This window comes from Muntiacus reevesi, chromosome 14 (genome assembly GCF_963930625.1).
Source record: "Muntiacus reevesi chromosome 14, mMunRee1.1, whole genome shotgun sequence".
Lineage (NCBI taxonomy): Eukaryota > Metazoa > Chordata > Mammalia > Artiodactyla > Cervidae > Muntiacus > Muntiacus reevesi.
In genome coordinates, this window is record NC_089262.1 from 67069110 (window position 1) to 67141198 (window position 72089).

The window sequence follows — 72089 nt, forward strand, 5'->3', positions numbered from 1 at the left end:
ACAGGCTTTCTGGACCTCCGAGGAAGATAAGCACTTCACAGAATCTCTGCTACAGGACCAAACATACTGAAATGACTTTTTATGAAGATATTGAAGCAACAGAAAAAGAATACATGAGGATTGTTTCTCCTGAGGGTTCAATTATTTAGAGGGCCTTTATCACACTTCGATTGATAAATCTAACCTTTCCTTTCTTGACTACAGTTGATCACACTGTGATGAAAACAAGGTAGAAAATGGAAAAATAATATTTGGATTTTAATGAAATAATAAAAAGGCAGGGCCTATCTTTGACTTTTGCCAAGTGAGAAAAGAGTTCACATTTCGACTATGTGGTGGCAGGAGTCCCTTTTAAAACAGGGCCAGTCTGCATGATGCATTGAAAAATCAACCTTTTCAAATATAGCCATAACCCCTCAAGATTGTTTCATTTCTTGGGGCCAGGCAAACCAAACTTCGGGTTTGGTTTGAGTGGTGCCCTGTATACTAAAGTGATAAACATAATCTGGAAGCAGAGCACAGGCTAAAAATATGGAGCTGGCAGCTTTTGATTGAAATTGAAATATTTTTCTGCTTTTAATTCACTGCATAAAATTTTAACTGTCCACATTCAATCAGGTAGGTCGTCCTAATGATCATGAGCTTCAACCCTGCTAACAACTAAGCCTGCACGGTTAAACTCTACTTTATCTGTTCCAGAAACCTCCTGGGTTTCTTTAATGCCTCTGTTATTACTTCCTTTGCATCATTCTGCGTTTCTTTAAAAACACAGCTGTGTGACCTCTGGAAGTTTTATTACTTCCTTGAGATTTGGTTGCCTCCTCTATGAATATCTGGGTATATATTTAGTATTGCTCAATAGAATTTTTTATGATAATGAAAATGTTTTGCATCTGTACTATCCAATGCAGTATTCACTAGCCACATGTAGCTAATAAACATCTTTAAAATATGGCAAATCCAACTGAGAAACTGAAGTTTTAATTTTAAAATTTGTTTAAATACAAATAACCTCATGTAGGTAGCATCTACTGACAGTATAAATCTATGTAATATTTTAAGGATATTCTCCACTCTAAAACTCAACCATTCATTAGCTCAACCTAAATATTTCTGCCCTTTGACAAGCAGAAAATAATTTATGCCTCCCTTGAAATTATTTTTCAAGACCTTTGTCAGTTTGGGGACATCATATTCTTAAAATTGACTTTGCTTTGTGAAACTTTAATAATGTTGACGTTTCCTGCCCTTGGAAGCACCTCTGTTATTATGGGAAATGTTGTGGACGAACAAGGACCATTTCAAGAGACATGGAAAAAAACTCCTTCTGGACTTAATTTCATGATGAGGATGCTCAGAATGTCAAAATGCTAAATTGCTTATAGTAAAAACCATACCTTTTTCACACTATTTTCTGCATGTAGCTGGAAAATGTTTAAAATATTTTAAAATAACTGCACATCTATCTGAAGCTGATTTGGCTGTTCAAGGCTTACTAGAACTTTATCCATCTCACTATTTCACTCAGTAAACAAATGCAGTTGTTACATATGTGTCTGTGTTCCCTTCTAGATTATGTGTTTATGAAGTTAGAAACTATATTTATGTCACAGCGCTTATGTATAGCACAATATTCATTGCTAATTCAGATCGTATTTTAAGATGAGACAAAAGTTAACATTTTTAATGTAGTCACAAATATCTAGCAAACCAATCAGAAAAAAAAAAAACAAACAATTTTTTTAATTGGTCAAGGACAAAAAGAGAAATACTCCATGCAAAATCATATCTCTAATAACTACCACTGGAATTAGAACACACACATGCTAAAATTATTTTAAAATATCTTATCAAAGACTTTAAGGCTGTACCTAAAAAGATTATATCAGAAGTGAACATAATCACGTTGTCTGACCAGCGTGAATCACGCAAGGCATATTATATATAAAATAAACAATAAGAACCCACTGTATCGCACAGAGAACTTACTCAATACCTTGTAATAAACGGTAATGGAAAAGAATACACACACACACACACACAACTGAATTACTTACCTGTACAGCTGACATACAACACTGTAAATCAACGACACTTCAATTTTTTTAAATAAGTGTAAAAGGTCGTATAGCTTCATAAACTCACCTCTGGTACCCAAGGGACTACCTGAAACAACAGCAGCTACAACTTTCCTGGAGACAGGACGTGGCCAGCAAACTGGGCTGTTACACTCGGTAATAGTCATACCTGTAAAAAAATATACAGGCTCATTAACACATAGGAATTCTTCATTTTTCTGGCAGTATTAGGCAATGAGGTATGCATATGAGAATTTTTTAAATGACAAATTTAAGAAGAGTATTTTAACCTTCACTCATTAATTTTTTCTAAAATTAAGAAATGTATTCATCAGTGTATTTAATGTTTCCTTGATGACTTGGGGTCATCAGTTCAATCAACGTTTGCATGAATAATACAAATGGAAGCAAGACAAGCACTCACACTGAAACTGAAGATGACATAATGTTCTATCAACTGGAATAACTGATGAAGGAGTAAGAAAAAAAAGACAAAAATGAAAACAAACCATGATCAAGAAACAGTCACGTTCTGACTTCTTCTATTTAGTTTCAAAAAGTGAATTGAAAGTGCTCCGTTGTGTCCGACTCTTTGTGACCCCATGGACTGTAGCCCACCAGGCTCCTCTGTCCATGGAATTCTCCAGGCCAGAATATTGGAGTGGGTAGTCGTTCCCTTCTCCAGGGGATCTTTCCAACCCAGGGATCGAACCCAGGACTTCTGCATTGCAGGTGGATTCTTTCCTGTCTCAACCACCAGGGAAGCCATTTCAAAAAGAGACCACAAATCCCAGTGGTATCTCCAACATTATTAGCTGTCTTTATCCCTTGTTTCCATTTTCCTTTCCTTTTTCTTCTACCCTAGAGGGGTTCCAGGAAATGTTTATAGCTGCTCTCAAGACAAATTCTAATACCTGCTTCTTCTCAAAATTTCACAATGTGTCCAGGAGATAAACAGTGTGGAGGTCAAATACAATTCACCACAGGGAGATCTGTGGTGAAAATAACATCAGAAACTAGCTCCTAAACATGCAAAGAGCAGAGTATGGTGTCAGGCACTAATTTCCTTCCAAATACCTCTCCATTTCTAAACGATGTCTTTATTTATTTACCAAGATCCCTTTTTATTGGTTCCCTCTTCCAGACTGCTTCACTTCACCTGTCCTCACATTAAATACATTCACACTCTTTTTGATTCCAGTTATTTGCTCATTAAGTAATCATAGAACACACACATGCTAAAATTATTTTAAAATATCTTATCAAAGACTTTAAGGCTGTACCTAAAAAGATTATATCAGAAGTGAACATAATCATGTAGTCTGACCAGCGTGAATCACGCAAGGCATATTATATATAAAATAAACAATAAGAACCCACTGTATCGCACAGAGAACTTTGGAATTAAATACTGAGTAAAATTAAAATACTGGAATCACTTGGAGGGTTTAAGCACTTCCACCAATGAATACTGGGTGTGGAATTCAAGAGGCTGCACTTGACTTGGCCTTGTCCAAGTTCTTTCTTAAGAAGTATGTAAGATAAACCTAAACTCAGAGTTATTCAGATTGGACTGCTTTCTCAGGTGGACTAGAATTCACTGCTCATTCCACCCACTCTGAGGTCAGTGGCACTTTTCGGAGATGGGGTGGCCTCCTCTGCCCACTGCGGAGGCTCAGTTCCCCCTGGGCCCACTCTCTGTCTCAAATCCCACACTGAGGCCAGATGCCAGCCTTCCCAGAACATTAGTGGTCTCCTTTCAGTGTTGGAACTGCTCAGACTGAGTCCCCGTGGACTCTTTCTCAGCTTGAAACCTGATCTTCAACCCCTTTACCTGACCTGGATGGTCACCTTCCTACTCTAGGCTTCAGCTGCTTTAGCTGTAAAATGATATATCTCTTCTTAGTTCCATGGAGTCGCAAAGAGACCGACACAACTTAGCAACTGAACAATGACGACATGATATTCTTTATGATACCCTGTATCGCAGGACCTGTTTCTACGGCTCCTGATGCCAGCTTCTTTCACAATCATATCTTGTTCATCTCTGAAAGTGGAATCCAAATCAATCATTTCCAGGCAGCTTTCAAATCTAGAATCATTCCCTGAACTTTCAAAGCAGGTTCTCTTAATCCCTTTCTCCTAGGATGGCAGGCACTTCATACTCTGTCTTCTCTCCTGAGGATTCACAACTCCTCCAAGATCAAGATGCTGCTCAACCAATTCTCAGGTCACACTCTGCACAGCGCTTGGTGTATGGCAAACAGCCAATAAAGATTTGAAAACGAATTAAATCGAAATGAATGACTGACATTCATAAAGTTGCTGACAACTTTAATTGTTCTCCCTTCCTGGGGAGAACAGTTGGAAGAATCCCCAGTCTCTCTTGTGGCCACAGAAATGGACTGTGGCCAAAACAGCAGCAGAGAAACTGACCTGGATCCTTCCAGAGCTGGCTCATCAGAAACTTCCATATGCATTTCTCCATATTCTTGACCCCTTCTGCTGATGGATGCAGATGGGGATGAGGTCTAAGGGAAGGGAGACGGTATAGGATGGGAGGAGTCTGGGTTCCTGAATGACCATCTGAAGGAGTGCAGTCTCCCCAAAGTGAATACCCACCCAGGGCTGTGATGTGGGAACCATAGTGCTGTGCTGCTGAAATTTGGGGAGTTGTGTGGTAATTTAGCATAAACCATTATACGCACAATTATGCTAATTATACGATCCACTTAAATGGCCCTCAATCTAGTACATTTAAAATGACAGACATCAATTTGTGTTATTGACACTTTTACCCTCCAATTTAACCCTGCTCTTCTGAATCAGTCATTTGACCTCAGAGAATATCAATTCCTCAACAGATTTTACTCTGAGATTCATACACACTGCAATCAGAATTACAATATTTGAAAAATAATGTTGAGAAAGTACTTTCCAGAGAAAACTTCAGTAACTTTTAATTCCTTGATCCTGCTTTGAAAACACAGCATAGTAAACTACTTGCAGTTTATCCATATTTATTGCTAATTAACAAAGTATTTTAGTTGGGATTAATTTTTAACAAATAAATAGCAGGTTTCTTGTCCACATCACAGCTGAATGACTAAATTCTCTCTCTGGAAGATTTCTTGACTGACCTTTATTTGTACTCAGTCAACTGATCTGGGTCAAATACCAGATATTAAAAATCTTCAGCATGTTCTTTTTCTTTCATTACTTTTCATCCAATAAGCATTTGACCACGTGGATTTTTCTCTGGTCTGGAGTATTTTTACTAACAAGCTACATGATGTTGCAAAAGACCTTAAGGCCCAAATGCTGGTATCTAATGAGTCTGTTCCTTTGAAGAGACTGATTTACTTTTGCTCCAACTTTTGGAAAACTTGCCCCAAAAAGCTCCACCACCCTCCTATTCTGCCCACTTCATCCATTAGAGAAGACGATTTTCTCAGTGTTACTTCCAAGGTACAGGCAGATGAACGCTTATACAACGGATTCAGTTACCTGCCTGGGAACTGAAAGGACCTTTCCCATTCAAATATCCTGGTTAGGAACCACGTTTTTTAATTTCTCTGGGAATTAAGAAACAGCAAGGAACGAGGGTACGTGGTTGATAAATGAACGTCAGTTCTTCTGAAAATCACTCTGTCTCCTCCCGTTCCTCTTGGTGTTCAAGGTAGGGAAAGAACCCTGGTCATCACCATGTGGTTATCGCGCTCCTTCTCTTCGAAGAGACAAGCCGTTTCATTGAGGACACTAATTCACCAAACTCAAGGCTCGAATTCCTTTTATGTACCCGATGCCTATCTTTATAGTATATGCCATTATCTTCAACAGTGAAATGATATGCTTTATTCCTCATTACAGAGACCAAAGTGCTATAGCAAAAGTCACTCCTGAGAGTTTTACGTGGAAATTTACTGACTCAAGAACAAATTTCTGTAGAAAAAGACAACCCATCTCTGTGTTACAAAGCATTGTTCCTTGCATCAACCACCAGTGTTAACTACAATCTATTATGATTTGAAGCATGCTAAATAAGCAGATTTTACTAAAAAAGAAAAGCACATAAAAAACCCACAGAACAAAACCCAAACTATTCTCAATAAAAATATCCATTTGCTGGAGCCAATCTGAGATTTAACCAGGATTAGATACTTTAAACTGCAACACTGCATACCAGAACACCATGAAATAAACATTTCTCCTGATTTGGATACCATCTCCTCCTGATGCAAACTCTACCCCGACCCAAAGAAATCCAAAAATCCCAAAACCAGCCAACCAACAACAAAAAATAACCAAAGACCCAAAACCAAACAAAAAACCAAAGAAACCACGCCCATTACTATAACTAAAATTCTCAAATATTTGAGCGTCTATGGTAACTGCTCAAAGAAGTATTTTTTAAATGCTCATTTAACTTAGGAGCTTCCCTAGTAGCTCAGTTGCTAAAGAATCTGCCTACAATGCCAGAGACTCGGCTTCGATTCCTGGGTTGGGAAGATCTCCTGGAGAAGCAAATGGCAACGCACTCAAGTATTCCTGCCTGGAGAATTCCACGGACAGAGGAGCCTGAAGGGCTACAGTCAGTCCACGGTGTCCCAAGAGTTGGGACATGACTTAGCGACAATACTGTCACCATTTAAGAGCAGTGCAGCTCCGCCAAAAGTCGCCAAAAGTCGTTAGGCTTGAAAAGCCTAACGGAATCAAGAAAAACTCTTCACCATACCCCAAAACATACAAAGGCGGGAATAGTTTTATTTCAAACTTTGCTTAGATGTTAGTATGTCACAAACTGCCCTCCAAGACGCGCTCTTAGAGTCAGTGACCGTCAATAAAGCCTGAAAACGCTGAAAGTGAACGTTAATAACCTTTTGTAGCCTATCCTCCAGAAGGCTTTAGCAAAGAGCACGGAGTCCCACCTGAACACCCGCTGTTGGCGGCCAGCGAACAGGATCCCGAGCTGGGCGCCCCCATCACCGGCGCGCATCCGGGAGCAGAGACCTCTTCACACCCGCGGACCCAACGCGCCCGACGCGCACCCCGCGGCCCCGACTTCGGGCTCCTCGGAGGCACCTCCCCTTCCCGAACCCGCGAGCCCGCGGCGACCGGGTCCAGGCGGCGCCCACAGACCCAGAGGCCGCCCCCCGCGGTCGAGGGGCGCCGAGTTAGGGAGGGCTGCGACCGCGCGGGGCGCCCACAGTTCCACGACCGTCTTGGGCCCCGGCCCGGGGTCCTCACCCTGCGGCCGGTGGCGGCGACCCCGGACCCGAGGACCCAGCGAGGCTCGCGCTCCCCGAGGCTGGAGGAGTCGGGGGCCGCTGGCCGTTGGGCAGGCGGGGGCGCGCGGTGAGGGGCTGCGGATAGAGCTGCACTTACTCGTGTCTGCGCTGCTCCCCGGTCCGGGGCCTTTCGCAATGGGGACCGACCCAGTCTCCACCTTCCCTCCCCTCAGGAGCGGTCCGGGAGCTCTGGCGTCCCTGTGCCTCCGCCCACTCGCCTGTGGCCGCTCGCGCCTGCGCACTCGCACCTGCAGCCTCTCGCGCCTGCGCACTCGCTCCAGGCCCAGTGGGGGCGGGGAGGGGCGTTTGTCAGCCCCAGGACTCCTGGCTGGAAAATCCTGACTTTACATTTCCTTAGAGTGTTGGACTTGATATCAGTTGTTTAAAAAAATAAATGTCAAGTTTTCTTATCCTAATCATCATTTCATGACTATAGATTCTGTCTTTGTAAGATTTAAGAATAATAATTTCTACTTGGTCAACTGAGTCAGATAATAGGTACCAAACTTATCTATTGCTTCTATAAATTTTCAGTCAATACGTTTTAGCCTGTGAAGTTTTATTTAGTGTGTGTGTGTGTGTGTGTGTGTGTGTGTGTGTGTGTGTGTGTTACTACTAATCAGCCTCGGCAGGGGCAGAGTCTTGAGATGAAGGGAGAGTTAGGATCTCCTAGGCTAGCGCTGTCTCCCTGCCACGTAGTTTGCCGTGGGAACTAGAGGTCCTGAGACCCCAGGATATTTTGGCAATGTGGAGCAGATTCTCTGCGTGTGCACACAAGTACACACTGACATACGTCAGAGGAAGGGAGCATAGGCAGTGGGGTCAGGGGAGGGGTGGACCTTGGGGTGGCAACGGTGACAGAAACATGCGTCATTTCTCCTGGACTGAGGCAAAGACCACCTTGTTGGACCTCGTATGGAATCAAGGTCAGAACATCTGCACTGGCTGTGGTGAGGAGTCCTGAGAAGCGAATGAGACACCCCCCGGCTGAAGTGGACAAGAGGAGGCTGAGGGTCCTCTTCAAGGTCCCTCTCAAAGCCCCTGCTTCCTGTGGATCCTCTCACATTCCCTCCTGGGGCCCACGGAATGCTGGTGTCCTGAAGTCTCTCAGAGGTAGGGTCTGTGCTGTGCTTTCCCTGCTGGGTGTGCAGTATGAGAGGTTCCCATCAAAGGGGTCATGTGTCCAGTGCGGGGGCGAGGAGAGTGGCCCTTGCACTCCTACACATTCCCCTGCCCCTGACCTGGCCTATACCTCCTCCTACTAGCATCCGAGCTTCTCAGTGGAGGAATGGAGCCTCTGATCTATTCACTTACCAGCTGTGCCCTGAGCATTCAGTGGGGGCTGTGATGAAAAGAAGCACCAGGGTCACAGGCTGGAGGGGGAAGTGGAGAAACACAGGCCCTCGTCTATCAGATCTAGTCCGTTAAATCTATTTCTCACTTCCACTGTATAATCATTAGGGATTTGATTTAGGTCATACTTGAATGGTCTAGTCGTTTTCTGTACTTTATTCAATTTCAGCCTGAATTTGGCAATAAGGAGTTCATCATCTGAGCCACAGTCAGCTCCCGGTCTTGTTCTTGCTGACTGTATAGAGCTTCTCTATCTTTGGCTGCAAAGAATATAATCAGTCTGATTTCAATGTTGACCACCTGGTGATGTCCATTTGTAAAGTCTTCTCTTATGTTTTTGGAAGAGGGTGTTTTCTATGACCAGTGCATTCTCTTGGCAGAACTCTATTAGCCTTTGCCCTGCTTCATTCTGTACTCCAAGGCCAAGTTTGTCTGTTATTCCAGGTGTTTCTTGACTTGCTGCTTTTGCATTCCAGTCCCCTATAATGAAAAGGACATCCTTCTGGGTGTTAGTCCTGGAAGGTCTTGTAGGTCTTCATAGAAGCGTTCAAGTTTCTTCTGTTCTTCTGCTGAAGAAACTCTTCAAGTTCAGTTTCTTCAGCATTACGGTTTGGGGCATAGACTTGGATTACCGTGATATTGAATGGTTTGCCTTGGAAACCAACAGAGGTCATTCTGTTGTTTTTGAGATTGCATCCAAGTACTGCATTTCAGACTCTTTTGTTGACTATGATGGCTACTACATTTCTTCTAAGGGATCCTTGCTCACAGTAGCAGTTATAATGATCATCTGAGTGACATTCACCCATTCCAGTCCATTTTAATTTGCTGATTCCTAAAATGTCGACGTTCACTCTTGCCATCTCCTGCTTGGCCACTTCCAATTTTTCTTGATTCATGGACCTAACATTCCAGGTTCCTATGCAATATTGCTCTTACAGCACCAGACCTTTCTTTCATCACCAGTCACATCCACAACTGGCTATTGTTTTTGCTTTGGCTCTGTCTCTTCATTCTTTCTGGAGTTATTTCTCCACTGATCTCCAGTAGCATATCGGACACCTACCGAATGGGGAGTTCGTCTTTCAGCGCCCTATTTTTTGCCTTTTCATTCTGTTCATGGGGTTCTCAAGACAAGAATACTGAAGTGGTTTGCCATTCTCTTCTCCAGTGGACCACATTCTGCCAGACCTCTTCACCATGACTCGTCCATCTTGGGTGATCCTACTTGGCACGGTCTATAGTTTCATTAAGTTAGACAAGGGTGTGGTCCACGTGGTTAGAGGAACCATGTGATTAGACCTGGTTCATGTGGTTAGATGCACCAGTCTTACTGGGGTAGGCTTATAATCCATGTTTATAATTCTAAATTAGGTGAAGGATACTGGTTGTTTTTTTTTCCTCACAACTTTGGTTATACCTATCATATAATTGTTACTATTCCTAGGTGAAGGAGGCCATAATTTTTCCTCATGATGTTGATCATACCTATCATTTTTCCTCATGACATTGATTATACCTATCATTCCTCATGACATTGATTATACCTGTTATAGACTTCTTATATCTATGCCTACCTAAATTAATTGTTACCATTTGTTTAATACCTGTTTCTCTTACTTGTTAAAGATATGGTCATGTCCATTTCATCTTTACATTTTCTAAAACATTTCCAGACATTATATTAATGTCTATCAATGGGGAAATCAATACATATTTTTGACTATTACATTGATATATCTTGTTTGTCAAACATTTTAGGCAAAATTCATAGTACCAAGAGTAAATTTTTCTTCCTTAAAATTATTTTACAAAGATCATTTACTTATGTAGATCAAATTCACATTTCTCAACCGTGTACCCTGCCTACATAATCTTAACATGCTATTAAAATGTGTACTATCCACGAGATTTCTCTAGTGTTCCTTGGTCCTTTTAAGATGGTGCTCTTGATGTGCAGGGGAAAGTATGTAAGTGACTCATTTGAAATGGAGCCCTTTTCAAAGAGCCAGGATTCATTGGATATATCTTATAAAAGCTCCACCCTTACCGGGGTCTAACAGCTTTTGTAAGCCTGTTTCTGATGCTCCTGCTTAAACATTTTCAGCATTCAAAATGCTTTAAACTGTCATCATTTTTTTTACACATTGACACTTATTTTACTGTGCGACTTTTAACTTCTTGGCTTTTACCTCCCTTCTATCAACTTTGTTTGAACTGTCCACTGACATGGCATAGAGGGACTCCTCATAGAATTTAACTTAACCCTGACCTAACCTCAGTCCAAAAGTTGTTTCAAGTGACATCATCCACCTTTAATTAAGTCCCATCATTCTTCTCCCATGAATTGGCTCCTGTGACACTGCAGGCAGGCATAGTTAGCATCCCTCCATTCTGCCAGGGCATTGGCCGCATGCGATGTTAGCTTTAGTTCAGACGCCTTTTAAACTTCATTTTGCAACATGGGGAGTCGCTTTAATTTTTTTACACCCCTTAGTGTATGTTCCCAGTGTAGTTCAGTGAGAATGATTTCTTGATTTCTCCCCCTTTTTCAAAAAGAGAGTGCAATTCCACCTTAAATGTAAAACATGTTAAAGAATAATAAGTATAATAAATATAGAAATGTTCACAAGTGGGGCTTGATCAAGACAGGGAATTTTTCTTTTCCTGTGGTTTTTCCACAATTATAAGAACAATGTTGTTTTATGAGCTCAAATTCTTAAGAGCATAAAGACCGAAGATGAAGTAGTAATTGCCAACTAGGAAGTGCCAGATTAAAAGCATCTGAGAGGTTCCAAAGTGCCTCAGTGTATAAAATAACAATGAACTCTGGGATTAGAGGAAAAGAGGAAGCTGCTGAAATTATGTTCCTTTAATTCTGCCTTCGAAACAGCTATCATGTTGAATCAGTAATATCATGTTTCTTTTTCAGTCTTTAGAGGAATATGACATTTTTTTCCCTAATACCCTTCAGATGGTATACCAGAGAGGTTCATCCAACAGAAATGATCGATGAGCTTTTAATCTGAAAAAAAAAAAAAAAAAAACCAAAAAAAAAAGTCATGATCCTTGGTGGTGAAGAAATTCATCAAAAGCTCCACAGTTCTGTAAAAGTACAAGTCTTTCTACAAAGAGTGAAGCCAGAAGGGAGCCCCGCAGAGGGTGGGAAAATCATATTGATAAGTGTGTTCATGTTTATTTCTTCCTTACTGAACTTCTAGACCAATTTTGGAAGGTCCTAGATCTATTTTAGCTAAGGAATTCCTTTTGAATGTCAGGGCAAGCCTAAAGTTGGGCTTCTGGCAATTCTGCCAACAGTGACCACTAGTTCTTTGTACTAAAGTTTATATCAGAGCTATAATTTAAAATAACTGCTATTTCACCCATAGCCTATTCTTATGACAATCAATAATATCTCCAAGATTATCAGATGTCCTTTGGGGAACAAAATTGACTCATGAAAATGTGTAATGTCAACCTTTTTTCTTGTCGATATCCTTATGTCTGTTTACCCATTGTCCATCTGTCACAGACACCCTGAGACACACCAATCCTGAACACTCAACATTTTATCTTCTTTATTCCCATTGCTGGGTTTCTGAGTGATGCTTAAAAAAACAATCACACAATGGTTTCAACATTTATCGCTGCCTAGCCAAGTGTCCTTGTTTCTTTACTCTTCACTCTTCAATTCTCTATAGCATCTGTTGAAATAGTTACCCACTCTTATTATGATTCCATTTCGTCCCTCATCACCCACCTTCTAATTCATGGAGAAAATCAAGGCATCAGAAGATAAGTCTCTCAAATTTCTGTCCTGGAACCTAAGAACATATCTGCCTGACATTTCCTCTTTTTATATTATTAAAGAAGGACTCTTCTGCCTGTCCATTGATAGCTTCTGCCTATGCCATCTCCAGCCCTTCTCAGGACCCTTACTCTATGAATTATATAGTTAACAACATTTATGAAGTTTCAAACATGTCAGCATAACACAGTTTCTTTTTCCAGTTATTTATTTACTCTTTCCTGTCTCTTAATAAGCTTATATACTTTCAAAAATTAAATTTGTATCACCCCTTCAGTGCCATCCAATCATTCCTCACAGAGTCTGAACACATTTTGTGTTCCTACGAACATCTTTAGCCAATATCTTCTTATTTATTATACTTCGTAACAATATTTTTCCTCTGTTAAATTGCTTAAAATAATATTTGACATTCCTGCTCATCTTAAAGTTTTCTCCTTTTTGTAACACTACAGATTCCTTTGATTAGATTCTAGTCCTATGGATATTCTCTCTTGGGATCCTTGCAATGGTCTTCGTCTCGTACAAGTTCATGTTCCTCAGGACTGTCTTCACAGTGCCTCAGCTCATTACTTTCATCTTTTGTATTATTTTAGCTGCCTTCTCATTTTTAATCCCACAGGTCTACCTTGATTCACGCAGTTTTGAATGAGTTCTGTAGGTTGTCTAGCTCAGACTAACATTTTTGTTAGTTCCTAGAATTTGATTACTTGTTGTAACCCTCCCCCACCCTTTTTATTGTATTCTGCCATCTTTTTACCTCAGCTTTTTCTTTCTCTTTCTTTGCCAACAAGTAAATATTTTCATCTTTCTGCAAGGTTAGGGCCCTCTACGCAAGGAATAAATGGAACAAAAGTTAATAAACAAGCCATGGAAGTTAAAGATGTGTGAAAATACATAGTTTTGATTACCACCTCCTATATAGTCTTATAAACCTGTCCATAGTTCTTTCAGGCATTCTAGTGAGAAATCTAGAAAGCTTTTGTTGTTCATCAATGAGTTGTGTCCGATGCTTTGTGACCTCTCAGACAGTAACAAGCCAGCCTTCCCTGTCCTTCACCATCTCCCAGAACTTGCTCAAACTCATGTCCATTGAGTCAGTGATGTCATCCAACCGTCTCATCCTCTGTTGTCACCTGCTCCTCCTGCCTTCAGCTTTCCCAGCATCAGGGTCTTTTCCAGTGAGTCAGCTCTTCACATCAGGTGGCCAAAGTACTGTAGCTTCAGCTTCAGTATCAGATCTTCCAATGAATATTCAGGACTGATTTCCTTTAGGACTGATTGGTTGGATATCCTTGCTGTCCAAATGACTCTCAAGAGTCTTCTCGAACACCAAAGTTCAAAAGCATCACATCTTTGACACTCAGCCTTCTTTATTGTCCAACTCTCACATCCAAACATGACTACTGGAAAAATCACAGCTTTGACGAGACAGACTTTCGTTGGCAAAGTAATGTTTCTGCATTTTAATAGACCATCTAGGTTGGTCATGGCTTTTCTTCCAAGGAGCAAGCGTCTTTTAATTTCATGGCTGCAGTACCATCCGCAGTGATTTGGGGGCCCAAGAAAAGAAAGTCTGTCACTGTTTCCATTGTTTCCCCATCTACTTGCCATGAAGTGATAGGACTGGATGCTATGATCTTCATTTTTTTGAATGTTGAGGTTTTTTTTTTTTTTAATCCATTTATTTTAAATGTTGAGTTTTAAGCCACTTTTTTCACTTTCCTCTTTCACCTTCGTCAAGAGGCTCTTTAGCTCCTCTTTGCTTTCTGCCATAATGGTAGTGTCATCAGCATATCTGAGGTTATTGATATTTCTCCTGGCAATCTTGATTCCAGCTTGTACTTCATCCAGCCGCCTGACATTTCACATGATGTACTGTGCATATAAGTTAAATAAGCAGGGTGACATTATACAGTCTTGATGTACTCCTTTCTAAATTTGGAACCAGTCCATTGTTCCATGTCTGGTTGTATCTTGCTTCTTGACCTGCATACAGATTTCTCAGGAGGCAGGTAAGGTGGTTTGGTATTCCTATCTCTTAAAACATTTTCCAGTTTGTTGTGATCCACAACTGAAAGGATTTGCATAGTCACTGAAGCAGAAGTAGATGGTTATCTGGAATTCTCTTGCTTTGTCTAAGATTAAGTGGATGTTGGCATTTTGATGTCTGTTTCCTCTGCCTTTTCTAAATACAGCTAAAATATCTGGAAGTTTTGGATTCATGTATTGTTGAAGCCTAGCTTGGAGAATTTTGAACATTATCTTGCTGGCATGTGAAATAAGTGCAATTGTGTGGTAGTTTGAACACCTTGGGGATTGCTTTTCTTTGGGATGGAATGAAAATTGACATTTTCCAGTCCTGTGGCCACTGCTGAGTTTTCCAAATTTGCTGGCATATTGAGTTGAGCACTTGAACAGCCTCATCTTTTAGGATTTGAAATAGATCAGCTGGAATTCAATCACCTCCAGTAGCCTGGTTTGTAGTGATTCTTCCTCAGGCCCACTTGACTTCACACTCCAGGATGTCTGGCTCTAGGTGAGTGATCACACCATTGTGATTATCTGGGTCATTAAGATCTCTTTTGTGTAGTTCTTCTGTATATTCTTGCCATCTACTCTTAATATCTTCTGCTTCTGTTAGATCCATACCATTTCTATCCTTTTTTGTTCTCCTCTTTGCATGAAATATTCCCTTGGTATCTCTAATTTTCATGAAGAGATCCATAGTCTTTCCCATTCAATTGTTTTCCTCTATTTCTTTGCACTGAACACTGAGGAAGGCTTTCTTATTTCTCCTTGCTACTCTGTGGAAATCTGCATTCACCTGGGGATATCTTTCCTTTTCTCCTTTGCCTTTCACTTCTCTTCTTTTCTCAGCTATTTGTAAGGCCACCCCAGACAACCATTTTGTCTTTTTGCATTTCTTTTCTTGGGTATGGTTCCATCTCCTATATAGTCTTACAAACTTCTGTTCATAGTTCTTCAGGCACTCTCTCTCTCTCAGATCTAATCCCTTAAATTTATTTGTCGCTTCTACTGTATAATCGTAAGGGATTTGACTTAGGTCATACCTGAATGCTCTAGTGGTTTTCCTACTTTCTTCAATTTCAGTCTGAATTTGGCAATAAGGAGTTCATGGTCTGAGCCACAGTCAGCTCCTGGTCTTATTTTTGCTGACTGTATAGAGCTTCTCCATCTTTGGATGGAAAGAATATAATCAATTGGATTTCGGTATTGACCATCTGGTGACCTCCACATATAGATTCATCTCTTGTGTGGTTGGAAGAGGGTGTTTGTTATGACCAGTACATTCTCTTGACAAAACTTTGTTAGCCTGGTTCATTTTGTACTCTAAGCCAAACTTGCCTGTTACTCCAGGTATCTCTTGACTTCCTACTTTTGTATTTCAGTTCCCTGTGATGAAAAGGATATGTTTTTTTTTTTTTTTTTTTTTTTGGTGTTAGTTCTAGAAAGTCTTGTAGGTCTTCATAGAACTGTTCAACTTCAGCTTCTTTGGCATTAGTGGTTGGGGCACAGACTTGGATTACTGTGATATTGAATGGTTTGCATTGGAAACAAAGAGGGGTCATTCTGTCATTTTTTAGATCACCTCCAAGACCTGCATTTTGGACTCTTTTGTTGACTGTGAGGGCTACTCCGTTTCTACTAAGGGAGTCTTGCCCACAGTACTAGATACAATGGTCATCTGAGTTAATTTCACCCATTCCAGGCCATTTTCGTTTACTGAATCCTAAAATTTCACTGTTCTCTCTTGCCATCTCCTGTTTGACCACTTCCAATTTACCTGGATGTGTGGACCTAACATTCCAGGTTTCTGTTGCAATATTGTTCTTTACAGCATCAGAATTTACTTTCACCACCAGACACATCCACACCTGGCTGTTTCCACTTTGGCTCATCCTCTTTATTCCTTCTGGGGCTATTACTCCGCTCTTCTCCAGTAGCATATTGGGCGCCGAGCAAAATGGGGAGTTCATCTTTCAGTGTCATAGTTTTGGCTTTTCATGTTGTTCATGCGGTTCTCAACGCAACAATCTTCAGTGGCTTTCCGTTCCTTCAGTGGACCACGTTTTGTCAGAACTCTTCACCATGACCCGTCCATCTTGGGTGCCCTACACTGCATGGCTAATAGTTTCATTGATTTAGACAAGGCTGTGATTCATGTAATCAGTTTGGTAAGTTTTCTGTGATTGTGCTTTCCATAAAGAGAACTTTACCTCCCCAAACTATATATTTACATTCCAAAAGGGAAGGAAACCTGGAACCTTGGGTGTATACCAGGATATATAAACCTGGAGACTTACAGTTCATCTAGAGACCACTACTTACTTCCCACAAGGGAACTTCCCTTTCTCTACCCTAGGAGAATTTGTTTGCATAAGGGAAAATCATTTCTCTTCTCAGGAAGGAAGGATGTTAACTGGACAGCATGTGTATTGAATTCCTGATTCTTAATTTCATGACTTTTCTCCTGTTATATGACACCCAAACATGCCAGCTTGTCCATATAGCATCACCCCAGAAGAAGGTAGAAACTGTTGTGTAGTGAACTGATACAAGTATTACTGTCAGTAATAACAATCTGTCTTGATCCAGAAACCTCATGTTTGAATTGATGGTAACATAAACAAATATAGACATTAAAAACTTAATCGTCTTTTCCTTCTTTTTCATGAAAATCATGCCATTTTATTTACTACAGGGATAGTGAATAATTTTATTATCATTTCTTTTGTTTTTTTCTGGTATCGTTCTTCAAACACATAGAAAAGGGACATTTGAATCAGGGCAAAATTGAGTGCTCATGGGTTCCAGCTATATGACAGGTTCCCCCTGGTTACTCTGAGAGCTGAAAAGAATAAATTTCTGCCACTTGTAGTCTGCGTGCCACATCTAGATGAGTGCCAGCACACTGGCTGTAATCTTGGCTATAGACACTCATCTCGAATCGTATTTATTTTCCCTTGTCGTATGGAAATTTCATAGCTCACGTCTTTGTTGTTATTGTCATTTTTCTTTGTGACACCAGATTCTTGAAGCAATCCATCCAGACCAAATGCTTTCCCATGGACAGAGTTATGTGTGTTCTCAGTCTGCTGTCTCCTGCCACAACTACAGTGCAGCCCTTGTTGATACATCCCTCAAAATGTATTGCACCAGTAGTGGCCACCGCTTTCCCCTTGAGTTTCTTCCTTTCTCCCTTCAGTCATTTCTACTTTGTTTCTTGTGTGTGTGTCCATGTCCATCTGTCTCTCTTTCTTGGGCAGAAAGTCAGAGCATCAAAGATCAGAGGAGAAGCATTAAACTTTAAGACAGGCATAGACAGCATTCTTCCCCCCTCAAGAAACTGACCATCACATGAAAGGATGACTTTCCTGTATTTTAGGAGAAATAGACTGAATGGTTCTAAACGAGGAAGAGAAAGTGAAGAGGAACATGGTAATTTTCCTGCTTTGATTAGTTTTTAAGCATTAGTAGACAAAAAACACAGAGAAGGGATGGGGATGTAGCTCTTCAAACATTCTTTTATTCCAGTAAAATTATTCTATGAGTAGTTCCCTTATTTATTCTCTTCAAAACTACTTGACTGGAAGAATTCACATGGACCACCATCCCACCAATGTGGAGCTCCAGGTTCTTAACATCTCAGTGTTTCAAATAATCTAAATGTGGGATATATTTTGGCATGTTGTTTTTCCAACTACTTTGAAGCATAAATATTTCTAGTTGACATTCTACTATGCCTAAAATTAAATGTAAACTGATTTTATGCTCTGTAGGAAGGGTCTTGGAGGGTCTTAAAGAATTTTAATTTGTCACAATTTGTTTTGAAAGAATCCAAAATTGTACTTGAGTTATATCCCAATTTTCCAAGTATTGAATGAAGTATTTTAAAATCAAAATGCAGTCTTATTATTTTAAAATGTGTCCTCATCAAATTAAGAATAGATAATTTAATGATTCTGCTTAGTGTTGGTGGGGAATACGTGTAACTCTATGGCTGATTCATATCAATGTATGACAAAACCCACTGAAATGTTCTGAAGTAATTAGCCTCCAACTAATAAAAAAAAAAAAAACATTTAATTTTTTTGAATTACTTCAATATTAGAATTGGGGAGGACAATCTGTTAACAAAGAAAAAGAAGTTGTAATTATTTTATAGTGAGCATTTTTTCAGGTATATTTATTAAATTACTACTCTGAGAAAGGCAGTATGCTAGCTCTTCTGGTATATCAAAATGAATATATAAGTCAAAAGGGAAATATGGGCTTCTCAGATGACTGAGTGGTAAAAAATCTGCCTGCCAATGCAGGAGATTCAGGAGATGCAGATTCGATGCTTGGGTCAGGAATATTCCCTGGAGAAAGGAATGATTATTCCCCTGAGTATTCTTGTCTGGAAAATCCCGTAGACAGAGGAGACTGGTGAGATACAGTCCACGGGGTCACAAAGAGTCGGACTAGACTGAGCACACATGTATGCAAAAGAGAAATATAATCTCAAATTATTTGTTGAAAAACTACTTTGTGTGTGTTGTTACTTAATCTTAAGTTTATTTGAAGAAACTAAATATACACAAAGAATTCATATCCATTTAAAGTCACATAGGGGATTCCATGGCAGGATTTTGGCTGCTTTAAAATCAGGTCATGGTGGAGAATTCTGACAAAACGTGGCCCACTGGAGAAGAGAATAGCAAACCACTTCAGTATTCTTGCCTTGAGAACCCCATGAACAGTATGAAAAGGCAAAAAGATAGGACACTGAAAGATGAACTCCCCAAGTTGGTAGACGCCCAGTATGCTACTAGAGATCAGTGGAGAAATAACTCCAGAAGAATGAAGAGATGGAGCCACAGCAAAAACAACACCCAGTTGCGAATGTGACTCATGATGGAAGTCAAGTCCGATGCTGTGAAGGGTAATGCTGCATAGGAACCTGGAATGTTAGGTCCACGAATCAAGGCAAATTGGAAGTGGTCAAACAGGAGATGGCAAGAGTGAACACTGACATTTTAGGAATCAGTGAACTAAAACAGACTGGAATGGGGTAATTTAACTCAGATGACAATTATACCTACTACTGTGGGCAAGAATCCCTTGGAAGAAATGGAGTAGCCATCACAGTCAACAAGAAAGTCCAAAATGCAGGACTTGGATGTAATCTCAAAAACAACAAAATGATTTTGTTCCTTTCCAAGGCAAACCATTCAGTATCATGGTAATCCAAGTCTACGCCCCAACCAGTAATGCTGAAGAAGTTGAAGTTAAACAATTCTATGAAAACCTACAAGACTTTCAGGAACTAATACCCAAAAAAGATGTCCTTTTAATTATAGGGGACTGGAGTGCAAAAGTAGGAAGTCAAGAGATATCTAGAGTAACAGACAAGTTCGGCTTGGGTGTACAAAATGAAGCAGGCTAGTGGAGTTTTGTCAAGCGAACACACTGGTCATAACAAACACCCTCTTCCAACAAGACAAGAGGAGAGTCTACACATGGACATCACCAGGTGGTCAAAACTGAAATCAGACTGATTACATTCTTTGCAGCCAGAGATGGAGAAGCTCTCGTTAGCAAAAACAAGACCCGCAGCTTACTGTGGCTCAGATCATGAACTACTTAATTCCAAATTCAGACTTAAATTAAAGAAAGTAGGGAAAACCTCTAGAACATTCAGGTATGACCTAAATCAAATCCCTTAAAATTATACATTGGAAGTGAGAAATAGATGCAAGGAATTAGATCTGATAGACAAGAGTACCTGAAGAACTATGGATGGAGGTTCTTGACATTGTACAGGAGGCAGGGATCAAGTACTTCCCCAAGGAAAAGAAATGCAAAAAGCAAAATGGTTGTCTGAGGAGGCCTTACAAATAGCTGTGAAAAGAAGAGATGCAAAAGGCAAAGGAGAAAAGGAAAGATATCCCCATTTGAATGCAGAGTTCCAAAGAATAGCAAGGAGAGATAAGAAAGCCTTCTTCAGTGATCAGTGCAAAGAAATAGAGGAAAACAATTGAATGGGAAAGACTATAGGTCTCTTCAAGAAAATGAGAGCTACCAAGGGAGTGTTTTGTGCAAAGATGGACAAAATAAAGGACAAAAATTCCATGGACCTGCAGACACAGAAGATATTAATAAGAGGTGTCAACAATAGCCAGAAGGGCTATACAAAAACAGCTCCATGACCCAGATAATCAGAATGGTGTGATCACTCACCTAGGGCCAGACATCCTGGGGTGTGATGTGAAGTGGGCCTTAGGAAGCGTCATTATGAACAAAGCTAGTGGAGGTGATGGAATTCCAGTTGAGCTATTTCAAATCCTAAAAGATGATGCTGTGAAAGTGCTGCACTCAGTATGCCAGCAAATTTGGAAAACTCAGCAGTGGCCACAGGACAGGAAAAGGTTAGTTTTCATTCCAATCCCACAAAATGCTGACAACCACACAACTGCACTCAGCTCCTATGCTAGCAAAGAAATGTTCAAAATTCTCCAAGCCAGGCTTTAACACTACATGAACCTTGAACTTCCAGATGTTCCATCTGGATTTATAAAAGGAACAGGAACCAAGGATCAAATTGCCAATATCTGCTGAATCATTGAAAAAACAAGAGTTCCAGAAAAACATCTATTTCTGCTTTACTGACTGCACCAAAGCCTTTGACTATTTGGATCACAACAAACTGTGGAAAACTCTTAAAGAGATGGGAATACCAGACCACCTGACCTGCCTCCTGAGATGTCTCTATGCAGCTCAGGGAGCAACAGTTAGACCTGGACATGGAACAAAAGACTGGCTCCAAATTGGGAAAGGAGTACATCGAGGCTGTATATAGTCACTCTATTTATTGAACTTATATGCAGAGTACATCATGAGAAACACTGAGCTGGATGAAGCACAAGCTGGAATCAAGATTGCTGGGAGAAATATCAATAACCTCAGATATGCAGACGACACCACACTTATTGCAGAAATTGAAGAAGAACTAAAGAGCCTCTTGATGAAAGTGTAAGAGGAGAGTGAAAATGTTGGTGTAAAACTCAACATTCAGAAAACTGAGATCATGGCATCTGGTCCCATCACTTCATGGCAAATAGTTGGGGAAACAATGGATACAGTGAGAGACTTTATTTTGGGGGGCTCCAATTTCACTGCAGATGGTGATTGCAGCCATGAAATTAAAAGATGCTTACTCCTTGGAAGAAAAGCTATGACCAACCTAATAAGCATATTAAAAAGCAGAGACATTACTTTGCCAACAAAGGTTCGTCTAGTCAAATGTATGGTTTTTCCCAACAGTTCAGTTCAGTTTAATCACTCGGTTATGTCTGACCGACTCTGTGACCCCACGAACCGCAGCACGCCAGGCCTCCCTGTCCATCACCAACTCCCAAGGTCCACCCAAACTCAAGTCCATTGAGTCGATGATGCCATTCAGCCAGCTCATACTCTGTCGTGCCCTTCACCTCCTGCCCTCCATCTTTCGCAACTTCGGGGTCTTCAAATGAGTCAGCTCTTCACATCAGGTGGCCAAAGTACTGGAGTTTCAGCTTCAACATTAGTCCTTCCAATGAAGACTCAGGACTGATTTCCTTTAGGATGGACCTATTGGATCACCTTGCAGTCCAAGGGACTCTCAAGAGCTTTATCTAACACCACAGCTCAAAAGCAGCAATTCTTCTGCTCTCAGCTTTCTTTATAGTCCAACTCTCACATCCATACATGACTACTGGAAAAACCATAGCCTTGACGAGACAGACCTTTGTTGGCAATGTAATGTCTCTGCTTTTTAAATGCTTTCTAGTTTGGTCATAACTTTCTTTCCAAGGAGTAAGCGTCTTTTAATTTCATGGCTGCAGTCACTATCTGCAGTGATTTTGAAGCCCCAAAAATAAAGTCTGACACTGTTTCCACTGTTTCCCCATCTATTTCCCATGAAGTGATGAAACCAGATGCCATGATCTTCATTTTCTGAATGTTGAGCTTTAAGCCAACTTTTTCACTCTCCTCTTTCACTTTCATCAAGAGGCTCTTTAGTTCTTCTTCACTTTCTGCCATAAGGGTGGTGTTATCTGCATATCTGACGTTATTGATATTTCTCCCGGCAATCTTGATTCCAGCTTGTGCATCATCCAGCCTAGAGTTTCTCATGATGTACTCTGCATATAAGCTGAATGAGCAGAGTGACAATATACAGCCTTGACGTACTCTTTTTCCTATTTGGAACCAGTCTGTTGTTCCATGTCCAGTTCTAGCTGTTGCTTCTTGACCTGCATACAGGTTTCTCAAGAGGCAGGTCAGGTGGTCTGGTATGCCCAACTCCTTCAGAATTTTCCAGTTTATTGTGATCTACACAGTCAAATGTTTGGCATAGTCAATAAATCAGAAATAGGTGTTTTTCTGGAACTCTCTTGCCAGTGGATATTGGCAATTTGATCTCTGGTTCCTCTGCCTTTTCTAAAACCAGCTTGAATATCTGGAAGTTCACAGTTCATGTATTGCTGAAGCCTGGCTTGGAGAATTTTAAACATTACTTTACTAGCATTTGAGATGAGTGCAATTGTGTGGTAGTCTGAGCATTCTTTGGGATTGCCTTTTTTAGGGATTGGAATGAAAACTGACATTTCCAGTCCTGTGGCCACTGCTGAGTTTTCCAAATCTGCTGGCATATCGAGTGCAGCACTTTCACAGCATCATCTTTCAGGATTTGAAATAGCTCAACTGGAATTCCATCACATCCACTAGCTTTTTTCTTAGAGATGCTTCCTAAGGCCCACTTGACTTCTCATTCCAGGATGTCTGGCTCTAGGTGAGTGATCACACCATCATGATTATCTCCATCATGAAGATCTTTTTCGTATAGTTTTTCTGTGTATTCTTGCAACCTCTTCTTAATATCTTCTGCTTCTGTTAGACATATACCATTTCTGTCCTTTACTGTACCCATCTTTGCATGAAAATTTCCCTTGGTATCTCTAATTTTCTTGAAGAGATCTCTAGTCTTTCCCATTCTCTTGTTTTCCTCTATTTCTTTGCACTGATCACTGAAGAACGCTTTCTTATCTCTCCTTGCTTTTCTTGGAACTCTGCATTCACATGGGGATATCTTTCCTTTTCTCCTTCGCTTTTCACTTCTCTTCTTTTCACAGCTATTTGCAAGGCTTCCTCAGACACCCATTTTGCTTTTTTGCATTTCTTTTTCTTGGTGATGGTCTTGATCTCTGTCTCCTGTATAATGTCATGAACCTCTGTCCATAGTTCATCAGTCACTCTGTCTATCAGATCTAGCCCCTTAAATATATTTCTCACTTCCACTGTATAATTGTAAGGGATTTGATTTAGGTCCTACCTGAATGGTCTAGTGGTTTTCCCTACTTTCTTCAATTTAAGTCTGAATTGGGCAATAAGGAGTTCTTCAGTCCTGTCCAACTCTTTGTGACCCCATGGACTGTAACTCCCCAGGCTCCTCTGTCCATGGAATTCTCAAGGCAAAATACTGGAGTGGGTTGCCATTTCCTTCTCAAGGAGATCTTTCTGACCCAGGGATTGAACCCTGGTCTCGCGCATTGCAGGCAGATTCTTTACCATCTGAGCCACCAAGGAAGACCCCTCGAGAAAGAGTGGAGAAAAGGGAGCCCTCCTATACTGTTGATGGGAATGTACATTGGTGCAGACACTGTAGAAAGTAGTAAAAATAAAAATAGTAGTAAAAATAAAATTACCATATGATCCAGCAATCCCACTTCTGGGCATTTACCCAGACAAAACAGTAATTTGAAAAGATCCATGTTCCCCTATGTCCATAGCGGCACTGTTTACAATAGCCAAATCATGGAAAGAACCTAAATGTCTATCAACAGATGAATGGATAAAGAAAGTATGGCAAATACATACAATGGAGTATTTACTTAGCCATCCAAAATGAAATAATGCCATTTGTAGCAACATGGATGAGCCCAGAGATCATCACACTAAGTAAAATAAGTCAGAAAGAGAAAGACAAATACATATGACAACACTTAGATGTGGAATCTGAACTACGACACAAATGAACTTACCTACAAAACGGAAAAGACACACAGATATAGAGAACAAACTGTTGGCCAAGGGAGGGTCAAACTCCCAAAGACTGAGAGTTAATTGGAATTAGTGGGTGCAAGCTAGTATATATAGGATGGATAAACAGTGTCCTACTATATAGCACATGGAACTATATCCAATACCCTGTAATAAGCTATAATGGAAAAAATATGAAAAAGAATATATTGGATAATTGAGCCACTTTCCTATATAGAAGAGAAATTAACATAACATAATAAATCAACTATTCAATATTTTTTAAAAAATCATAACTTTCTAAATTTAAGTTGGCTTCAAAACTTGGCTTGCATGAATATCTTTTTTTTTTTTAATTAAAGCTAATAATTTTTAGAGTTCTTCATTTTTTCTCTCTTGGAACAATCTGAAAGTTCTGTAATTCACTTTAAACTACAGATGATTTTACCTGCTTGTAGCATGTAAACCAATAGTAATAATTCTAATATTCTCTGGTTCATGTGCATAGTTTTCTATTGCTGCTATAACAAATCCCTACAAACTTAGTGGCCTAATGCAAAATTAATATCTTATAATTCTTAAGGTCAGGAGTCAAAAGTCCCTTATGAGATTAAACAGAAGTGTCCAAAAGACTACATTTTTTTTCTGGACTCTATAGAGGGTAATCCATTCCCTTGCCTTTTCCAGATTTTAGAGACTGCCCACATTCCTTGGCACATGGCCCCTTTCTACATCTTTAAATGAGCAAAAGAAAATTGAGCCCTTCTTAAACCACATCATTATGCTCAAAATTCTCCAAGCCAGGCTTCAGCAGTACATGAACCGTGAACTTCCAGATGTTCAAGCTGATTTTAGAAAAGGCAGAGGAACCAGAGATCAAATTGCCAACATCTGCTGGATCACTGAAAAAGCAAGAGAGTTCCAGAAAAACATCTATTTCTGCTTTATTGACTATGCCAAAGCCTTTGACTGTGTGGATCACAATAAACTGTGGAAAATTCTGAAAGAGATGGAAATACCAGACCACCTGACCTGCCTCTTGAGAAACCTATATGCATGTCAGGAAGCAACAGTTAGAACTGGACATGGAACAACAGACTGGTTCCAAATAGGAAAAGGAGTATCTCAAGGCTGTATATTGTCACCCTGCTTATTTAACTTATATGCAGAGTACATCATGAGAAACGCTGGGCTGGAAGAAGCACAAGCTGGAATCAACGTTGCCGGGAGAAATACCAATAACGTCAGATATGCAGATAACACCACCCTTATGGCAGAAAGTGAAGAACTAAAGAGCCTCTTGATGAAAGTGAAAGAGGAGAGTGAAAAAGTTGGCTTAAAGCTCAACATTCAGAAAACTGAGATCATGGCATCTGGTCGCAGCACTTCGTGGGAAATAGATGGGGAAACAGTGGAAACAGTGACAGACTTTATTTTGGGGGGCTCCAAATTCACTGCAGATGGTGATTGCAGCCATGAAATTGAAAGACACTTACTCCTTGGAAGGAAAGTTATGACCAACCTAGACAGCATATTAAAAAGCAGAGATATTACTTTGCCAACAAAGGTCCGTCTAGTCAAGGCTATGTTTTTTCCAGTAGTCATGTATGGAGGTGAGAGTTGGACTATAAGAAAGCTGAGAGCAGAAGAATTGCTGCTTTTGAGCTGTGGTGTTGGAGAAGACTCTTGAGAGTCCCTTGGACTGCAAGGAAATCCAACCAGTCCATCCTAAAGGAGAGCAGTCCTGGGTGCTCATTGGAAGGATTGATGCTGAAGCTGAAAGTCCAATACTTTGGCCACCTCATGCGAAGAGTTGACTCACTGGCAAAGACCCTGATGCTGGGAGGGATTGGGGGCAGAGGGAGAAGGGGACGACAGAAGATGAAATGGCTGGATGGAGTCATCGACTCGATGGACATGAGTTTGTGTAAACTCCAGGAGTTGATGATGGACAGGGAGGCTCGGTGTGCTGCGATTCATGCGGTCGCAGAGTCGGACACGACTGAGCGACTGAACTGATTGACTGACTACACCACATCACTTCAAGCTTTCCTCCACAGTCATCCTTCCCTCTGACTCTCTTCTGATTCCTTCCATTTGTAAGGACACTTGTGAGTATACTGACTCTCCCTGGATAATCTATGATAATCTCCTCATCTAAATGTCCTTGACCTAACTGAATCTGCAAAATCCCGTTTCCATGCATGTAAACATAATCAGAGGTTCCAGGGATTATAATCTGGGCTCCACTCATTGGAGATATTTCTTGGGAGATGCTCATCAAATTCAACATCTGATGGGTGCACATCATACAGACAGGACACTTGAACATTTCATTATATTCTTAACATCTTTAAAGCTACCTTTGAAACCAACAATAAAGTTAACAAGATAATTAATTTTCAGAAATTTCCAATTTTTTACATGAAGTTATCTTTCATTCCAGTCTCTCAGTTGTGTCTGACTCTGTGTGACCCCATGAACCACAGCACACCAGGCCGCCCTGTCCATCACCATCTCCCGGAGATTACCCAAACTCATGTCCATTGAGTCAGTGATGCCATCCAACCATCTCATCCTCTGTCGTCCCCTTCTCCTCCTGCCCTCAATCTTTCCCAGGACCAGGGTCTTTTCCAATGAGTCAGTTCTTCGCATCAGGTGGCCAAAGTATTGGAGTTTCAGCTTCAACATCAGTCCTTGCAATGAACACCCAGAACTGATCTCCTTCAGGATGGACTGGTTGGATCTCCTTGCAGTCCAAGGGACTCTCAAGAGTCTTCTCCAACACCATAGTTCAAAAACATCAATTCTTCTGTACTCAGCTTTCTTTGTAGTCCAACTCTCACATCCATATATGACTACTGGGAAAACCATAGCCTTGACTAGACGGACCTTTGTTGACAAAGTAATGTCTCTGCTTTTTAATATGCTGTCTAGGTTGGTTATAACTTTCCTTCCAAGGAGTAAATATATAACCACTTAACTCACTGCTACCAAACTACTTTATTATCTCTGCTGATATGAAGCAGAAGACAAAATTTAAAAATTATCTAGGGTATTTATCATTTTCAAAATGTATTTTTATTCTCTTCATTCACAAGATGCCTCTTCTAGACCCTATAAAAATATAAATAAGCAGTATTTATTAAATGGTTGAATCATATATTAATCACATATTAATAAGCACAGGGACTCCTGGAGTAAGCAGATTTTCAATAACTGGTGAAGATTTAAATAAATGTATCCATGTAAATTATTTAATATAATAAAATTTTATAATAATATAATCAAATTTTAGGATTCCCCCCCGAAAACGAAAATTAAAGCATGGTTATCTCCTTTATTCAAAATCCGATCATCCTGCTACTTAATGAGACGACACCATAAGATAATAATTAACAGGAAATAAGAGTCAGTTGTCAGTAACATGTGCCCAATATAGCTAACACCCACTACCACTAAGTCTCATCCCATCCAACGATGTGAGGATCTCTGCACAGCACACAACACACATTTCCTTCTCTAACTTCCAAGTCAGTGCTGAGGGATGCAGAGGAAGAGAAATAAGACCCCTGGTAACAGAGATTCAAGGGACTCGGTTTCTGTTCAAAGTCAGAAGAGGACACTGCCCTGGCAGGAATGCTTCAGCAAAGGAAAAACACACAGGCTGTTTTGTTTCTTTGTTTGTTTGTTTTAGAATTATGTTTTATTTGAAGGAATTTCTGAGGATGTAAACCCAGAAGACAGCCTCTCAGCTCTGAGGGACTGCTTGTAAGAGGTAAGGGAGGGTCCAGGGTAAATAGGAATTTTGCAAAAAATATTCGCAACAAAAACCAGGTCCCTAGACTATTTGCCTTAAGTATTCCCCCTTGCAGTTAGTATAATGGCTACTGACAAGTACATTTTCTGATGCCTGGGAGGTATTTAGCAGATAGGATGTAGCTTAGGCTTTTTGTTTGTTTGTTTTTCCCCAAAATCTACTCTCAGAGCCAAAATATGTGTCCTCAGAAAACGTGATTCTCTGCTCAGCCACCAGTATAACGCAGAATCAGTTAAGTTCTCTAATAGAGCAACAAGGAGGTTTTGACCAAGTACTCTGTGGTATCCATGCTCAGCAATAACCAACGGATAGACAAGCACCAGGAGTACAGAGAGAGCAAGCTGGTTTGCAGACACTGGACATCTTCTTTTACAGAAATATAAATCAAATATTTTAAATATGCAAGGCCTCCTTGCTTCCAGGCATTTCTAGTAACAGATTCAACACGAAAAGGTATTGTATCATCTCAAAGAGATTTTCTACACTTAGTTAAATTTACCTTGAATATCAAATTGTTTCCTATGCCTAATTTAAGTCAGCAACTCAGAATTACTTTTTTAATATTATCAGCTAACTAATATAACCTACCAAAATTAATAACATGGTGAAATTAAAAAAAAAAAATGACAGTCTGGGTGTGGTAGGCATAATCATGGCCCCCTAAAGAAGTATATGGACTAAGTCCTGGCCCTGAGACTATGATACCTTCATGGCAGGAGAAACTTTGCAGATGTCACTGAGATGGGAAGATTATCCAGGTGGCCTCTGGTGTAATTCCAAAGGTCCTTATAAGTGAAACAGGCATAAGGGGAAGAGAACAGGAGGAGAAGAAAATATGACAACCAAAGCCAAGGTCAGAATGATGAGATTGCTGACTTTGAAATTAGAAAGAGACCTTGAGCCGAGGAAGCCTCTGAAAACTGGAAAAGGCAAGGAACTAAACACTTCCCTAGAGTCTTCAGAAAGGCCTGTAGAGACTTTGGTTTTAACCACACAAGACTATTTCAGATGTCTGAACTTTAGAACTGTAAGGTAATACAGTGGTTGTTTTAAGACACTAAGATTGTAGTAATTTGTTCCAGCAACAATAGAGCTAATACAATGGGCAAACTATCCTTTTAGTAAATTATATTTTAACACAGCTCTAAGATTTCCCCACTGATTATATGCCACAAGATCTATCTTTCTATTTCTCAGTGTTAAGTACTGTCTCATCTTTTCTAGTAGGACATCAGTTTGGCTGCTCACTGGGACCATGGGTGTGATCCATTTGGAAATCCTTAGGATCAGGTATTGCACTGGATCTTTTTTTTTTTAATCTATTTTTTTTATTAGTTGGAGGGTAATTACTTCACAACATTTCAGTGGGTTTTGTCATACGTTGACACGAATCAGCCATAGAGTTACACGTATTCCCCATCCCGATACCCCCTCCCACCTCCCTCTCCACCCGACTCCTCTGGGTCCTCCCAGTGCACCAGGCCCGAGCACTTGACTCATGCATCCCACCTGGGCTGGTGATCTGTTTCACCATAGATAATATACATGCTGTTCTTTCGAAACATCCCACCCTCACCTTCTCCCACAGAGTTCAAAAGTCTGTTTTGTACTTCTGTGTCTCTTTTTCTGTTTTGCATATAGGGCCATCGTTACCATCTTTCTAAATTCCGTATATATGTGTTAGTATACTGTAATGTTCTTTATCTTCCTGGCTTACTTCACTCTGTATAATGGGCTCCAGTTTCATCCATCTCATTAGAACTGATTCAAATGAATTCTTTTGAATGGCTGAGTAATATTCCATCGTGTATATGTACCACAGCTTCCTTATCCATTCATCTGCTGATGGGCATCTTGGTTGCTTCCATGTCCTGGCTATTATAAACAGCGCTGCGATGAACATTGGGGTGCACGTGTCTCTTTCAGATCTGGTTTCTTCAGTGTGTAAGCCCAGAAGTGGGATTGCTGGGTCATATGACAGTTCTATTTCCAGTTTTTTAAGAAATCCCCACACTGTTTTCCATAGTGGCTGTACTAGTTTGCATTCCCACCAACAGTGTAAGAGGGTTCCCTTTTCTCCACACCCTCTCCAGCATTTATTGCTTGTAGACTTTTGGATAGCAGCCATCCTGACTGGCGTGTAATGGTACCTCATTGTGGTTTTGATTTGCATTTCTCTGATAATGAGTGATGTTGAGCATCTTTTCATGTGTTTGTTAGCCATCTGTATGTCTTCTTTGGAAAAATGTCTGTTTAGTTCTTTGGCCCATTTTATGATTGGGTCATTTATTTTTCTGGAATTGAGCTTCAGGAGTTGCTTGTATATTTTTGAGATTAATCCTTTATCTGTTTCTTCATTTGCTATTATTTTCTCCCAATCTGAGGGCTGTCTTTTCACCTTACTTATAGTTTCCTTTGTAGTGCAGAAGGTTTTAAGTTTCATTAGGTGCCATTTGTTTAGTTTTGCTTTTATTTCCAATATTCGGGGAGGTGGGTCATAGAGGATCTTGCTGAGATTTATGTCGGAGAGGGTTTTGCCTATGTTCTCCTCTAGGAGTTTTATAGTTTCTGGTCTTATATTTAGATCTTTAATCCATTTTGAGTTTATTTTTGTGTATGGTGTTAGAAAGTGTTTTAGTTTCATTCTTTTACAAGTGGTTGACCAGTTTTCCCAGCACCACTTGTTAAAGAGGTTGTCTTTTTTCCATTGTATATCCTTGCCTTCTTTGTCAAAGATAAGGTGTCCATAGGATCGTGGATTTATCTCTGGGCTTTCTATTCTGTTCCATTGATCTATATTTCTGTCTTTGTGCCAGTACCATACTGTCTTGATGACTGTGGCTTTGTAGTAGAGTCTGAAGTCAGGCAGGTTGATTCCTCCAGTTCCATTCTTCTTTCTCAAGATTACTTTGGCTATTCGAGGTTTTTTGTATTTCCATACAAATGCACTAGATGTTAATGCTCCTCATTCAGCTTAGCAACCTGTCTGCTAAATTTCACTGGAAATGTAGCAAGCTCACTGAGTTCCATTGCAAAAACCAGTAGTATGCATGCTTGGTAAGCTGCTTCAGTCATGTCTGACTCTTTGTGATCCCCCATACTGTAGCCCACCAGGCTCCTCTGTCCATGGGATTCTCTAGGCAAGAATACTGGAGTGGATTGCCATTCCCTTCTTCAGGGGATCTACCTGACACACGGATCGAACCTGTGTCTCTTAAACATCTGCATTGGCAGGCAGTTTCTTTACTACTAGCAAGTGGGTAGCCATTCCTTTCTTTGGGATCTTTCTGACCCAGAGATCCAATCTGGATCTCCCACACTGCAGGTAGATTCTTTACTTTCTGAACCACCAGGGAAGCCCAAAAGATAGCAGTAGATGATATAAGCTCTCATGCAATTGCAACTGCATTATTCTCACCAAATACAGCCTGATGGATATGACAGTGTTACATGAAACACATTAATTACTGAAATTATATTTGTCAGAGCAATAAATATCTACCTTTGATGCTAGAGAATATATGATTTGAAGCAAAAACTTTAATACACCTTATGTTAATTATTTACAAGGATTCACAAACACTGTGCTCTAAATGAACATATAAATATATACATGTAGTCGCATGGAGACATATATGCAGTGAGAGAGGTCTGTAGATTATAATGATTTGGGAGGATGCTTCTACACAACTAATACGCCTTAAAATTTCATCTTCCATATGCGGTTCATTTTGGAAAGCTATCACTTCCATTGAAATGACTTTTCTTTTGTCTATCCCTCCTGCAATATTATAAAATGCTCAAAGACAAAGGTCACATTTTATTTGTCTTATTTGTCATGGCACTATATATCATAATGGCTATTAGATGGGTCAATAAACTAGTGGATGAAGTTAGAGAACTTCCATAATATAAATGCCTAGGCAGTAAATCAAGAAGATGCTAAGGACAGAGAATTATTTAATCTGCTAGTGGTTTTAAAAAAGGTCTCAATCCCATAGTTCACTTGTCAACAAGTGAGCATCAAGAGAGACAGGTTGTCCACAGTTTCAGATCTAATTTTTGCCTTTTGTTCCCAGTTAAGGCAGTCTTTCTGTTGCTTACTTAAACTGATTTCTCATAAATAAAAATGACTCAAGGACTAACTATTATGTGTGATTCTGTAGGCACACACATAATATACATAATCTTTGTGTGTATACAGGTGTATACACACACACACACACACACACACACACATATATACACCTATAATGTGTGTGTGTGTGTTTGTGTGTGTGTGTATAATTATATACATCCTGGGAATCCCTAATGTCTTCATTGCATCACACCCTGCAGTTTAGTTTCCAGCATCCAACCATTTGACTGGTTTTTCACAACGTTCCTCTCAAAGTTTATACTTATTAGCTTGTCTTATTTCTTGACCTATATACCTATTTCTTTTAGTAGTCAAAATATTTCTAATCTGTTTTAAGAATTCTTTCAAGTCATCATAGCCTCTAACAAAAACATAAGATCACAGTGCCCATTTTATTCTGCAAGTAGAATTCCATAATACATTCTCAGGATGTGGTATCAGTAATTCTTCTCTCTTTCTAGAATCCTTTCAGAGTCAAAATTCATTACTTGTGCAGGTTTAGGTTATACATCTCACGGCCACAGAAGCACTGTTCATATCACAGTCCTCAGAGACTGGCATACTATTTATTGTCACAATTAGTGAATGGTGACTAAGCATCTTAAAGAATGGACAACTAATCCCACGATGCACAAAGGTGGCATGCTGGCTAGTGGGTGCTGCTTATAATCTGATTATCACTGACTCAGAAAGGGCAAACTTCAGCCTTCAAGCCTGATGTAAAAACAGAAACCAAAGTTGCTTTAGTGAGGTAAAAACTTAGCTGAACAAGATATAGGCATCGATTGTTTTCAGTCATTGTACAATGGACAGAAGAAACAGGGAACCTTGAGAGAAAGGAAACAAGATTAGCACATGAGGACCCATGTTCTGCTTGGCTGCGTTATTGAATCATGGGCACTGGAAGAGGGAGTCCAAGCAAATCCTCCAGGTCTTGCTGAGTTGAGGATACAGAAACCATGGAGGAGCATGCTGAGATTGCACAGCAAAGTTGCAGACAAAGAAGTACAAGGGGAAAAAGCTTCAGAAACGTGCTCGGGGTACTCTTGCATTTTTGCTGAGAACTAATCAGTCTATGTATAGAGTTCAAGTTCGTGAGGCTGAACAAAGGATAGTCCGTAACTTGTAAGCTGAACAATCCCAGAGATCAGAGAAAGTAGAAAGACATTTGATCAGGCCACTGAGGGTCCCTGGTGATAATCCACTGGGTCATGCATTACTACTAGAGCTAAACTCTATCTGGAGTGAAGCCTACTCTAGGCCAACCATAACAAAGCTTAACAAGAGGCCTTAAAGAGATCAAGCAGATCTGCTAGTAGCTTAAACTGCTGCCAGATGAAAGGACAGACTCTTTCAAGGAAAACAACAGTGCAGACATGACTCCAACATAAAAGTACTGAGCATGGCAAGAAGCAAGACAACATGAGCCACAATCAGGAGTAAATCAGACAACTGAAACAAATTCAGAAACGAGAAGGGTTTTCTCTGGGAACTCAGGAAAAAGGATGTTATTGGAGCTCTTATACCAATATTTAACTATTTTGATATTGAACATAATAAACTAGCAAGCAATAAAAAACAAAGTGCAAAAGACTCTCCTTAGTATACAATAAGAAAAAATAGGATTTAAGAAATATGTATGCATGATCTTCTGTGCAAAAGATATTAATACGCAGGAAATGTAATTTTGAAACCTTTGAGACAGTTCACCCTCAGAGCCCAGCTGGAAATGAAACATGACAGAAGAGGAAGAAATGACACTTTGTTGAGTATATTTTGAGCTATGACTCTTAGAATGGTGATAATGTTTCCCATAGTCTCAAGCGATTAAAACCTGTCAGAATACGGTATATACAAAATAAAATTCAAAAGGTAACAAACTTGACTCTATTACAAAATGATAAATATAATCACATTGATTAGACTGGGGCAGAAAAAACCAGCCAAAGAAGTCTTAAACACACACACAAATTGACTGTATCTGTAAGGCTAAAGACAAAAAAGAACTGTGTGAACAATATTAGACTCCAGTTTGTAAATGTGCTTTTCACAAGGTTATGAGTTTGTAGATATGAAATTACTTTGTGTGTGTGCTAGGATTGAGCAAAAAGTAAATATATGGTGGATAATGAAAGCCTGGGCGTCTACTCTCAGAAAATAGTTATTGATACAAATGAGGGAAAAGGGAAGGCCAGAATGAATGCTGTAGTGTTAGACTAGGGGGAAAAGCATATGGTATGTTTTTAGTACTCAGACAAGTAGATAAATGTAGAAACATAGATGTATATGAGTGTATGAGTTGATATATATATATATTTCCTACCTCCTCCAGCAAAAGGGCCTAGAAGCAATACCACTGAAGTAACAATGAGAATATTGTTCCTAATTAGAGGAGTCAAGATCCTTGGAGAAACATTTGGCATCAGGATCGGGCAAGGAAAATGTAAGATGAGTCGGGGATATTTTGATGCCAGAAAGTAAGAAAGTGCTCCCAGAATGATGATGGAGATTTTTGAAGAAGACACAAAACCCAACCCGAAGGAGCTCTCATAGCCAAATCTGGGAAATTTTGAGCTGTAAAATAATAAAGATAGTTAGATTTATAACCTCGAGAAGAAGATAAGATATCCACGAGTCCATACTAATATAAATAATTGAATATGTCAACAAAAAAGGGGAAGAATCACAAGGGCCAGCTCTTTCTTACAGTAAAACTTTCATCACTGAATATAGAAGGAGTAAAGAAAATAGAAAATCATTCATTTTCAGTAATAATCATCACAAGGCAGAACCTTTGAGAAATATTAAAATCAGTGTGACACAGGCACATTGAGAAGCTGTCTGCACAGTGTGAAGCATCTCCCACAATACGCGTCATTATGAAATGGCACACTTACAGTGGAGGTGCCGCCTTAGCCACGTGATCACATTGAATGCTACTCGTCACAAGATACATCAAAGACATGGAGTTTCTTATATGATGCGCTGAGCAGGTCATAACATCCATTCTGTGGTGTTTTTTTACCAAAAAAATATTTAATTTTAATGTAATTGTGAGAAAACGCCAGAAGAATTAAAGTTGAGAGATATTCTACAAAAATAAATGACCTGCCCAATTTTGGTACTCTTTTTTTTTTTTTTTTCATTTTTCAAATGTCTGAATAAGACTAAGGAACTGTCAGAAGACATGGTGACATGACAACTAAATGAAATGAGAGAACCTAATTTATATTATGGACCAGAAAAAGGACATTAGTAGGATATATAGAAGAATACTCTATCATTTGGCAGGATGCAAAGTGTTGCAGAATAACCCATGAGTCAAAGGAAAAAGAAAAGCACAAGGGAAATTGGAAAATAGTTTTAGAAAATGAAAATATAATAAAAATTGTGTGGTGCAGCTAAAATATTTCTTACGGGAAAATGTATAGATTTAATATTCTTATATTGAACATATAGAATCTATTATCTTAAGATAATAGATTAAGGTTCTACCTTAAGAAGCTAAAAAATGAAGCATAAAGTAAACCCAAATTAAGTATAAGGAAGAACATTTTAAAAGATAAGAGCATCCTTGGTGGCTCAGATCATAGAGAAAATTAACAGAAACATAAATCGGTAATTTGAAGGAAAAAAATGAATCTGAAAAATGTCTGGCTAGATTTATCAAGAAGAAAATGGAAAAGTCACAGATTTTAGCTATCAGGAATGAAACAGAAAGAATATAACTACAGAACCTACAGACATTAATCTGATAATAGGGATGTTATGAAATCTTTAGGCAAGTACATTTGGCAGACTAGATGACATGCCAAATTCTTTGTAAAACCCTAGTTTTTAACTACTAAGAATATTTGAATTTTACTTTAAAAGTTCCCTACAAATAAAATTCTAGACTACATAATTTCTCTGATGAGTTCTGCTCAACTTTAAGGAAGTAGAGCAATAATCCCAAACAAAATGTTTTGGAAAATAGAAGTGAAAGAAACACTTCCTAACTGATGTTACAGGGCCAGTATTACTCTGTTAAACCAAGACAAAGACATTTATAAGCAATCAAACTGCAGACTAATATTCTTTATAAACATAGATCAAAACTCCCTTAAAACATAATAACAAATTGAGCTTGAGAATATGTAAAATGAGCAACTGGAGTTTCTAATAGAATTGCAAGGTTGAATAATAGCTCATAAAAATCAATTTTGTTCACCTTATTCATTATTTGAACAGAAAAATTATATGATCAGTTCAACAGATGTAAGAAAAAATTAAAACACTTAAACACTCAATATGTTAAAATTATCTAGCTAAAAATAGAAAGTAAGTTCCTCAGCCTAATAAAGAGCATGTCTAAAAACCCTGTGCCAAGCATTTAGTGCTGAAAGAATTAATGATTTCCCCCTGAAATTGGAGATAAGGCAAGGATGTTCTTATCACTTATTTGACTAAAGGCCTTGAGCAGTAAGACTAGACAAAAAATAGAAAATGTATCGACTATACAGGAAAGAGCGGTAAAACTATATCTACTACAATATAGAGGAATAAACTAGTGATATGTCCAACAGTATGAATGAATCTCAAAAACTTTCTAACTACAAAACGCTAAGCACAAAACAGTCCAGTCTATTTATATGAAAGTTCCTAAGAGACAAATCTAATTCAGAGTAACAGAATGGTGTTGGAGATAGGAAAGATAACTGGGAAGGGGTATAAGGGAAAGTTTTGGAGTGAAGGAAATAACATCTTGTTTGTTCCAGGAGCTACCTGGATAATTACATCTGTCAAAATTCACCAAGCTATACACTTAAAAGAGTAATATTTATTTTATGTAAATTACATTTCAATAGAGTTGATTTTTTTTTTTTTAAGTGTTTCCCAGGGTGACCAAAATAGGGAGAAAAAGAAGAAAAGTGTTTTGAGATAGCTACTAGGAGCTTGCTTTTTGCAGCAACTCTGCTTTCCAGCAGGCTGTGGTCTTTAAGGATACTGTCTGCCCCGAGTGTGCTGCCAGCGCTTCAGCACCAAAGGCTTCTGCCTCCTTAGAGGCAGGAGTGGGTAGAGTATCCTGGGGAGGGTAGAGGTATATTAGGGCTCCAAATGTACATTCTCTTTCCAAAGTATGTTTATTAAGCCAACAAAAACAAACCAGAAAGCTAAGTAAGTCCAAAGCATCTTCTCATACAATTTTGTAACGAATTAAGCGAAAATTTCAACCAGTGAAATTTGGCTTATATAGTTCTTCCCCTAACAGGATTAACTTTTGGATTGCGGGCCAAACCTCGTATCACTTGTTTCCTCTTTTCTCTCCTTCCTGCTGTCTTTCCTTCTTCCCTTCCCTGTCTTCCTTTCTCATCTTCTTCCTTCTTTGCTTCCTTCCTCTCCTACTCTTTCTTCCTTACTCTTTTTCTTCATGGTTTTGTTTGCCATACATTAGGAAAAATAGAACTGGGCTGTAAAGTTTTAAGAAGGGGTTCCCGGCAGGCTCATTCTTGCCCCCATGTGATCCCTGTAGTTGGCACTATTTCCTCACTGGCACTTTCGTACTTGAGTAATTAACGTTTGAAGGAAAAGCCTGATCTGTTTTTGTCATGGACTATGTTCCAAGGTATTTTACTGGAAACACAGCAGGACTGCTATAGTGTGTAAAACATTAGGAATCTAAAACTATTCCTTTCCCAATTTTGCCCTAGTAGCAACTATGCACCCTGATTAAATTATGACTCTTATTTGAAATACTAATGTGCATAACTAAGAAATAGGATGCCTAATGATTGTCATTCTGATCTCAAAAAGTTACTGAATATGAGAGAAGTGATCAAGGGAAGCTTTGTGAAATGCTCAGAAGCATACAATGAAACCAGATTCATCATCCTGCCATTTAGAATTTTAATGTTTCAACTGTTTTTAATACTGTTTAATATAAAAATTAACCTATTTAGAATCTATGGAATATGATTAATTGCTTTGTTTAAGAAGAAATTATAAGTCATCTGTGAAGTGTTCAGTTACACTGTATGTGTATCCCCTAAATTTATACATTAAAGTCCTAAATCCCATGGTGATGATATCTGAATGTATGGACATAGGCAGGGAATTAGGTTAGGATGAGATCATGGGGGATGGGGTAAGACCCTCATGGTGGAATTAGTGTCCTTATAAGAAGAGCTCTCTCTTTCCTCCATGTGAAGACACAGTGAGAAAGTAGCCATCTGCAGTCCAGAGAGACTTCTCACCAGACACCTACCCTTCCAGTACCCTCAGCTCAGACTTCCAGCCTCCAGAACTGTGAGAAATATATTTCTGTTGTTTAATCCACCCAGTCTATGGTGTTTTAACAGTTTGAGTGGACGAATATAAGTGATGATAGAGACCATCATTTCCTTTTGACCTTAAATATGAATATATAAAACTAAATTTTTATATAATTTTATATAATTACATGAATATGTATGTAATGACATTATACATATCTTTTGACAAGATCGTGCTTATATTATAAACAATTTTGCCTCTGATTTTAACAACCAACACAATATAGATGTTTTCTCGTGTTAATAAATATTGCCTGATATTCTCTTTCACTGTTTGCATGACATGTCATCATAAAGATTGTCAGGTTCTTTTAAGCCATGCTTTTGGCTATCTAGATTATATCTGACTTTCTATTACTATATGGTATTATGTTATGAATCAACTTAGTAGTTAAGTTTTTGTCTAAACATGTGATTGTTTCCTCACACTAGAATATCAGAGTTGATTCACTTTTAAAATTATCACAGCACATACCAAATACATATCAAAAATATTATACTTATTTGTACTTCAAACAATTAGTTCATAAACGTGACTATCTCACTGAATTTTACAATGTCTAGTTCCCTGCAGCTGAATGTCAAAGGAGAGAGTGCATAAATGTCCCATCGGCCCTGAGCACCATCCGCACTTACTTTTCCTGTCTCATCCACCCTCAACAGTACCCAACACTATTCCTCAATTTTCATTACTAAGAGGATGAGTGAAAACTGTGTGCTCTTTTATTGTACTATTATTACAAATGAAGGCACAGATAAGAGTGAAAAGTCATTCCTATCTTTATGTTTAGATTTCTTCCTCTATAATTTTTTATAAATTTTAATCAATTTTCATTTCTTAAGAGTTTTAAAATTGCCACTTGAAAGGTTAAAAGTCTTTTGCAGAGAAATGATTAATGTTATTATTAAAACTAGGCAAAACATTCACAAATTTGTAGCAGATGAATAATAAATATTATTAATCTACAGGGTTTTGTGAATAGTTTTTCCCAATTTGTCACTTTGACTTTTAGCTTTTTCTTGTACACAAGTTACAACCAGGTGTTTTTGTAAGGTGGAGTTCAACTTACCTGTGACTGTGACTTCTTTTCTGCCCAGAAGAGAGAGCAGAAACCATACCTCAATTCTAGGGTACCACTGTCATTTTTGTTTCCTCTACATCTTTCTGCCATCACACTGTGAACAAGTGAAGTAAACATTGAGGCTCCAAACTCACTTAAAACTATATAGATCATTTTAAACAATTAAACAAGGAGATTCGTTAAGGAGGGTAAATGATCAGAAAGTAAGTGTTTGCCAGAGGAGACAAATGGGAAAGGAAGCACAAAAAAGAACAACTAAAACACTGTCATCATTTTGGGGGCACAATTAAATCTGAAAATTAGCAAGACAGCGAGAACTTAACTTACATTTTGGAAGTTTATAATGATAAGTAAAAAACTGATCGACAGTCTGTGGTGTGACATAGTTTTCTCTCTGGTGTCTTCAATGCCTGTAGTTTCATATTTGAGTGATAAAAGGTTGGAAATTATAGTGCTACTACTGGTATTTGTTAATGAACCTTTAAATTGGCCATCACTGTTATAGCCTGTTTATGTTGGCTTGGCTGTGGTGGCTCTTTTATTGAAATAGATAACACAATTAATTTACTTCAATCTTCTAAAATATTTGGATTTTATCCAAAGAAAATGACTGTCAGAAATAATGCCAGATTTGGGACCAGCAACAGGAAAACTCTACACATATCACCAACCAAAAGTGCCAGTTGTAAAAGGAGGGGGAAATTGTTGTAAGGGAGAAAGTGAAAGTCGCTCAGCCCTGTTCGATTCTCTGTGGCCCACCATGGACTGCTGGAGTGGGTAGCCTTTCCCTTCCCCAGGGGATCTTATCTTCCCAACCCAGGGATTGAACCCAGGTCTCCTGCATTGCAGGCAGATTCTTTGCCAACTGAGCTATCAGGTGAGGGAGGGGGCACATGCATATCACTCACATGGCTAAGAGAAAAAGAAATCAAATTAATACAAAATTGGTGTCAGACCTAATGAACAACACAGGTTGCTTCCACCACTATGCCAATCTTTGGTCTTGTGAGGGGTTGATGATGTTTTTCAGAAAAATCTTTTTTTCACTTTGTGCCTACTCAAATGTCATACCATACTGACCACTGTATAAGAAGCATGTTTTCCATATAAAAAGCTTATGGTGCATTGCAACCACTAGATACATCCTAGACTTAACAGTAAAAAGCAAACATTCTCATAGACTATGAGACATAAAGCAAAATTATATTTCCCATGCCCGAAAGATTTTGAATTTGAGATGCTTTCTGATAATTTTCATTTTCAAAAACTACTGTCAGTTTTAGCCGTTGACTTTTTTGCCATTAACTTCTAAGTAAGAAGGTGAAGCAAAGGTGGTGTTGACTTAGTTTAGAACAGGGCTTAATAAAATGTCATATATTTGCCATTGTTTGCCCTGATAGCTGAATGTTTGTTTTCAAGGTTAATCAAAATAGAAAATAACTTTTTACAAAGACATCAGAATAAAAGAAAGTAAACCTAGTTCTCATTGTTTTATATAAAAGACATTGTTTTATCTTCTGATATGAAGCATAAAATGTAGAGAGCCAAAACTTTTTAAGGATTAAATTTTTATTTTTGCTTTTATATACATATCTCCATGTATATATATTGAATTATTTGATACTTTATCTTCTTTGAAGGTGAATTGATTTTGATTGCTTAAAGTCTAGTTTCTCTATCAATTTCTTAAAGAGGAGAAAGTCTCTATCAAAATCTTTATTTTTCCAATTATCTGTTTCTTTAATCCTGTTCATTTTTGCTTCATATTTTTAAACTTTATTCTTAAGCACATAGTTATGATAATTTTGTCTTCCTAATGAAATGAGTTATCATTGTGAAATCTCTATTTTTAGGAATACAATTTGTGTTAAGGTCAGTTTTATCTATTATTAACACTGCCACTACAGCCTTCTTTTCTTACTCTTGGCGTGCTAAATATATTTCTCCTCATTAGCCATTTACTAAGTAAATCTCTTATTAACAGGGCTGTGCTTATCTTAGAATTGCAGCACTTTTCTATGTATTATTACTTAAACTGTATCTGTTATATGACTTATTGTTGGGTCTTTTATTCATTTGGACGGTTTTTAATTTGGGTGTTTAGTTTCTTAGTGTTTAATATAATTATTGATATGATTCAATTTAGATCTGCCATGCAGTTTTTTCATTTATCCCCCTTTTTTTGTTACTCTGTTCCCCCTTTTCTCATTTGTTTCTGATTTTTGAATACGTAAAAAATTTTATTTTACCTACTTTCTTAATAACTATAGTTTTTTCCCTTTCTTTTTTTCTTAACTTGATGGATTACAGTGCACATATTTAGTTTTTTCCTAACCAACATAGAGTTAAAATTGGACCACTTCATGTAAATTGTAGACACAGTACAACTACATATATAAATGAGCCTAAACAGATGATAAATTCAATGAACTCCATTTTTTACTGTAAAAGTATATAAAGAGAAATACAGTTTTCCATTTACCCTTATTTTTACCATTTCTTTCTGAGGATCCAATTTGAATTTGGTATCATTTCTTCAGCCTGAATGAATCATTTTAGCTTGATTTAGCATTTCTTAAGATGTCAGTCTGCTGTTATTTTTTATTCACATATTTCAAACTTCTCTTACTGAATTTAGAATTATTATAGCTTCTTGATAAATTGGCCTCTTTATTAATATATAACGTCTCTCTTGGTCCTGGCATTTTTCCTTGTTCTGAGGTCAACTTGGTTTGATAGAATATGAGCACTCCAGCTTTCATCTAAGTGGTGTTTTCATATTATAACTTTTTCCATTCTTTAACATTTATATTTTAATACTTAAAGTGGGTTTCCTGTAGACAACATGTATATATAGGTTTTGGTTTTCATCCAATCTGACAATATTGACTTTTAATTGGGGTATTTGGGCCAGTGCTATCCAATGAAAATAAAATGTGAGCCACAAATATTAGTCACATATATGTAATTTTTAAAAAATTTAGTAGACACACCAAAAAGGGTTAAAATACTCTTTCAATACTTTGCTTTATTTATTCAAATATATCCAAAAATATTCTCATTTAAACAATCAATGTAAAAATATATTACTGACTATTTTACATTAGATTAACTCATACTAAGTTTTTGATAGCCAATGCATGTTTTATACTCATACCACATTTCAATTTGGCCTAAACATATATGTCCCTAATACCTAAATGTGACTTTGGCATTGGATGACACAATATATTCAGTGTGGCTATCAATAAGACTGAAGTTAAAGCTATTTTCTATTTGTTCCATCTCATCTTTCTCTTATCAAATATTTCTGCATTTTTATATTAATGATGTTATGAGATTAATTATATGATTCTATTGTATCTTTACTCTTAGTTAGCTCACCTTGTTCCTTTTTCTTATTAGTAATCGCTTTAGAGTTTACCATATTCATCTTTAACTTATCACAGTCTAAATTAAGATTATGTTATTATCACTTCAAATACAGTATAAAAATCTTATAAGAGTGTAACTCCATATTCACTTTTCCTCTTTGGTTGTATTGTTGTCATATGTTTTATTTCTGCTAATTCTATAAACGAAACCATGCATTATTACTTCTTAATAATAAATGTCAAGTATATTTGTTAATAATGACAAGGAAATGATCTGCTACAGAAATTTTTTAAAGTGAGAACATATATCTTCTTTAAATATTTGAATGTTTATTTAAATATTTTGGAGAAGGAAATGGTAACCCTCTCCAGTATTCTTGCCTGGAGAATCTCCATCGACAGAGGAGCCTGCCAGGCTGCAGACCATGGGGTTGCAGAGTCAGACATGACTTAGCAACTGAACAGCATTCAAATATTTACCATTTCCAGCACTCTCACTCTTTTTGCAGATTCAAATATACGTTTGGTACCAATTAACTTCTGTTTGAATATTTTCCTTAAGTATTACTTTTAGTATGAATCTTCTTAATTCTCACAAGTTTTTTTTTGGTCTGAAACATATTTTTGCCTGTAAGTTTGAAGAATATTGTGATACATGCAATAATTCTAGGTCAAGAAATATTTTTCATTTAGCATCTTAAAGATCTTATGCCACTGTCTTCTGGTTTTATAGTTTCTGAAGTCTGCTTTCATTTTGATGTATATTTTTCTCTTTGTCATGTGTCTTTTTTCTCTACCTTCTTTTAAGATTTTCTTAGTGTCTCTGGTTTTCAGTGATTTTATTATAAACCTTAGTGTTGGTTTCATTACCACCATTGTGCTTTTGTTATTATTTAAATTATTGAATTTATGTGTCTGTCAGTCATCAAATTTATAAACTTTTCATGACTATTTCATCACATTTCTTTCCTGCCTCATTATTTTTTCTTCTTCTAGGACTCCAGTTACTAATGTGTTATAATACTTGATAATATCCCTCTAATAGTGAAATTTATTTTCATCTTTTTCTATGACTTTTTAACATACTTTTCATTAGCATGCCTTTAAATGTAATGAGGTTGCCTGTGACTTATATACTTATAATAACATTCAGTGTATTTTTTTAAGTATATGTTGTACTTTTAATCTCTAGAAAATCTATCTGAATTTTGTTTACAACTTCATTATGATTATTGTGTCTAAGATCTCATCATGTTCAGGTTTTCTTTTATATCCTTTATAGAGAAGTTCTAATGTTTATCTCAGCTACCTTTTAAATTAGCACACTATATAGAGTCAGTAAGTTTCTAGAAAAAAGTGAGCAGAAAGTACAAAAATTCCAATGTATACTCAATTTCCCCTAAACTAGACAGTTTTCCCCATGTTTAGTATCTCAGAGTAGTGTGGCAAATTTTTTGCAATTGATAAGCCTATACATACACATTATCATTAGCTAAAGTGTACAGATTACAGTAGCCTTCATTCAGTAGCCTTCATTCTTTGTGTGTATATTTCTATGGGTTTTGACAAGTGCATAATGTCAGGTCTCCACCATTACAGTGTAACATACAGATAGCTTCCCAGGCCTTTGTGCCACCTGCTCATCCCTCACTCCCAGCACCCTAATCCCTGGCAACCACTGGTCACTATTTTTCTTAGTTAATTTGACTAGAGGTTCATCAACTTCGTTGATACTTTCCAAGAGCTAGCTTTTGGTTTTGCCACCTTTATTGATTTCTGTTTTAAATTTCACTGATTTCTACCCTAATTTTTTATTATTCGTTTGTTCTTACTTTGGATTTAATTTGCTATTTTTCTAGTTTTCTCACCTTGGGTGACACAGAAATGAAGAGGTGTTTCTGAAGTTGGTTATTTCCCTTTCCCCACATCAAAGGTAAAATGGGGCTGGAGTTTGATATTTCCCTTCTCCTAAGTCAGATAGGCTTTATTAAAATACAAGTCAGTCAGATTTTGGTAAAATAGTAACTTTAGAGGGTATTCTTTGTTAAGGATAATAGGATGCTTTTGGAATATTTCAGAATGCTGCATTCTTCTCACACTGTGGGAATCATGAGGACATCTCTCTCTAATGTTCATCCTCAAAAGCTAGTGGGACTATTGGGGGTAAAACTCTCATAAGCATGAGACAACTTGTATGACTGGCCTGCCTGGAGTCTCTTAACATTCAAGCTTATCCAAACAGAACTTCCAACAATTCAGCAGTTGCTGTTTAAGTATTTCTAACAGACTTCTGCTCTTAGACTTTTGCTCCTAGTGAAGAAAACACTTTGACTTGCAGTATATGAATCTGTCTCCAGTTGGGGCAGTAGTTTGCCCTGTGACCTTCAATTCTCTGATGTATATCATATATCTAAAAATGATTGCTGATTTTTACTTTGTTCATCTTTTTCTTTTTCTGAAAATGAAGTGAAATTTCTAAGATTTCTATACTGTAGACCATAAACTGGAAGTTGTCCCAGCTTTCCAAACTCTTCATTTGTTAATTCCTTTATGTGCTATTTCTGCATTTATTTCTATCAAATTATATTTCTCCTGATTAAAATCTGTATTTTTCTGTTCCTTTGATTGCCTAGTAATTTTTGACTAGATGCTGGACACTGTGTATTTCATATTGTACAATAAAGGACTTTTTTTTTTATATATATACCTTTAAAGAGCACTGTATTTTCACCAGGCAGACAGTTAGGTTACATGTGGGTCATATTAATTTTTCAAAACTTTCTTTTTAACTTTTTAAACATGTTAAAAAAGGTTAAAAAGGAAAGTGGCTTCCCTGGTAGCTCAGGCAGTAAAGAACTGCTTGCAATGGGGGAGACCTAAGATTGATCCCTGGGTTGGGAAGATCATCCCCTGGAGGAGGGCATGGCAACCCACTCCAGTATTCTTGTCTGCAGAATCCCATGGACTGGTAGGCTACAGTCCATAGGGTTGCAAAGAGTTGGACACGACTGAAGCGATGAAGCAGGCACACACAGAGAATTTTAAGGCTAACTTACTTTCACTTGCTTTCACTGCTAAGACCTGATGTATCATGAGGTCTTTCCACTTTGACTTCAAGAACAGAAATTACTTCCATCTTATGTGAACTCAAAAAACTTGTCACTCCTGGCCTTTCCCAGGTTCTTTCTCTAATTTCAGAGTTTCCCCTAATGTTTGTGTAGATCAGTACTTAACCAAAGACTCAAGGTGACCCTTCTGCAATTTTCCAGAACTTTCTCATTATGCAGCCCCCTCCACTCTCATATTCTGCCCCACATTCACTGTTCATTCCACTTCAGCCTTCCAGAGCTTTTATCTCTGCTTCCTTTACCCTGATTACCTGGCTCCACTTGGGATCCCCATCCCTGTGCTGTCCTTCCAATCATTAAGCTGTAATGTTGGTACAACCACATCATGTGCCTCTGCTCTTAGAGATTATCACTCTTCTAAGGGATTCTGGCCCACGGGAGTAGATTTAATGGTCACCTGAGTTAAATTCACCCATTCCAGTCCATTTTAGCTCACTGATTCCTGAAGTATTGATGTTCACTCTTGCCATCTCCTGTTTCACCACTTCCAACTTGCCTTGATTCATGGATCTAACATTCCAGGTTCCTATACAATATTGCTCTTACAGCCTCAGACCTTTCTTTCATCACCAGTCCCATCCACAACTGGGTGTTGTTTTTGCTTTGGCTGCATCCCTTCATTCTTTTTGGAGATATAGCTCCACCGATCAGCAGTAGCATACTGGGCACCTACCAACCTGGGGAGTTCATCTTTCAGTGTCCTGTCTTTCTGCCTTTTCAGTTATCATATACAAAACAGGGCTTCCTCGTGGCTCAGTGGTAAAGAATCCACCTGCCAATGCAGGCGATGGAGATTTGATCCCTGGGTCAGGAAGGTTCCATGGAGAAGGAAATGGCAACCCACTCCAGTATTCTTGTCTGGGAAATCTCATGTATAGAGGAGCCTGGTGGGCTAACGTCCATTGGGTCGCTAAGAGTTGGACACAACTGAGAGATTAAATGACAACAACAACAATATACAAGACAACTGAGGAGAAGTGTCATTAAATCAACACTTCCCCCTAATGCGTAGTAAACTATCTAAAAATGGATACATATTGTCTTTAATAATTTTAGTTCAGTGATGAGAACTATTTTTTAATGATCGATACATAGGTCTATATTGTTAGAATGGAGATAGGCGAATTTGCATCATGAACCCACAGACCTTCTTGGGTTGAAAAATGAAAGTGTTAGTTGCTCAGTCATGTCCCACTCTTTGCGTTCCCATGGACTGTAGCCTGGCAGGCTCCTGTGTCCATAGAATTCTGCAGGCAAAAACATTGGAGTGGGTTGTGACATAACCAAATCCAGTTTGCCCTGGATGCTTTATAGTGTACTCAAATATCCATGCTCAAATTTCCCCATCATGGAAAAATAACAAAGCCAGTGAAAGAAAATTTACTAAAGGTAGAAGGAAACCATAAGTTTCTAATACAGTTGGGAAGATATCCAATGATGTATCAGTGATGCAGTGCATCACAGGATACAACAAAGATGCGACAGTGATCTTAAACTTTAGATATAGGAAACTGAAATTTACTCCAGTTTATAATTCCTCAGAGTAGAATCCCAACCTGGAGAAAAGCTTTGTGAGAAATCTCAAAGAGCTGTATCACTATAGGCAGAATTAAGGACAAGTTTAATAACTTACTTTTAGTTGTGTTGTCAATGGGTTTTGATACAGGGAAGACTGGGAGGACAAATAACTCTCCTGTTCAAGGATTCACTGCACATCTGCATAAGGCAGCATTCTGTAATCAAAAAAAAAAGTTGATAAGCAATTTCAGACTCAGATTCAGCTAAGACTTGAAATGGACATTCTTCCATATTTGATTCAGAGCAGCCTTCTTTCTTAAGCTCATCTTTTTTTCATTTATAAATCTATAGAAAATAAAATAAATGAAATAAAAACATTCACTACTTAACTAACATTGTCTATTTGGTTGAGTGGGGTTATCATCTCACATATTTCTATTTCCCTAGGCTTTGTGTCCTTATCTTGAGTAATATCTTTGTCACACATTTCTAGCGTATCAAGCATGAGATCTGCAAACCAACATTTCTAGAGAAATATAAGCAATTTACCAGAATTCACAGTCAGTTACCAAACTCTGTATGCCTGGTTTGTGTAGTATTGATGAATTTACACTCTCTTTGGCTTATATAAAACTGAGAATGAGGATGAACGATATTGTATATATTAATAACCAAACATTAAAACAAAATAGACTTATTGTAGATCAAGACTGCCTCCTCCCCTCAGCCTACGATAGCAGATGCAGTTTCTATATAGAGAACATAGTTTTAAAATCTTATCTCAAATGTCCAAGTCTAACTCTTGAGAAAGATAGGTTTGGCACTAAGAGTAATAGCATTTTTTTAACATCCAATATCTTGTCTCATCAATTATTTTAGTAAAGTTTGCTCTGCAACTGTATTCTCTTCATTCCCAAAATGTCACTGGCAGACTGTAATACAGTTCCTGAACCTTGATTCAAAGCTGGGCAGAAATCTCATGAAAGCTATTTTTTTCCCCCTATAATGTGTAACATGTGGGTTTCTTGGCTTACAAAGAGACTTCAAGAAGGCATGATTCTTTAATAATATACCATAGAGAAAATGTTACTTAAAGTAAGCTTTAAGATAAAAATAATCTAATTATGTAATTATGGATAGAGAAAGAGCTCTCTGTGGTTAGCCTGGATCCAACTATGATAATATGATTTTCATGAAATTGGCACAGTTGACAACTGAGACTGCAAATGTTAGATTGCTCATCATTGGTGGGCTTTCTGTAAGATTTTAATCATGAACAGGCAATGACTACATCAAATACCACTTAAGTTTGAAATCAAACAGACTGTTTCCTATATTAAGTACAATTTAAGGAGACATCACCTTTGATTCATATGTAAATATCTGGCAAAAATCCTTAAGCTACTTGTTGACCCATTTTTCATCTTTGGTAGATGGGAGCATAGTTTGCCAATATAAGAAGCTACTGAATCGCATTGACTTAGGGATCCAATCCAAATCCAGAAGATACTTTAGTTTTTGATATTGTTTACATTTAGCAAAGCACAATTCCCAGTTTCTACCAGGGAAAAAAAAAGGACTTACAGCCCTCTCTATAACAAAGAAACATAAACTACTCAAAAGATTTAGGGAGCCAAAAAAGAGGGGAAAAAAAGCCTTCGAATTTCTTTTTGGTGCATGAAGTATACATAACTTTAAAACTTAAGGATTTAACTTTCCTAAATATATGCCTGGATTTAAAGATCACAGGGGGAAATGTGGTAAAAAAATAAGTTTGAGGTTTTATTTCAACTATATTATTTATAAAATAATTCATGAAGACTGATGATTTCAAAACAGAGCCGTGTCATCATTTTCTAATTCATGTAAAACAAATGGCAACATTTTGAACATGTGTCTGTCTTTCATAACATTATGCATTTTTCCCATCCCCGTAAAACCTCACTACATATATAACAGTATCTTTAACTAATGAAATTGCAGTCATCCAAAAAAATTGAGACAACTACAAACTTACTAAAAACTAACTGAATGGGTAATTTTTTCATTGGACATTATTTAAAAATTAAGGTTAGAAAAATATGAATTGGGGCTATTTTCCCTAGAGTCACACTATTCTAACCTGTATTTGTAAGGAATGAGAAATGTACGAAGAAATTCTTTCTTGCTCAAAGATTTACAATGAGGCAGTAACTAAGAAAGAATCAGTCATCTGTGGCCACTTTGAAATGTCGCAACCTTTTAGTGAAAATGTTTATCTCATTGGAATGTTTATCTTGTTGGAATAAAAATGTGTGTATCTGGACACAAGAAAATTAACTGTGGATATAGAACAACTGTAGATTTACTTTTTGAAACAAAACGTTTTTAGTGAAGAAATACATATGCGAATAAATAGATGATGGTCAAAAATATGTGGCCTACAGTTTAAAAAAATAGGGAAAAATTACTGTTCTTGTTTCATATTCGAGAATGGCAACCACAGATAAAGACAATTTGAAGCCTTTATTCCCCCAGTTCTGTAAAATATTTGGTTTGTTAATTTTACGACACTTCAAACAGAAGCCTCCATTGTATAACATTTCATAAAATAAAATTTCCAAAACTGATCTCAATTTATTTGTCCAGCAAACTCTGACTCTTTTATAAGTTGTAATTACTAACACTTTCGAGGACGGTTAAGTTTAAAAGAAAGAATTTCCACATATATGACCTGAATTTGAAGTTTTTTCCTAAATTAATTTCCATGGAAAATATATCACACATTGGAATATAAATTGATAGATTTTTATAGTTAACATCTATTCTTTTCAAAAATACTTCCTAGACTAGAACCAGTCAGTGATTTTCAGTTTTACCTCTTAGTGCCAGATAATAACCCTTCTTTTTTTTTTTAATTTTGGGAACACCTTACTATTGATTTACATATGGCTGTGCTGGGTCTTCGCTGCTGGACGGGCTTTTCTCTCATTGCGGTGTTCAGGGTTCTCATTGTGGTAGCTCCTCTTGTTGCAGAACATGGGCCCTGGACACTCAGGATGCAGTAGTTGCAGCATCAGGGCTCTCGGGCACAGGCTCAGTGGTTGTGGCTCATGGACTTAACTGATCTCTGGCAGGTGGGATCTTCCCAGACCAGACCCTGAACCTGTGTTTCCTGAATTGGCATGTGGATTCTTTACCACTGACCCACCAGAGAAGTACGACCCTCCATTCTTATCTTTTGACTTTGTCCAAGTCCATCCACATAAATATGCTTCAGTGAAATTTCACTTTCTTTTATATATTGTTCAATACAATTTATTTCCAGAGAGATACATAGCTATTTTTCCATGGATTAGAAAGAATGACTATAACATTTTTCCCAGTTTTTTTTTTCCACTTGATTTGTAAGATTTGTTTTGTGACTCAATATATTAAGCAGTTGTGACATTGGCCTATTAAAATCTAAATACTTTAAGGTCAAGCAATATTTAAAATAAGTAATTTCATTAATTCCTTAGCTTTTAGAGGAAAACAAGGTAAAGAAATAGCATTTAGAGTTTATATCAAACTGCCAAGGAAAGGCACCAGGCCTTCTCAAAGCCAACCGCTCTCCTCCATGATTAAAGTAAGATAGCTGACCTGTTAGTTCGGTTCCATTTTCAGTTTTAGCAATGTCTTAATCGGGAAATTGCAAAACAATGTTGTCATGCAAGACTTCCAGGAGTACATCTGTTTCTAATGTACAGTGCATAATTTAATGACGAGACACTTCAGTGGTCTACCCACTGCGAATCTCAGTTGTTAAATATGTCTGGAGCAAGACATCTTTAAACAGTAGGCACTATTTTGGTACATTAATTTTCTCACACTCAGAAGCGGAAAATATAATTCTAACTGTCACTTTGTATGAAGCTCTGTTTACTTTAAAATGCTATTTAGAGCTTAAATGTCTTGTTCAAACTGATTAACTATAGTGGAATTTAAAACTTTTATAAAACCTATTTATTATGGTTAATGTTTTTAGAAATTTTTTCTCCCCTTTAGACTATAGTTTAAGAAAGCTATCTAATTGGCAATGAAACACAGACTCTCAAGGCAAACCTTGAAAAAGATAAACCAACCGATTTCCAGAAGACACTAAAATCTAAAATGCAAGCCACAACTTGGTGTAGAACTAGAAGTGTAAACAGAGAAGGTAAACACTTCTCCAAGAGATTAGGAATGGAGAGCCAAAGCCTAAATAACCGTCCCCAGACCACAGTGGCCCGGCGGTTACCAAACAGCATCTTCAGTGATTCAGCTTGGCTGACCACACGCTTGCTAAGTGGCTTGGTATCCAACAAATCTCTTACAGTGTATAAGATCTAATGATACGTGGTTAAATGTGGGTATCCTGTTTAGAACTTGTCTGACCAGTATCCCAAAGAGATAACAAATGTATGGTAAGGGGAAAATATCCCACTAAAGAATTTACAAGTAGAAGAACTTTTATTAAAATTGTTTCAGTATTAGTATCAGCCTCCATTTTCAATTATAGATAGTACCTTGAAACAATCAACTCCACTCTTCATTTAGACTATCAAATAACTCCTGTATTCAGATTTAGTCCTAACCTATTTAAGATTGAAAAAATGTTTCCCAGTGAGATCTTATTATTATTTTATTTTTTTGCAGTAGTTGACTATGGGATAAATAAGACTCTCTAGCAAAATGTAATGTAAAGACTTTGAAGAGAGCTTTAAAATTAAATGAATGATTATGTCACTTATAACTGTGACATAACATTACAAGAAAAGTATTTGAACTTCTAACCCTTGAGTCATTGAAAACTATTGCAATCAGAAGTTTCTCCAGAGGAATTGAGAGATGACAGATGAAATGACTTTAGAGATTCATTTTGTCCTTGTTTCTCTAATTCAGGCTCTAACACTCCTATTTTTAAGGGCACCGTAAGGCTCTCCTACATAGACTGTTGCTTGTCAAATACCTAAGACATATAATTTTTCTGTAATCATGTCTTCCCCAATAATTTAAATTTTTTCTGATCTCCCTTCTCTGACTTCCAGCCACTAGGTACACAGAAAATACACCCAAATCTTTAATGAATGACTAAATTCTTACCTGAGAAACTTAATTTTGCTGTGAAAAGACATAATAAAATTTTCAATGAAATGTAGATTTATTTTTTAAATCATTTTCTTATTTGGGTGACTATTAAAGACATAAATTTGGATACTGTCAGCATGTAGGTGATATTTAAGCCAGTATTTGGATGAGATCTTAAAGGGAGTGAATGTAAGTAAAGAATCAGAACATCAAATTTTGAACTCAGGACCACAGCAATGAGAATCAAAGAGATAAGGAGAAGCCAGCAAAGGAGACGGGGAAAAGAATAATGAGTGAGGTGGCAGGAGAAAGCAAACTGTGTGGTGACTTATAAGCTAAATGAGACCATCTAATCATGGAAGATGGTGTGATCAACACTGTCAAGTCATACAGTGAGACTAAATGGCATGAGAACCCCAAACCAGCCACTCATCTAGCTGTAATGAAGGTTATGTGTAAGCTCCATAATATCATTTTTTTTTGGTGGAGTAGTGGAGACTGGTAATATATTAATAGAAGTTGGAGAAACCCATACAGTCATCTCTTTTTAAGAGTCTTAGTATAAAGGGGAGCAAAGAAATGTGATGGCAGCTGGCAGGGGAAGTGTGGTTAAGAGAAGTTCTTGTTTATGCACAGTAGTCTGTTATCTGTTATTCTCAAACTCCTGGTTGATCACTCCCCCATCCCTTTCCCCTTTGATAAACATAAAACAAACCATAAATTTGTTTTCTACGTCTGTGAATCTGTTTCTGTTTCATACACGGATTCATTTGCATTATCTTTTTAGATTCCACATAAAAGTGCTATCATATAATATTTGTCTTTGTCCTGACTTACTTTGCTTAGTAGGGGATACTATATTCAGTATCTTGTAATGACCTGTAATGCAAAATAATCTGAAGGATATACAGAATTGAATCACTTTGCTATACCTAAAACTAGCACAATATTGTAAATTAACTATATTTCGATTTAAAAAATATAAAAAAGAGAAGTTCTTGTTTAAGATGAGAGAAATAATAGCACAAGAGTAATCAAGAAGAGAGGGAAGATGATAATATAAGAAAGAAAGGAGAAAACTGATGGGAAAATGTCTCTGAGTAGACATAAGGGGTTTGATTATCTAGGCTACAAGTTGAGGAACTGTATTTAGAAACATGGAAGGAAGAGTAGGTGGGGAATATGGGGACAGATGCCAATGAAAATCTGTTCTGATTGCTCTAAATGTTATAACCTGAGAGTAAGCATGGGAAAGGAGGAAAGAGGATAAGGTATAAAAAATTTTGGAAGAAAGTAGAATTAACGAACTAGACATATATTTTATGGCTGCCTAACAAATTGGTTTGAACATTATTTAAAAAGTTGCCTCTAGTTAAAGAAAATCCTTTCTCAAGATGAGAGAATTTTAAGAAGCCTAACTGTACTATAGCATTAGAGTCTGCATTCCTTTTATTTCTGTTTGAGTATAGAATATTTAAACACATACACATAGAAAAGTGTTTCAATAATTATCAACCTAAAGGTCAGTCATTATTCTCTAGTTGCATATAAACTATAAAGTATATATTTAAAGTTCTACATGCTGTTAATATATACTATCTGGCCTTTTACAGAAAAGTTTGTTGCTCCATGATCTAGGCAGCTAACCTCATAGATCATGCTCTTATTTTAGCATTTGACAACTATTGTGATGTAAATGCCTACATCATGCAAACTACAAGACACCAATGTGATAATCACTGAAGTCAGAGCAGGAAAGACCTGCAAATCCACACATTGCTGTTTCTATTTTTACTATATAGTTATAAATCCTATAAGTAACTTCGCAGCACAGATAATAGCAAATTGTAGTTAAATCAGGAATTGATGAATTTTAAGAATGCATTTCTTTTGCTTTTAAGATTATTTAACTGTAAGTTTATACAATTTTAGTAATGGCTTTGTGCAACAACTTGCTCACGAGAGTACTGAGAATTTAACAATCTGCTTTCAAAGACTGATATAAGGTAGCTCCAGTTCATCACTTCTCTCATCCCCCAACCATCTTTTTTTTTTTTATGATGTATGAGGAGTATCTTTTTTTTTTTTTTTTTTTTTTTATTAGTTGGAGGCTAATTACTTCACAACATTGCAGTGGGTTTTGTCATACATTGACATGAATCAGCCATGGAGTTACATGTATTCCCCATCCCGATCCCCCCTCCCACCTCCCTCTCCACCCTAACCATATTTTTAGCTGAAGTCTTTGAGCTTTGATTTTGAGCCCCTAGTGGAGACACACCACTGCCCTATTGATAGTATATTTTATTGTCTGGAAATCTAGCTATGAATTAATAGCCTCAAACATTAAACCTTACACAGAAAAATTAAAAAACCCAAATACTTCAGTCTGATTACAGTTTAAGAATATACGTAGTCGACCTTTCCCAGGACTCCCAGAAGGGAGAATGACCCTCCTCACCTCGCTTTCCCAACCCACCCTGGCTCGCCTTTCAGCCCCTTTCTGCACCTCCTTTTCCCTTCAAGTGAGAAAAGTCTAGTTCCCAAGCTGCCGGAGTCGGTTCCCTCGCCCCTCCCGCTTCCACGCGGGTCTCCCCCCACTCCCCCAACCATCGTTACTGCCACCACCTCGGTCCCACTCAATCGATTTTTGCTGCAGGTCAACATTTATTACCGCAGTCCCCCCTGCAGGCAGTCCTGGGCAGGAAGCTTTATCTTCGTTCCTTTGGGGAGATGAGACCTGGAGTCATTTGTGCTGTCCCTGAAAAGTCGGTGGAACAGCATATGGAACGTGACTTGGAACCACGACTAATGGTAACCTGGTTTGGGGGCCCTTTCTCCGTTCTGGTTAGTATCAACAACCCAGCCCACTCAACCCTGCTTCTCTGGGCGGATATCTGGGTGGGGTTACTGCACCCAGATGCAACTTGATGGCGTCTTTCTCGGTCCTCCCGGATGAACTGGCACAGCCTTCTCCAATGTCACTTCACGCGGCCGCCCGTGTTGGATGGACCGTGAGTCTGACTGATACACCCCTGCATGTGGGCACGGCAGAGGTGGAGACCCTGCCGGCTGTCCCCAGCGCCACAGAAAGGGATTTGCCAACTGCCAGAGCCCAGGGCGACAGAGGACAGGTCACTTTGTTAGGAAATAAGATAATATCCAACAAAAGAAAGTAAAATAAAACCCTTCTTAGGCGGGCGCTGGGCCTCCGGGGGATGTTCATTCACAGGGCTCTCCTAACCTCAATGCCTCCACCCCAGCCTAAAACCCGTGAAATCACAGGAGCCACTCTTATCTGATGAGGCAGGATCTTGGTTGTCAGATTCTCCGACAGGGGCGAAAAACTCCGGTCTGCAAATTCAGGGCTGCAGCTCCCGGCGCGAAGCTCCCCTCCCCAGCCCGGAGCCTGCTTGCCTCAAGCGCCCCGCGCCCGGAGTGCCAGCCTGGACAGCTGGCCCGGGCCTTCTGGACCCCTGGATTCTGCAGGGCCACGCGGCCCAGCCCTGCGGGGGACCCGCGGAGCCGCCGCTCCACCCGAACGCGCGCCGGGGGGCGGCATCACCCTGGGCCTCCCTGCCGCCCGAACTGTGGCTCCGGCACCACTTGCTATTGACCACAACAGCTGCTTTATCTTGATGTTCCACTTTTTTGGCCGGCGACGTGGGAGAAGGGCGGTGGCCAGACGTGCCGCCTCGCACGACCCTGACGGTATTTTCAGAGGCACCCGGAGAAGCGGCGGCCCAGAGGGCAACCTACGCACCTCCGGGGACTCTTCTCGGCTCCCTCCCGACAACAAAACCGGAATCTAATCCGCAGCTGCCGCCGCCCCCCACCCCCACCCCGCCTCCCGCGGCGTGCCTAGCCTGCCTGCCGCCCCGGGCGAGCGTCGGACCCAGGCGGCCCGGGAGCCGCAGCTTTGCCCTCAGAGTCCCGCTGGGCCGAAGCGCCCGCCGCCCCTGCACGCGCCGCTCAGGGCCTGGGCGGCGGCGTCGTGGGCGGTCGGGCCGGCCAGGGCGCGGCCTCCCGGCTGCGCTTCCAGGGACGCGCGCTGGGCTCTGACCGCGGATCCGCCTGCTTGTCTGCCCTCTGGGAGGCGGCTTAGCGAGGCCCTGGCCGGAGGAGAGCCCCCCGACCCCGCCACACCGCATCCCCCTCACCCTCTCTGGGGCTTCTTCGCCTTCCTCCCAAGCGGCCAATTCCTTGAATGGGTCTTCCCTGGCTGCCTCCCTCCAAGCTGCCCCTCGAAGCCCCGGGGTTGAACATTAACCAGTCGGAGCTATAGAGTGGGGTAAAACATTACGTATAAAAATGAATCATCTATCAGATCCTGGGAAAGAGCACCTATAGCGAGCTCGGCGTCCAGTGCTGCCTCGGCCATGTTACCGGTCCGACGCACCGACCCTCCTGGCGGCCACTTCCCCAAGGACGGCTGCCGGCGGCCGGGGTCTAGTGGGGGCTGCAGGGCTCAGAGTTCCCGGATCAGTCTCTCTCCTTGAGGAGCCCAATGTCTACACCTTCTAACACAAGCTCACGTCCTTTCCTCCCACACTTGAGGTACACAGAAAGGTCTGGAACAGTTTTTTCTCTCTTCCAAAGGTTAGTGGGAGCAGCTACGGTTCCAGGAGGAGCCACAGCCCAGGGGATCTGGACCGCCCAGGCTGAGCGGTTGATTCCGGAGATCAAGCCCCAGCTCCGGCGCCTCCAGGTGGACCCCGGAGGCAGGGCTGGGTGTGCAGGGAGCTGAGCGGGAGCTGGGCCCGAGTGGAGGCGTGCAGTGGGCGGCGCAAGGGGCGGGTGTCCGGTCCCGAGTCTTGAAACCGCGCAAGCCCTGGCCAGAGGTTTCGGGCTGAAATCCCAAGTTCAGGTCCCACCGCAAGCCGCACTCGCCCGGTCCTGCCGTTTTCCTACTCAGACCTCTTGTTTCTTTAAACATACATGATAGAAAGTTACAAGGGTACTGACTTGCGTGTTAGATCCACGTGCCCAGTCCAATGTACAGAACTTGCAAGAAGATAACAAGAGCTGGAGAAGCGGTGCACCTCCTGAGTTCTTGTGCCCTCACCTGAAAACGTTAGCAAATCCCTGAATGCAAAGGTGATTCCCTTTCTGTATGTCTGTCTCTGCCTCTCTGACTCCTTTCTCTCTCCCCGATTCAAGGAAAGAGATAAAGTGGGTACAAGCAGGAGAAAGATGTGATGTTACAAAAGCTTTCAGGAATCGCCAACCAACGTGCACAACAGTTCTTGAACCTCTTAAGAAGATTGGTTTATTTCTATGTAAAATAGCTGCTTTACTCAAAATAGAGTGCCTGACCCATAATAACCTCTCAGAAAATATTTTTTGAACAGGTAAACTTCCCTCCCCTCCCCACCTCCACCGTATGAGCTCATAATTTTTACTGAGAGCATTCACCCAAATCTTTGTGTCTGGGTGTGTGATAAAGTGGCTGTGGTGGTTTGGGTGTCTGGGGTGAACCCTGCATCATTCCATTACTCTCACGGTCGTGTCCTAGCTTCGTGAAAGGCCACTGCTTCTCCTTCAGTGTGTTCATAGTGATCCCGAGAGTTTCCAGGGGTGGGGGAGGGTGGCAGCTGAGACACGGGTGAACAAGGTTTTTCAGAGAGTCAGCAGGCATCAAGCATGTGGGAGTATTATTATGTGTATGTATTAGTTGGGTACTAATCAGTTCCAGAAGAAATGGTTTTGAATTTAAGATGTGGTTGCAGGATGTCCATTGCTTCATGCAGTGTCACAGCTCTAACTTCAGCGCACACGACATTCTTTGTGATGCCCATCGAGCAATACAGCCCACTTTATCATCACCCAGCTTTGTGTTACTCCTCTTCCCCCAAGACAAAGAGAATTGACTCAAATGTTCTAGCCATTAGCTTCCCAGAGAGAATGAACAGATCAAAGGAAATGAATTTTTTAAAAGATAGGAATCACACTCAATTGCCCTCTGGTGACTTGGAGATACAGAGAAACATAGATGGATAAAGGACATTTATTGATACTTTAAAGGATGCATATGGTGGGGGAAAGGGGCATTACTGTGCTCCAACTGTCTCCTCCCTCACCAAATTACCATGTTATCTGACACCGTCAATCTATTTGTGTCCTGGGTAACAGACAGTTTGACCAAGAGGTCATAGACTCACAGGGCTTGGGTGATTGGATACAAGTTTGACAAGAAAGGAATCTGGGTGAGGGCCACAGTGATGGCAGAGAAAAGATGAGGCCACAGTGGCTGGAGCAGCCTGGCAGCACCAAATCTCTGCTGGGCCTTGCATCACATGCAGGGCTTTGTCAGAGAACAGGGAAGTAGGAAGAGTTAACAGTACAGCCTCATCCATGGAATTTCAGTACCTCTCCACATCCCTTTCTTTGCCTTCCTATTATTTCCTGCCTTCTTCATGTATTCCTGTTTTGCTCTGGAGCCTCTCCCCAGAATTCTAGCTGCTACTGGAGCAAGTAACCTCTGCTTGTCCCCATTTGAGTTAAGGCTTCAGATTGTTTGTAGTATTTACTCTTCCAGATAGGAAATGTTTTATTTAATTGAGAGTCTTCTTGTAAACCATTTGTATTTATAAATATGGAGTGCTTGGGAAAACAGTAAATGTGTCAGCGCCAATAGGTAAAGCACGTGGTGTGAGTCTGTCTTTTCCTAGCATCAGAGGCACTGTGCACATTCTTGTAAAAAGCCGCGTTGCATCCTGGGTATCCTGGAAGGTTCACTGAGCACACTCCTTTCATCCCAGGCAGCATTAACCTCAGCATTATGACTACCAAAGTAGTAAATCTCAGTTCAGTTTACTATTCTCATTTTGGAAGCAGCTTCTCTGCCTTAAACTATCACTTGTGGGTTTGTACACATTGTAAAAATTATACGTTGCAGGAGAAAACATAATAGCCCTGTGTAGAGTTTATATGCTACTGTGAGTTCTCTGAATTTTTCCACTTAAAAAGGCATTTAATTTTCTTGTGTTATATCCTCTTGTTATTATCTTGGCAGTATTTGTGCTGCAAAAGATGCTTAGCAGTATTTTGTTTTAAATAGTAGTGTGTATATGTTAATCCCAAACTCCTAAGTTATCCCCCGACTTTCTCCTGTGGTAACCAAAAGTTTGTTGTCTATGCCTGTGGTTCTACTTCCGTTTTGTAAGTTAGTTCATTTGTATCACTTCTTTTTAGACCCCACATATAAGCAATATCACATGACTTTTTGTCTTTGTCTGTCTGGCTTACCTCACTTCGTGTGACAAATTCTAGTCCGTTCATGTTACTGAAAATGGCATTATTTCATTATTTTTATGGCTGAGTAATATTCCATTGTAGAAAACTTTTCCCCCCATATTATGCCTTTGTCAATTACTTTGTGGGATGTTTTAATGTGAGTTAAGATTTCAGGGGTCATTTCTTTTAAGCTTTTTGTGGGAGCCTGGTATAGTACTTGCTATATAGTAGATGTTCAATAAATGCAAATTGATCAAACAGTATAATTAAAACTTTGTTCACAAAATTAAAGTTCAAAGATATTAAAATGTTAAATTGTCATAAATTAAATCTCAGAGTAATTCTAATTGATCTCTAATCTTTTCTCAACAGATCAAATATGTAAAGGAATTCTATAGAAGAAATTTCATCTTAATCTTTTTTATCATCACTACTGTCATATTTATGTCAGCATTTTTAGGATGATGATGAATCATGTTTCTTACCAGAGTTCATAAGATACTTTAATGTAATGTTTAATGTAGATATTTTAATGTTTAATATATCTTTATTAAAAAAAAAAAAAAAGAATATACGTAGTCATAAAAGTGCCTCTTGCAGAAAAAGAACAATTTGGCTACCTCTGAAGGGTCTTTGAGATTTGAGAAGACTTGGTTGAGGGGAGGTATTGACGAATTTAAGAAAAAAAATATGTATTGAGACTTTGAAATTCTCTTTTTGCCAGCTGGTTACCATATGCACTTCACCACAGGTCTATCACAAGCAGTTTCCTAGGGTCCGAGTGAAGGCTGTGGGGTATGAGCTATAGTTCCACCTTCTACTAAATAACAAACACCATTGGTTTACCAATGAACTTGCACTTTCAGAGGCTGGTCATAGCCTGTCCGCCTCAACGTGGATCCTCAAGCACATCACTAGTACTTAATTGTAACTGAATATGAGATTAAGCCTTGGGACCATCTCTGGGTATAATATCACATAGGCATTTACATATAGACTTTTTTTCTGTTTTCAATATGCTGTAGACTTTTTAAGGATTTTGTATCGTTCCAGAATAACTTTTGAAAAGTCTTAAGCTTTTCTTGATAGAAATAAAATAATGCTCAGAGTTCCTGAATTTCAACATTGGGCAGGTATATATGAGAGCAAGCAGCCAGTGCACCTAATATTATGGGAATGCAGAGCACAGTTGGAACCTGCAAGTGGAAATATCACTCAGATTTATCACAGGCTTGATTTATGGTAGGCATCGTTTAATTTACCCACATATCCTTCCACTTGTTAAATGTAGTAGACCAAATATCTGGGCTGAGAGAAAGAGTTAGTAAGTTCTTACCTTGGCTATATTTTCAGTAATTCATCAGACAAAAATGTGAGAAACCTTTCTACATTATAGCTTATGATCCAGGAAAGTCAAGGGACAGTACCTTCATTCTGAAGACCTGACAAAGTGGTTTACTTTGATCAAAAAATGAATGAGACACTAAAATATGGTCATGGAAGAACTTAAGACAGGGAGGTGCTCAAACCCTCCCCGAGTCTGCTATTCATTCCAGCACCTGGAAAGAAATTATTCAAATACAAAGGAATGACCTGTGAATGGCGTTTCCGCACAAGTTCTGCATATGCTGCCTTGCGTTTTTATCAAGACGACAAATATACACCAGCGTGAGAAAGCAGATGCCTTTTTCCCCCATATCTTTTGAACATCAGTATTTCCCAGCAGTTAACTGCATGTGATAATGGCCAGCACACAGAAACGTTTTGATTTAGATCCAAACTCTTCACCCAGAAGCAGCTTTTTGTTGTATATTTTAAGCTTGGAGCTTTTGATGCAGATTTTATTATATGGCAGATCATTTAAATAAGAAGGCAAGGAGGCTGATTGAGGGGGAACTTCATAAGATGTTGGAGTCTCAAAGAATATTTCAGCTCAGAGGGATTTCTTTTTCGAAGCCAAATTCAGATCCCACCTACTGAGTTAAAGTAATTAATTATTAACCAGAGACATATTAAAATTACAAGATATCAGGTTGACAGCACATTGCAAGGAGCCTTAGGATTGCGATTTCCCAACCTAATGATGATGACAAGATAGGACTGAATGGCAAATTGCTATTGCTTTCAGTTGAAAATTTGAAAGTGCTATGCCCTGATCACTTGTTACAGAGAACTGCTATTCATTCAGCCACACTCCTAAAAGAAATCAACCCGGGGTCTTGTGTGGTGGCAGCTGAGATGTTAATTCACAAGACAGCAAGCAGAGAGAAGCTGCTAAGTGGCTCAGTGGGTTAATGACATGCTACAGTGCTTCACCATGGGAGACGTATGGGTTGAATTCTGGCATTGTTCACAAGTGAAAATTGGTCTGCCAATCTTAGCTTGGTCCCTGGTGGACGGTTGTCCTTGTCCTAGACCTCCTCAGATGCTGTCTTAATTTTCTGCACAGGAGAGGCTCAAGCCTGGAAGAGCAGGACGGTTACTTATAAGAGTGCAGTTGGTTTGGCAGAGTCAGAGGAGGAAATGGGCCCAATATCCTCCTCCTTTTAATCTGGCCCCTGCCAGTATCTCATTTTCACAAGCATGAAAATCCACTCGGGGCAGCAAAAGAAAGAAAGCAATAAACAAGGTCAATTTCCTTTCTGAACAAAACTACATTCCCAAAGAGCAAAGAGGGCTTAGCATTAATTTATTAAAAAGGGGATATTTGTTTGCAACAAGTCTTGCCCCCAGTTGAGGATCATGGAACCAAATGCTTAAGATATGGGTAGAACAGTCTAATGAAAACTATATACATCTGCTAGAATAATAGTATAATATATGACTGTGTATAATTTTTCTCACTATAATACTCATGCTCTTAGTATCAAGAGAATGTATACAGTATTAATAATTTTCTAATGTATTTGTGTATTTTAGATTATAAAGAGCCTTCCCTTTAAGAGAAAGACTTTCACTTAATTTACTGTCTCAGAAAAAATAACCAGGAATAGACATTTAAAAATTGCAAACAAAAGAAAATGATGAGAGAAAAAGAAACTTAATTAAAAACTTCATACACAAGGAAGTCAAAGGGGAAACAGGAGGAAATTACAGAAGTGGCTAATACTAAATATTTCCAATTTAGAAAATTTAGAAAAGGTATGGAGTAGAAACTAAAGCATTGAGGAGAAAATGGAAAGAAATATAAAAAAGGATTAGGAAGGAATATCTAGAACAAAAAAAAGGTTTAATGTTTAACGAAAATTAGAGGTAAATACCTATAGAAGACTTTTTAAACTGGCACACAGTAAAAAATGAAATGTTGAAATCATCTTTGTGGATTTCAAGCTGTCCAGATATTCCAACCTCTGTAATCACTACTTTCTGGGATTATTTAATATACTCTTTCATTAATTCTGCCTTTAGCCAATTATTCCTTTTCAAATCTTTCAACTGGTATTAGGAGTGGCTCATGGAATCAATATTAAAAGAATACACGAAAGAGGGAGCTGCTACAGAAAGAATTAAATGAAGGTGGGATTTATTAGCATCATATTAAAGTAGAAAATAGAAGAAAAGCTGAAATGCAAAATTGCTTGAATAAAAATTTACTTTTAATTAATTATTTCCAGCAGCCATGATCCCTAAAAGATAGATGCATCAAGCCCACATTTTTCTTTCTTTGGAATTTTGGCTCATCCTTTCTAAAAACAGTCAACATCAGGAAGCAAACTCTATCCATTAGTCACTCCAGCAAGACTCTTTCATTCATTCATGGTCAATCTGTCCCCCATTTCCCACTTTCATTCCTCTACTCACAGCAAGTTTCCAAATGAGCTTTTAAAATTCTGTTCTCACATCAGTCTCAGCACTCTTTGGATTGTCTCCGCCCTTTCAGCCTATTCAAGTCTAATTAATTTTATTTCCTCCATACAAAGGCTTCACTGGCGCCTGTGGTCCCTGTGGTCTCCTACTCCCATAACAATTACCTCATTAGGAATTGTCAGTTCAGTTCAGTGCAGTCGCTCAGTCATGTCTGACTCTTGGCGAACCAACCGACTGCAGCAACCAGGCCTCCCTGTCCACCACCAACCACCGGAGTTCCCTCAAACTCATGTCCATTGAATCAGTGATGGCATCCAGCCATCTCACCTTCTGTCATCCTCTTCTCCTCCCGCCTTCAATCTTTCCCAGCATCAGGGTCTTTTCCAATGAGTCAGTTCTTCGCATCAGGTGGCCAAAGTATTGGAGTTTCAGCTACAGCATCAGTCTTTCCAATGACTATTCAGGGCTGATTACCTTCAGGATGGACTGGTTGGATCTCCTTGCAGTCCAAGGGACTCTCAAGAGTCTTATCCAACACCATAGTTCAAAAGCAGCAATTCTTCAGTGCTCGGCTTTCTTTATAGTCCAACTTTCACATCCATACATGTCTGCGAAGAGCTGATTCATTGGAAAAGACCCTGATGCTGGGAAAGATTGAGGGCAGGAGAAGGGAACGACAGAGGATGAGATGGTTGGATGACATCACTGACTCGATGGACATGGGTTTGAGTGGACTCCGGGAGTTGGTGATGGACAGGGAGGCCTGGCGCGCTGAAGTTCATGGGGTCACAAAGAGTAGGTCAGACATAACCGACTGATTAAACTAAACTGAACTGATGGGAAAAAAGCATAGCTTTGGCTAGACGAAACTTTGTTGGCAAAGTAATGTCTCTGCTTTTTAATATGCTTATTAGGTTGGTCATAGCTTTTCTTCCAAGGAGTAAGCATCTTTTAATTTCATGGCTGCAATCACCATCTGCAGTGAATTTGGAGCCCCCCAAAATAAAGTCTCTCACTGTTTCCATTGTTTCCCCAACTATTTGCCATGAAGTGATGGAACCAGATGCCATGATCTTAGTTTTCTGAATGTTGAGTTTTACACCAACATTTTCACTCTACTCTACACTTTCATCAAGAGGCTCTTTAGTTCTTCTTCACTTTCTGCAATAAGTGTGGTGTCGTCTGCATATCTGAGGTTATTGATATTTCTCCCAGCGATCTTGATTCCAGCTTGTGCTTCATCCAGCCCAGTGTTTCTCATGATGTACTCTGCATATAAGTTCAATAAATAGAGTGACTATATATAGCCTCGATGTACTCCTTTCCCAATTTGGAGCCAGTCTTTTTTTCCATGTCCAGGTCTAACTGTTGCTTCCTGAGCTGCATAGAGACGTCTCAGGAGGCAGGTCAGGTGGTCTGGTATTCCCATCTCTTTAAGAGTTTTCCACAGTTTGTTGTGATCCAAATAGTCAAAGGCTTTGGTGCAGTCAGTAAAGCAGAAATAGATGTTTTTCTGGAACTCTTGTTTTTTCGATGATTCAGCGGATGTTGGCAATTTGGTCCCTGGTTCCTGTTCCTTTTATAAATCCAGATGGAACATCTGGAAGTTCAAGGTTCATGTAGTGTTAAAGCCTGGCTTGGAGAATTTTGAGCATTTCTTTGCTAGCATATGAGCTGAATGCAATTGTGTGGCTGTCAGCATTTTGTGGGATTGGAATGAAAACTAACCTTTTCCAGTCCTGTGGCCACTGCTGAGTTTTCCAAACTTGCTGGCATATTGAGTGCAACACTTTCACAGCATCATCTTTTAGGATTTGAAATAGCTCAACTGGAATTCCATCACCTCCACTAGCTTTGTTCATAATGACGCTTCCTAAGGCCCACTTCACATCACACCCCAGGATGTCTGGCCCTAGGTGAGTGATCACACCATTCTGATTATCTGGGTCATGAAGATGTTTTTGTATAGCTCTTCTGTGTATTGTTGCCACCTCTTATTAATATCTTCTGTGTCTGTAGGTCCATGGAATTTTTGTCCTTTCTTGTGTCCATCTCTGCACAAAACATTCCCTTGGTAGCTCTCATTTTCTTGAAGAGATCTATAGTCTTTCCCATTCAATTGTTTTCCTCTATTTCTTTGCACTGATCACTGAAGAAGGCTTTCTTATCTCTCCTTGCTATTCTTTGGAACTCTGCATTCAAATGGGGATATTTTTCCTTTTCTCCTTTGCCTTTTGCATCTCTTCTTTTCACAGCTATTTGTAAGGCCTCCTCAGACAACCATTTTGCCTTTTTGCATTTCTTTTCCTTGGGGAAGTTCTTGATCCCTGCCTCCTGTACAATGTCAAGAACCTCCATCCATAGTTCTTCAGGTACTCTTGTCTATCAGATCTAATTCCTTGCATCTACTTCTCACTTCCAATGTATAATTTTAAGGGATTTGATTTAGGTCCTACCTGAATGTTCTAGAGGTTTTCCCTACTTTCTTTAATTTAAATCTGAATTTGGAATTAAGCAGTTCATGATCTGAGCCACAGTAAGCTCCGGGTCTTGTTTTTGCTAACAAGAGCTTCTCCATCTCTGGCTGCAAAGAATGTAATCAATCTGATTTCAGTTTTGACCACCTGGTGATGTCCATGTGTAGACTCTCCTCTTGTCTTGTTGGAAGAGGGTGTTTGTTATGACCAGTGTGTTCGCTTGACAAAACTCCACTAGCCTGCTTCATTTTGTACACCCAAGCCGAACTTGTCTGTTACTCTAGATATCTCTTGACTTCCTACTTTTGCACTCCAGTCCCCTATAATTAAAAGGACATCTTTTTTGGGTATTAGTTCCTGAAAGTCTTGTAGGTTTTCATAGAATTGTTTAACTTCAACTTCTTCAGCATTACTGGTTGGGGCGTAGACTTGGATTACCATGATACTGAATGGTTTGCCTTGGAAAGGAACAAAATCATTTTGTTGTTTTTGAGATTACATCCAAGTCCTGCATTTTGGACTTTCTTGTTGACTGTGATGGCTACTCCATTTCTTCTAAGGGATTCTTGCCCACAGTAGTAGGTATAATTGTCATCTGAGTTAAATTACCCCATTCCAGTCTGTTTTAGTTCACTGATTCCTAAAATGTCAGTGTTCACTCTTGCCATCTCCTGTTTGACCACTTCCAATTTGCCTTGATTCGTGGACCTAACATTCCAGGTTCCTATGCAGCATTACCCTTCACAGCATCGGACTTGACTTCCATCATGAGTCACATTCGCAACTGGGTGTTGTTTTTGCTGTGGCTCCATCTCTTCATTCTTCTGGAGTTATTTCTCCACTGATCTCTAGTAGCATACTGGGCGTCTACCAACTTGGGGAGTTCATCTTTCAGTGTCCTATCTTTTTGCCTTTTCATACTGTTCATGGGGTTCTCAAGGCAAGAATACTGAAGTGGTTTGCTATTCTCTTCTCCAGTGGGCCACATTTTGTCAAAATTCTCCATCATGACCTGATTTTAAAGCAGCCAAAATCCTGCCATGGAATCCCCTATGTGACTTTAAATGGATATGAATTCTTTGTGTATATTTAGTTTCTTCAAATAAACTTAAGATTAAGTAACAACACACACAAAGTAGTTTTTCAATAAATAATTTGAGATTATATTTCTCTTTTGCATACATGTGTGCTCAGTCTAGTCCAACTCTTTGTGACCCCATGGACTGTATCTCACCAGTCTCCTCTGTCTACGGGATTTTCCAGACAAGAATACTCAGGGGAATAATCATTCCTTTCTCCAGGGAATATTCCTGACCCAAGCATCGAATCTGCATCTCCTGAATCTCCTGCATTGGCAGGCAGATTTTTTACCACTGAGTCATCTGAGAAGCCCATATTTCCCTTTTGACTTATATATTCATTTTGATATACCAGAAGAGCTAGCATACTGCCTTTCTCAGAGTAGTAACTTAATAAATATACCTGAAAAAATGCTTACTATAAAATAATTACAACTTCTTTTTCTTTGTTAACAGATTGTCCTCCCCAATTCTAATATTGAAGACATTCAAAAAAATTAAAAAAAAATTTTTTTTTTATTAGTTGGAGGCTAATTACTTCACAACATTTCAGTGGGTTTTGTCATACATTGATATGAATCAGCCATAGAGTTACACGTATTCCCCACCAACACTAAGCAGAATCATTAAATTATCTATTCTTAATTTGATGAGGACACATTTTAAAATAATAAGACTGCATTTTGATTTTAAAATACTTCATTCAATACTTGGAAAATTGGGATATAACTCAAGTACAATTCTGGATTCTTTCAAAACAAATTGTGACAAATTAAAATTCTTTAAGACCCTCCAAGACCCTTCCTACAGAGCATAAAATCAGTTAACATTTAATTTTAGGCATAGTAGAATGTCAACTAGAAATATTTATGCTTCAAAGTAGTTGGAAAAACAACATGCCAAAATATATACCACATTTAGATTATTTGAAACACTGAGATGTTAAGAACCTGGAGCTCCACATTGGAAGGATGGTGGTCCATATGAATTCTTCCAGTCAAGTAGTTTTGAAGAGAATAAATAAGGGAACTACTCATTGAATAATTTTAATGGGATAAAAGAATGTTTGAAGAGCTACATCCCCATCCCTTCTCTGTGTTTTTTGTCTACTAATGCTTAAAAACTAATCAAAGCAGGAAAATTACCATGTTCCTCTTCACTTTCTCTTCCTCGTTTAGAACCATTCAGTCTATTTCTCCTAAAATACAGGAAAGTCATCCTTTCATGTGATGGTCAGTTTCTTGAGGGGGGAAGAATGCTGTCTATGCCTGTCTTAAAGTTTAATGCTTCTCCTCTGATCTTTGATGCTCTGACTTTCTGCCCAAGAAAGAGAGACAGATGGACATGGACACACACACAAGAAACAAAGTAGAAATGACTGAAGGGAGAAAGGAAGAAACTCAAGGGGAAAGCGGTGGCCACTACTGGTACAATACATTTTGAGGGATGTATCAACAAGGGCTGCACTGTAGTTGTGGCAGGAGACAGCAGACTGAGAACACACATAACTCTGTCCATGGGAAAGCATTTGGTCTGGATGGATTGCTTCAAGAATCTGGTGTCACAAAGAAAAATGACAATAACAACAAAGACGTGAGCTATGAAACTTCCATACGACAAGGGAAAATAAATACGATTCGAGATGAGTGTCTATAGCCAAGATTACAGCCAGTGTGCTGGCACTCATCTAGATGTGGCACGCAGACTACAAGTGGCAGAAATTTATTCTTTTCAGCTCTCAGAGTAACCAGGGGGAACCTGTCATATAGCTGGAACCCATGAGCACTCAAGTTTGCCCTGATTCAAATGTCCCTTTTCTATGTGTTTGAAGAACGATACCAGAAAAAAACAAAAGAAATGATAATAAAATTATTCACTATCCCTGTAGTAAATAAAATGGCATGATTTTCATGAAAAAGAAGATTAAGTTTTTAATGTCTATATTTGTTTATGTTACCATCAATTCAAACATGAGGTTTCTGGATCAAGACGGATTGTTATTACTGACAGTAATACTTGTGTCAGTTCACTACACAACAATTTCTACCTTCTTCTGGGGTGATGCTATATGGACAAGCTGGTGTGTTTGGGTGTCACATAACAGGAGAGAAGCCATGAAATTAAGAATCAGGGATTCAATACACATGCTGTCCAGTTAACATCCTTCCTTCCTGAGAAGAGAAATGATTCTCCCTTATGCAAACAAATTCTCCTAGGGTAGAGAAAGGGAAGTTCCCTTGTGGGAAGTAAGTAGTGGTCTCTAGACGAACTGTAAGTCAAGTGTCTCCAGGTTTATATATCCTGGTATACACCCAAGGTTCCAGGTTTCCTTCCCTTTTGGAATGTAAATATATAGTTTGGGGAGGTAAAGTTCTCTTTATGGAAAGCACAATCACAGAAAACTTACCAAACTGATTACATGAATCACAGCCTTGTCTAAATCAATGAAACTATTAGCCATGCAGTGTAGGGCACCCAAGATGGACGGGTCATGGTGAAGAATTCTGACAAAAGGTGGTCCCTGAAGGAACGGAAAGCCACTTGAGGATTGTTGCATTGAGAACCCCATGAGCAATATGAAAAGCCAAAACTATGACACTGAAAGATGAACTCCCCATTTTGCTCGGCGCCCAATATGCTACTGGAGAAGAGCGGAGTAATAGCCCCAGAAGGAATAAAGAGGATGAGCCAAAGTGGAAACAGCCAGGTGTGGATGTGTCTGGTGGTGAAAGTAAATTCTGATGCTGTAAAGAACAATATTGCAATAGAAACCTGGAATGTTAGGTCCACACATCCAGGTAAATTGGAAGTGGTCAAACAGGAGATGGCAAGAGAGAACAGTGAAATTTTAGGATTCAGTAAACGAAAATGGGCCGGAATGGGTGAAATTAACTCAGATGACCATTGTATCTAGTACTGTGGGCAAGACTCCCTTAGTAGAAACGGAGTAACCCTCACAGTCAACAAAAGAGTCCAAAATGCAGGTCTTGGAGGTGATCTAAAAAATGACAGAATGACCCCTCTTTGTTTCCAATGCAAACCATTCAATATCACAGTAATCCAAGTCTGTGCCCCAACCACTAATGCCAAAGAAGCTGAAGTTGAACAGTTCTATGAAGACCTACAAGAGTTTCTAGAACTAACACCAAAAAAAAAAAAAAAAAAAAGATATCCTTTTCATCACAGAGAACTGAAATACAAAAGTAGGAAGTCAAGAGATACCTGGAGTAACAGGCAAGTTTGGCTTAGAGTACAAAATGAACCAGGCTAACAAAGTTTTGTCAAGAGAATGTACTGGTCATAACAAACACCCTCTTCCAACCACACAAGAGATGAATCTATATGTGGAGGTCACCAGATGGTCAATACCGAAATCCAATTGATTATATTCTTTCCATCGAAAGATGGAGAAGCTCTATACAGTCAGCAAAAATAAGACCAGGAGCTGACTGTGGCTCAGACCATGAACTCCTTATTGCCAAATTCAGACCGAAATTGAAGAAAGTAGGAAAACCACTAGAGCATTCAGGTATGACCTAAATCAAATCCCTTATAATTATACAGTAAAAGTGACAAATAAATTTAAGGGATTAGATCTGAGAGAGAGAGTGCCTGAAGAACTATGAACAGAAGTTCGTAAGACTATATAGGAGGTGGAACTATATCCAAGAAAAGAAATGCAAAAAGACAAAATGGTTGTCTGGGGTGGCCTTACAAATAGCTGAGAAAAGAAGAGAAGTGAAAGGCAAAGGAGAAAAAGAAAGATATCCTCAGGTGAATGCAGATTTCCTCAGAACAGCAAGGAGAGATAAGAAAGCCTTCCTCAGTGATCAGTGCAAAGAAATAGAGGAAAACCATTGAATGGGAAAGACTATGGATCTCTTCATGAAAATTAAAGATACCAAGGGAATATTTCATGCAAAGAGGAGAACAATAAAGGACAGAAACGGTATGGATCTAACAGAAGCAGAAGATATTAAGAGTAGATGGCAAGAATATACAGAAGAACTACACAAAAGAGATCTTAATGACCCAGATAATCACAATGGTGTGATCACTCACCTAGAGCCAGACATCCTGGAGTGTGAAGTCAAGTGGGCCTGAGGAAGAATCACTACAAACCAGGCTACTGGAGGTGATTGAATTCCAGCTGATCTATTTCAAATCCTAAAAGATGAGGCTGTTCAAGTGCTCAACTCAATATGCCAGCAAATTTGGAAAACTCAGCAGTGGCCACAGGACTGGAAAAGGTCAACTTTCATTCCATCCCAAAGAAAGCAATCCCCAAGATGTTCAAACTACCACACAATTGCACTTAATTCACATGCCAGCAAAATAATGTTCAAAATTCTCCAAGCTAGGCTTCAACAATACATGAATCCAAAACTTCCAGATATTTTAGCTGTATTTAGAAAAG

At 39.0% G+C, this 72089-nt stretch overlaps 1 long non-coding RNA gene across 1 annotated transcript; it reads right to left on the bottom strand.

Moving 5' to 3' along the window:
• Positions 1–11639: 11639 nt before the first annotated feature.
• LOC136146637 (uncharacterized) lies at positions 11640–48207 on the bottom strand. The gene is made up of 3 exons (XR_010659027.1): positions 48101–48207; positions 39954–40059; positions 11640–11744 (listed from the first exon to the last, which is right to left on the bottom strand). It is a non-coding gene; the product is annotated as an uncharacterized lncRNA (long non-coding RNA).
• Between the last annotated feature and the right edge of the window lie 23882 nt (positions 48208–72089).